The 71,826-nt window shown below is 45.2% G+C and overlaps 1 protein-coding gene across 2 annotated transcripts; it reads left to right on the top strand.

The window, feature by feature from the left end:
* The first annotated feature begins 25,735 nt into the window (after positions 1 to 25,735).
* Kcne4 (potassium voltage-gated channel subfamily E regulatory subunit 4) lies at positions 25,736 to 63,542 on the top strand. 2 transcript variants are annotated; one of them, XM_045146671.1, is made up of 3 exons: positions 25,736 to 25,831; positions 60,211 to 60,534; positions 61,054 to 63,542. In XM_045146671.1, exon 3 carries the CDS (start codon positions 61,071 to 61,073, stop codon positions 61,572 to 61,574), a length of 504 nt encoding a protein of 167 aa, XP_045002606.1. In that variant the 5' UTR covers positions 25,736 to 25,831; positions 60,211 to 60,534; positions 61,054 to 61,070; the 3' UTR covers positions 61,575 to 63,542. The 2 variants fall into 2 exon arrangements, with proteins under 2 accessions (XP_045002606.1, XP_045002605.1); XM_045146670.1 differs by lacking the exon at positions 25,736 to 25,831 and having other exon boundaries at positions 60,142 to 60,534.
* The last annotated feature ends 8,284 nt before the right edge of the window (positions 63,543 to 71,826 follow it).

Genomic DNA, 71,826 nt, shown 5'->3' with positions numbered 1-71,826 from the left:
GTCTCCCAGTAGATTCAGGAGTTTATTAAAGCTTGTAACTTCTCCACCTGGGTGGCAGAGGTGTCACTGTGGGCGGATCCTAGGGTCCAGCCCCAAGGTGTGCTTGGTGTAGATGTGGAATTCCTGCCTGAGGTGTGCAGAGGGCAGTCGGGAGTTCTGTCTGGGATTCCCGGGGCGGGATCGCTTCTGGTGCTGCTGAGGCTATTTCTACCTGCTTGGACCTGTGAAAGGAGGCCCGTTTCTTCTGCCGTTACGGGACTTCCAGGGATCTGTAAGCTTCGGTAAATCCCTTTCTCTCATAAACTCTGCCTGGTTTGGAAGTTCATCCCAGTAATGTGAATCTGACTATGACAGTTACTGAACGTGTGAAAACACACGTTGCTTAAGATAATGTCCGAGCATTTCCTGTGACCAGTAAATTGCCATTTTTCTTCCTCCCCCAAAAAGTGTTCTTCCATTTACTCTGATGAGAATAGACAGCTGAGAAGAGAATTATGAAGGGATGGAAGTTTGAAGATCAAAGTGCAGAAGGCGATAACCAAGACAGAAGGGAATAAACGTAAGGCGTCGCTCTTTGCATTAGGCTTCCAGGCTCAGAACCAGAGAGAAAAGTCCTTGCAGAATTTCAACAACGAGCCGGGGTTCCGCTTGGCTGCGAGGTAGGGCGGTGTCGGTCTGCTCCGCTTCCCCGGGAGGGAGAGTTGGTGAGGTCTCTGTGTGCAAAGTTCAGAAGGAACTTGCCTACCACACTGCAGCTGGCTCTTCATTCTGTTTATTTCCATTTTCGTTTTCCCTCCCAGCACTCGGGAACCATCCCTCTGAGCTGGCCAAACAATCCCAGCTATCCCGGGGGGCCGCAGGGACCTGGTCAAGCCTTCCGTCATTCCCCATCCAAGCGCTAGAGCTTCACGTTTTCCACCGAAGACTTATTTTATCCAAGAAGCCAGTGTCTAGTGCCGTGTCAGGATCAGGAGCTGTAAGGAAGGATGCTGGCTTCCTTGGGGCAGCGGAGAGCAGTGATCCAGGCAGTGCTCTTTCCCTGCCCAGAGAGGAGGAAGCAGGGTGCGAGTTGGGGGTGGTGGTTAGTGCTGTGTCTTTCTCCCTCTCAGGCACGCTTGGGTAGAGTGTAGCCTTGGAAGAGAATGGAGGCACATGCAGCCTGGCTGTCCTCCCCTTGGGCAGTGATGTTCCTGCACTGAGTTCTAAAGTACAAGCCGCCTTGCTCCCAGGAGCTGCTGCCTGCAGAGGGCGAGGGGGCACCTCTCCACCCCAGAACCACCAGCCCATTTGCTCTCCTGACGGGGCCATTGCCTCAAAGCAGCTTGCGGTGAGGGAAGGGGCTGCCTCTCTCCTGCCATGGCAATGTGAGCCCAGAGTGGCCACAGAGGTTATGTGGAGGAGGTCTGATCAGGGGAATGAGAGCCTTCATAGGGGGACAGGGGCTGGTGGAGAAAAGCGTTTCTGGGAGGAGGTGCCAGGAAGTGGTACAAGCAGGGTGATGGGTTTGTGTGGCAGCGAGGGAGGATGGCACGTGTACGCTGCCTTGAGCTGGGCTTTGGGGATGGGCATGCAGCAGTGCATCCAGCTTTGTTTTTTTTTTTTTTTTCCCTGTCTCTGGTGTTTTAAACTCTACTTCCCAAGAGTGTTAGTCTTAGCAGGACATTCCTCCTCCTTCTTACGGATGACTCCAGTTCCTTCTTACAAAGGAAGACAAGAGTTGGATATTAAAATTGTTAAATGTACGGTTGATCCATGGGGTTGCTAGATTCCAAATCTCTGAGCAGCGGGGCATTCTGGGAAGAATACATTCTCCATTCATTATCTAAGTAGCTACAAATAGAAAATAACCGTCAAGTCTTGTTTTCTTGGGCGTTAGTATTTCAGAAGCTGGGATTCATTGAGAAAACACACACACACACACACACACACACACACACACACACACGCACACACACACACCCCAGCATTTTCCATTATTGCAGTTGATTATAGAGGAAAAGTAGGGAATGTCTCATTTATTCATCCATGTACTATGTTTCGAATACAATACCCCGGCTCCTCTGCTAGGGCCTGGCATGTTGCAAGAAACCAGTTAAAGGTCTCTACACCATAAGGCCCATGATGAATACGTTGATAGTTCATGGAAGTCTGAAATGTCCCTGCAAGACATTTCAGTTGGCTTGCTTTTCCTCTATTTCCTGTCATGCAATCCTGTGGGTCTAAAAAATTCTGCCATCCTAGAATAAATGTTGGGGAGCACTGTCATAGATAAGCCCTGATACTGACTCATCTCTGCCAAACACCAGGACAAGCCACCAGGCTTTGGGGGGCCAGTTGCAGGGGGAAGCAGGGTATTGTTTCCACAAGCGTGCCGTGAGAAAGTGGATCTGCACTGTTACCATGACATGGGGCCACCCTGTTGGCCTATGTTCCTGGAAGACTCTGGAGGGATTTTGCCCACGAGTATTACAGGCTTGCTGTCCACTGTCTGTGGACACAGTGGGGAAACCACCTGGTCAGGGCGGCTGCTGCTGGGCCTCGGGGTGGAGCCCTGGCTCGCCGCTCAGCCTTGTTTACAGAGCTGCATCTGCTCAGTCTCCTATGAGAACGTCAGGCAGCCCCGCTGTGGCTGTGAGTCACTCAGCAGAGAGTTCTGGTAATTTTCCTCTGTGAGAAAAGGGGCTGGCTGCCAGCCTTGGCCTGAGCGTGCTCCACCACTGTCAGCGGGTGACAAAGGGCTTTTGATTTCCTTTTCCCTCTACTGTCTGACACCGAAGCCAGGCTAGAACCTTCCGGGGGATCAGGCTGCCGATGAATACTCACGGAGATACACACGTTGGATTCACCAATCTCATCACAGTGCAAGGGTGTTTGTGAATACATTCTGCATATGCATATTTGTGTGCGTATGTGTATTTTTCTGCCCAAAGGATTATATTGGTTAGGAAATAATAAAATTCTCTTTGCATCGTCTTTGTTTTTGGCACGAAAAATAAAATAATGATTAAAAATAGATTTTCTTCTTATATATTTGTAGTGCAGAGTTTTCTGAACATCTAGGACTTCCACATTATTTTTCTATTTTCTTTTCGAGATAGGGTTTCACTCTAGCTCAGGCTGACCTGGAATTCACTGTTGTCTCAGGGTGGCCTTGAACTCATGGTGATCCTCCTACCTCTGCCTCCCGAGTGCTGGGATTAAAGGCGTGCGCCACCATGCCCGGCCACATTTGTTTTTACTCCCATATTTTAATTACTTTGAGTGCCCTTCCTCTTGGAAGATGCACGGGATAACCATGAGTCTCAGGAGTGGTGTGCGCACACTTTGGTTGGAGAGTCACATGTCTCCACGTTTAGATCTGCGACTCTCCTGGGACCGTGGCCACGTCTCACCCCCTTGCTTTGTTCATAGCCGCCCAGTGCCAGTCTGGCTCATTGCAAGCCCCCATTCTCTTGAGCGCCACGACGGCACCTGCGAGTGCCTTCGGCCTGAGCTGGACCAATGCCTCCCTGTCTACATCTGAAGTTCTGAGAGGAATTTTTGCATTTGGAGTCTTTGAGCTGGAAGCATGCTAACCAAGCATACTTCTCAAGCATGTGTCCAATCACTCTTCTTCTTTTTTTTTTTTTTAATTTTTAAAATTTATTTATTTGCAAGCAGAGAGAGACAGCGAAGAGAGAGAACGGGTGCGGCAGGGCCTCCAGCCTCTGCAAATGAACTCCAGACGCGTGCGCCCCCTTGTGCATCTGGCTAACGTGGGACCTGGGGAACCGAGCCTCGAACCGGGGTCCTTAGACTTCACAGGCAAGCGCTTAACCGCTCAGCCATCTCTCCAGCCCGAATCACTCCTCTTCTTGTAAGTTTCCTGTTCTATAACTTGACACAGTTGAAATTATCCAGTTTAAACTTTTTCCATCTGAGTTCTTCTGCCTAGTATGTTTTTCAGATGTAACCATGACACTACACATGTATATTAGTAATTCATTCACTTTCATGGTTGAGAAGTAGTTTATTGTATAAATATATTATGATTTTTTTATGATTTCCTTATTGATATACCATTGGGTTATCCCAAATAAAACAGCTATAAACATTTTTATATATTTTTCTGGATACTTACTTTCCTTTCCTTGGGTCTTGCTTTAGGACCTTAAATGCAAGATTTTCTACTTAGGAAAATTACTTTCTGGTTCGTGTGGTAAGGATTTGTTCATTTGGAAATGCCAGATGATCATTCAAGCTTGGTGGCAGTTGGCACTTTACATTTCCATCAACAAGAATGAGACTTGCAGTGGTGTACATTTGCACCAATAGCCCTCTCTTTTTTTAAAAAAACAATATTTATTTATTTATTTATTAGAGAGAAATAGACAGAGGCAGATGGAGAGAGAGAGAGAGAATGGGTACACCAGGAACCCAGCCACTGCAAATGAACTCCAGGTGCATGTGCCACCTTGTGCATCTGGTTTGCATGGGTCCTGGGGAATCGAGCCTCAACCCGGGGTCCTTAGGCTTCACAGGCAAGCACTTAACCTCTAAGCCATCTTTATCATCCCTTTTAATTTCAGCTATTTTGGGGATAGGTACTTGTATCTCTTTGTAACCTTAATTGCATTTTTCTCATCTTGTGTGATGTTAAATACTGTTCTTTTTCTTATTAGCAAGTTGAATAGCTTCTCTAGTGAGGCATATGTTCAAGCATTTTGGTTATTAAGAAGTCCGGTTATCCTGTTATAATTAGCCCATTATTTATTTACTGTGGTGTGTGGGGGTGTTTGCACATGGCACGCATGTGGAGGTCAGAGGACAACTCTCAGTAGCCTGTACTCCTCCTTCCTTGAGACACGGCCTCTTGCTGCTGAAAGGAACTAATAGGCTGCAAAGGAATGTTGGACAAGCTGGCCTGAGAGCCTTGCATTCTCCCTTCACTGTCGAAGATTTATGTAGGTATTGGGATTTTGAACCCAGAATGGCAGGCTTTACAAACAGGCACCTATAAACCCTTAGCCATTTCCTCAGCCCTGTAATTGGCCTGTCTAAAAAAGCATTTTCTATATATGAGTTCTTTGTCAGATGTATGAATTGTAGATAGTTTCTCCTAAGAAATGGCTTGCACAGTGGTGTATCACAAAGAAAATATACTTAAAATTTGAGGAAATATAATTTGTAACTTTGTTTTGTCAAGTAGTAATTTTATGTTTTTGTTCAAGAAATATTTATCTGCATTTAACTTATAATTTTTTTTCTTGGGCTGCAGGGATGGCTCAGCAGTTTAGGCATTTGCCTGCAAAGCCAAAGGACCCAGGTTTGATTCCCCAGAATCCATGTTAGCCAGATGCACAAGGGGGCGTATGCATCTGGAGTTCGTCTGCAGTGGCTGGAGACCCCAGCACACACGTACTCTCTCGTTTCCTCTTTCTCTGTCAAATAAATAAATAAGTAAAAATAAAATATTAGAAATTTTTTTCTCTTGGACTAGGTGTGTGGCTTAATTACTAAAACACTTGCTTAACGTGTGTGTGACCCTGAGTTTGATTCTTAGTACCATATATTTTTTTCTTATTTTTATCTTGGTTAAAAAGATCTATTTGATAATTTATTTTTATTCATAGGCATCTTAGAATTAGTATATTTTCATTTCCTGAAGGATGTAGAAATGTCTCATTCCCCAGGTCCTTTACCCTCCTCTTTTTATGGTCTTTTCGTAAGTTTTATGTCTCCATATATTTAACACCATGTTATAGTGTGGTGTGGTCGTGCAGTTTCAGTACCAGAGGAATCACAGAATGACACAGGAGCTGCACCAACAGATTCTCAGCCCTAGTCGACCTTCTTCCTCCTGAGAGTTGAAGCAGAAGGTAGGGAGATACTGAGTTCAAGGCTAGCCCAGCTACATAGTGAAATCCTGTCTCAATAAAACCCACCCCAAATCCAACAAACCTATGTCATGTACTTTCATACATTTTGCCTAACAAAATTAATACTTTAGGGAACTTGAGAAAACAGTCATCTTCTGCATTGTTTCCCTGTTCTGTTGTTATTCCTTGTTCCTTGAAGTTCCAGATGGCTCTCTGGTGACACTTCCCTTCCATTTGAACTTCTTTCTGTAGCAATCCCTATGGGCCAGGCATACTTGCTACAAAGTCTCTTATGTCCTACCTGTTGCCCTTCTTTGGGAAGGATGGTTTGATGGATATAGAATTCTGTGTTGATCAGTTCTTTTTTTTTTTTTTTTTTGTTGCTGTTGTTTAACACTTTAAGAAATGTTGCTCCATTGTCTTCTGACATTCATGGACTCTTGTGAAAAATCCACAGGCACCTGAATTCTTTTTGTCATATATTTAATACATCGATTTCCCTGGCTGCTCCATCCCACACAGGGTGCTCAGATTTTTTTTTTCTTTAGTTTCCATAAATCTGAATACATTTGTCTTGACATAGACGGCTGTTTTAGTGGTGCCATCTCCTCCAGGCTTGACATGACTCGCAGCCACCATGAAACGGAATTTCTGCGATGGCCCACCGAATACACACTCATGGCGACAACATAAGAAGAACTCACTGGGGCTGGCATTCCCTGTGGAAGGAAATGAGGAGGCTCATCCGACCCTCACCCGAGTTTACAACCACAGCTGTCTGCTGACCCACACACACGTGTGGTCTTGGAGGGGTGCAGGAATATAAGAGAGCTGTTACACTGACTGAGGGTAGGAATTCCAGCCATGCGCCTTTTGTGAATCATCGTGTTTCAGTGATGCAGCTGCCTTTCAGCGTCTATGTCCCTGTGACTAAGTCCTCACCCATGCTTCCGCAACTCACCCTCACTCATGTTCCTGTAAGTGGCCCTCCCGCGTGCTTCTGTGAGTAACCCCACCTAACTCATTGGTTCACCAAGCTGAACTTGGGTGGAATCATTTCTTTGGTCTGTTGTTGCTTGGCTTGGGGTAAATAGGCATCTGTTTGTATCTTCCCAGGACAAGTCACATGTCAATTTCTTCTGAGGATATCCTCTTTAGGCTTTAGTGGGCTTGAATCTGTAAGCTTATTTTTATTTTGCCAAATTTGGAAAAATTTAAAGTATTTCATCAATTTTCTTTTCTCCCAACACCATTTGTGAATCTCCCCTTTTTCTGGGACTCTCATGATAGGAAAGTTACATCTTTTGTTATTATCTTTTTCTTTCTACTTTACTTTTTTTTTTTGATGAGGAAGAGTTTCAATATGTAGCCCAGGCTAACCTTAAACTTGTGGTCTTGCCTTCTCCTAGGTGCTGAGATGACAGGAGCGTTCCATGACGCCCAGAAGAGCTGTGCTCATCAAAGTATTATTTGTCTCTATTCAGAATGGACAATGTATATTAATCCAATTTCAAGTCATCAAATGCCTCTTCTGCTCTCTCTCTTCTCTTACCAAACCCATTTAGTGACTAATATAATAATCATAATTTTTAGTTCTTTTACATTTTTCTCTGTCTCATACCTTGCTTTGCTGACACGTTCCTCTTTTCCATTTGCTGCAGAAGTAGCTGTCCTATTGCTTAGCTTACTTTAATAGCTGCTATGAAGTCTTTGATTTAGGACACTACGTCTGCATCATTTTGAGACTAATATTTGTCTATTTTCTGTTCCGTTTTGAGATGTTGAGATTATTCTGGTTCTTTGTGATTCTAGATTGTGTTTTAGAACCATTTGAATATTATGTTATGGGACTTTGGGTCTCTAGTGGATAAATGGAGAATGTGTCTCTTTTTCTTTTGTTTTTAATCCATCAACCTAGTAAAGTTGAATCTGGAAGTTCCTTATATGGAAGTATGCTCAAATGTTTGTGTACTATTGTGTGTGTGTGTGTTGTGTATTGCTGTGCTCAGGGCCACACATTTGGTAGGCAGTCTACTAATGAGCTACATCTGTAGCCCTGAACATGCCTTTGTGGTATGACTTTCTTGGGCTTATACTATCTATGATTTGGACTCCTTCTCTTTTGGGCTTCTCAGCAAAAGTTAGGGTATACTTGCTCACTCTGTTGCTCATTTCCTACAACTGAATGCTCCTTGTTTGCCCAGTGGTTAAAGAATGGGGAGAAAAAAGCAGTGGGATACACTCTTCAACCACTCTTGGGCTCACTTCCTCTGGTCAGAGGACAGGGTTCCCTCCACATGTTGTAAGCCTGCATGGGGCTTTGCTAAGAGTGCTTTTGTGTGTCCTGGGTATGCACTGTCAGGTTTTAGATTGGCTCTGAGTCAAGGATAGGAATATTGGAGTGTAAATGGGAAACCTATCACCATTTCAGTAGCACTTTGAGAACACGTTCCTTTCACAACCCTGGCCTATCCGCAGTCTTCAGAGCCGTGCTCTGTGTGCTCCTTTCAGTTTCCTTGTGTTTCATGAAGGTGGTGGTGAGCATGTATGTCCCCCATAGACTCAGGTGCTTTAGTAAAGCTTGTCTCCAGCCTCAGGCTGGAGGAGGTGTCACTGGGGGTGGATTCTGAGGTCCAGCCCTAAGGTGTGTTGGAGGTGGATCTTAATTCCAACCAGAAGGTATGCAGAGAGGTCTGAGCTCTGCCTGGGCCCCTGGTGCTTGCTGGTTTTTGATGTGTGTGCTGGCAATCGTGTTTTGCTTGCTGCTGTTTTTCTCTGTGCTTGGATGGACGCATGCAGCTTCTTTTGCCACTGACGGAACTTCTGGATCTGTAAGCTTGAAGTAAACCCCTTCTTCCCATAAACTGTCTGGTTTGGATGCTCATCCCAGCAACATGGAACTGACTACAGCGGTTGGAAAGGAATGTTCCTCCTTAGTTAGAACTGCAATCTCTTCTCTTCTTATATTTTTTTAATTTAATTTTTTTATTTTTAAAATATTTTATTGATTTGAGAGAGGAAGAGGCAGAAAGAAAGAGAGAATGGGTGTGCCAGGGTCTCCAGCCACTGCAAAGAACTCCAGACACATACACCCCCTTGTGCATCTGGCTTATGTGAGACCTGGGGAATTGAACCAGGGTCTTTAGGTTACACAAGCAAATGTCTTAACTGCTAAGCCATTTCCCCAGCCCTGTAATTTTATCTTTGAGAGAGAGAGAGAGAGAGAGTCAGGTAGAGGGGGAAAGTCGCAGGGAGAGAGAGAGAGAGAATGCGCACGCCAGGGCCTTTCAGCTGCTGTGGATGAACTCCAGAAGCACACGCCCCCTATTGCACATGTGTGACATTGCATACTTGAGTCACTTTTGCATCTGGCTGTGTGACCTGTAGATTTGAACTGCGTTCTTAGGCTTCACAGGCAAGCGCCTTAACCATGAAAGCATCTTTCCAGGCCTCTTGTTATTTTTTTTTAAATTGTAATCCTGAGGTAATTAGTTATTTGTTCCAATTGAAGGCTAATTAGAGAATCTGAAACTAAAAGTCCTTTCATGCCTTCAAATACTGCTTTGAAGCCTTCTGGCATTACCATTTTAATTTCTAAAAGAACAAATTAGCTAGCATTTATTCATTTATTTCTCCAACAAATATCTATTGAACATATGTTGTGTATCTGTTCATGTTATATTTTGTGTATTAAAGGAACAGCATGAGGTTAGTGCTTAGATTGATTTTTCAAAGTATAATTCGGTAAGGAATTTTAAACACATATAGACACACAGCCTACTTACTATCAAAAATTGTTATTTGGATTGATCCCTGACATGGCACTTGCTGTTTTGTTCTCATCTGGTATTGGAACATTCAGGAATAACAATCTTTGTATTTTTAAGCAATAAAGAAGGCCCATTGTTGCAAAGAGCACCTAGATAAAAGATTTGGAGAACAAAAAAGGAGATAAATTGGGATATCATGAAGAAACAAAGTTAATAAAAGGAAACATGGAATAGGAGGAAAGATATTGTTGGAGAAGAGAATGATTTATGAAAAGAAAACCTTCTTTTTTAAAAATTAGCATACAAAGAATTAGGCTTAATTATGACCTTTTCCAAACACAATTTAAAAAATTTTATTATTTTGATTTATTTATTTATTGAGCGAGAGAGAGGGGGGATGGATATGCCAGGGTCTCTTGCTGCCGCAGTTGAGCTCCATATGCAGTCACCACCCTGTGCATATGGCTTATATGAGTCTTGGGGAATCAAACCTGGGTCCTCTGGCTTTGCAGGCAAGTGTCTCAACCGCTCAGCCATCTTTTAGCTCACAATTTGTTTTGGTTCTTTACCTTCTGGCCTCTCCCCTACCTCCTTTTTTTCCTGGTACCTTCCCCCCATGCTAGGTTTCTTTCTACTTTCATGTTGCATGGAAGAAGAAAACCTTTCACCTGGAAATTTAGTATTTAACCATTCAATTTCCATAAGTAGTTTTCTCTTTTCACGTGTTTCCATGTAATGAGGGAAGTATTAGAAGGTCAATGGAGAAAACAAAATCTCTTGTACTACCCAGGCCCACGGGTGAACAGTTCAGAATGCATCCCAACAAAAACAGTGGACTTACTTGAAACATTATGGGATTTTTGTGATTTTTATTTTTATTTTTCCAATTCAGCTGTAAGTTTTCCAGTGTGAACTTTGTACATGACAGTGAGCCCAGAAAAATGAACAGGCTGGCACCCCTGGTGGATGAACCATTCTATACGTGTGTGTGTGTTTCCTTGTGCCTTTTTTGTGTAGGTATAACCTGGCTAGTATCACCCCTCGCTGTTACGGTCAGGGTAAAAGAGGCGAGCAGCAGCAGAGGTGGTTTGCTCTCCCTCATGTGCGGAGAGGATATTGCCCACTCTGGGGCTGCTGTCAATCATCTTCACAAGGTAGGTGGAGCTGTGTCAGCTGAGCCTTGCCAAGCAGACTGTTTAATCCTGGGATAACGCCTCATTGCCTTATCTAGATGGAATATATACTGAGAAATGATAGACATTTAGAGAGCTCCTTGACATAGGGATTGAGTCGATTTCTGAAAATATTACAGATGATGAAAACTGTGTTTTTTTTTCATCTTCTGCCTGTTTGGTTCCCTCACACCTTCCAAGCATTGGGGAGGGCCACCGAGGAGAGGTTGCCCTGTCCTGACATTCCCAAGTTCTTACTCCTTAGCCTGTCATTCTAGTTCCCTTTCACCCTCTACACTCCCCCGTTTACTTAGTTTTTCAGGAAAACCTGCTTTTCCCTGTGTGCATGCTTCTGGGCTCGTCTCTATATTGTGAACGTATGCAAGTTTAAGGTGGACCTGGCAGGTGGATTTCCTCCTGTCAGTCTCTGTCACCCCTAAGAGGGAAGGAAGGGGAGGCAAGTCCAGTGACTCTGGGTGGCCCAGCTGTAGCCTCCGCACAGCCACACGCGCTTCTCATCCATCGCGCAGCGGAGTCATCTATAGAGAGTATATTTTCCTCTTACCATTAACGCTCTCCTTGCTAAGTAATAAAGTTACCGTTATTTCTTTTCTTTTCACTTTATAAAAACTTTTACTGGCAGTCTCCCTCCATACAGACAATAAGCCATGATCATAATCCCCTCCCATCATCATTCTTTTCTCCCCTCCACTGAATCGGTTCTTTCCAACTAGTTTCTCTTCTATTTTGATGTTATAATTTCCCCCTCCTATTAAGCAGGTCTTGTGTGGGCAGCATCAGCCACTGTGAGGTCATGAACGCCATGGCCACTCTGTGTCTGGAAGACAGTATTGTAAGCACTCCTCCCCTTCCTTTGGCTCTTACATTCTTTCTGCCACCTCTTCCACGGTGGTGCCTGAGCCTTGGAGGGTGTGATAAAGATGTCTCAGTGCTGAAAACACTGCTGCCATTTCTTCTCACAGCATTTCAGTGAGTTTTGAGTCTCCCCAGTGGTCACCACCATCTGAACAGAGAAGCTTCCCTAACCAAAAGTGAGAGTAGCATTAATATAAGGGCATAAACGTAAGTATTTAGAGAGCAGTTTGGGGTGCATAACCTATGTGCTTAGTCAGACGAGTGTAGTAGATTCTACCTCTAGGGCTTATGACCTCCTCAGCCATTGGATTTCCATTGGATTTTTTAGTCCCAGGCATGAATTCCCTCCTGTGGAGCAGGCCTCAAGTCCAGTTAGAGAGCGCTTGGTTTCCTCCATGACAGACACGTCACCCTTCCACCAGTTGGTATATTTGGTCTGGTTGGCCAGCCGTAAACCTTGCAGGGTTCCTGTTGATTAACACTGTGGATGACTTTCCTCCCCCAAGAGTCCGCACAGATCTCTCCAGCATCCTGACAGCGAGTCAACAGGGAGGAGGCTTCCAGTTCAGCTCCTGCTTGATTTGTAAGTGACCTGCAGCCCAAGCATGTGGTGCCATTAGCAATAGGATTTTACCATCTACTTCTGGTGAGCAACCAGGAGCCTTGGCAGTAGTGTTTGGGGGGCCTCAGGGGCATACCTGACCAAAAGCTCACTGGAATGTATCCCACTCCTTGCACTGAAGCTTTCTTGTAAAAACCTATGGCTTCTGGGCGCAGAGTACTTATGCCCAAACTCTGCTCTTTTGACATATATGCTATTTAGCTAGCAAAGAAATAGGTTTCCATATGGCTTATTCATAACATCTTTATTTTTCATAACATCTTTAATTTTGATTAGCTCCTCCCTCCTCCTCGATTCCTCCATCCCTTTCCCGATCCCACTTAGACGATGTTACCCCCAGTATTCTGCCCGTCTCCTTACACATCTATTATGCCCTTCCCTTAAGCCCCCTCCTATTTCCCTCCCTCGTGGCCCCCTTCTGGATGGAAAGCTACCACTATTTATAAAGACACTTGCCTCTCTGGCTTCTCTTTCCCTTGTAAGCACCTCCAGTGAGCTGAGAATGGCGCTGTGTGAGCTGTTCAGACAAACTGGGTCAACCTTATGCAGATAATTTCTTTTTTGGTAGAAGGGGACACAGGGCGTCCACACCACCCTCAGCGCCCCCAGTCTCATCTGGTCTCGGAAGCTAAGCAGGGTCACGCCTGGTTGGTGCTTGTATGTGAGAAGGGGACAGAGGCTCAGCAAATGCCGCTAACAATTAGACACCTCTCACACCAACACGTCTAAACGGGTTGATCCGTAAAGTCATTGAAGAGAGTAAAATATACACATGGTAAAATGGACCCCTTACATGGATCCCCTCCACAAACATTTTAGAGTAAACCAGGCCAGTTATAGGAGAAGACCCATGTGCTCAGTTGCTATTACCCAGCTCAGAGAACTCATGCTTTTCCATCTTGGTGGTGGTGACCGCAGCTGGATCTTTGAAGAATACAAGGTTGAAAAATTGCCTTTCACGTTCCCAAGGGAACGTTGTATCAGTCTGTTGGGGTCCAGGAGGGGGTGCGCCAAGGAAACTCTTTGCTCTGAGGTCATTCACGTGGTCATTAGTGCCACCTGAAGGAAGATGGGGTCCCTCTCTAGTAACCAGACCAGGAGCCACATGGGGCCATTTAGCTAAGTTATGTGCAGCCATTCTCTGTCAGTGACACTTTAATTTTTGGAGCTGCTGTTCTTGTCATACTTTACAGGTAGCTATAGCAACGGACACTGCTGATGGGTCTGAGCCTACCATTATTAGAGGTGCGACAGTCTTGTCAAATACAAGTAAGTGGGGCTTTTGTGGGAGAGGAGATTGAGAAAGCACATGAGGTCCATATTTCCAGGGAGCAAATAAAGCTATTTTGGATGTGGAAAAAACCCAGACTTCATCTTCTTCAGAGGGACAGAGAAGTGCAGATGATCACTTGTTAAGCCTGACTTCCCCCTTTCAGAGGGGAGCTTGCAGCTGTCTCTCTCTCTCTGTGTGGAATTTGAACCAATGGCCTACATGTCTTCTAGGTGCACAATCTCTTATTTTTCCCTTGCAATATCTAGAAAGAAAGTATCCTAGAGAAAAATTTACAATCACATAATGCATTCGGCCACCTTTAAGATTTTATTGTTTCTTCGCCCTCCCAATGAGGTGGTTGCAGCATCATTTCTCCAGGATCTGATTATTTTGACTTTGAAACTCTGTTGAATAGTATTTTGATGTACCAAAAAATCTGAGGCAGCGGCATAGGGTTTTGAAAGAGCAGTGCATTCTGGGTAACATGGAGACCTGTGACTGGGTGAGGAGAAAGGTTTGCTGGGCTCCCTGGTGTGAAGAGGTAAAAGCTTCAGCAGATTCAAGGTTAGGAGGCAGTCACTGAGTGGTTATCGTGTCTTGGAGAGTCAGGTATTTTCAGGCAAGCACCTTACGTCATATTTTATTTAGTTATTTGATATAGAGAGATCGAGAAAGAGGGGAGAGAGAGAGAGAGAGAATGGGCACACCAGGGCCTCCAGTCACTGCAAATGAACTCCAGATGTATGCACCACCTTGTGCATCTGGCTTACACGGGTCCTGGGGAACTGAACCTGGTTCCTTAGGCTTCTCAGGCAAGCACATTAACCACTAAGCCATCTCTCTAGCCCAGATATTTTCATATTTATGTTTATGTCCTCACTTAAAGAATTTAGTCTCTTTATTAATTACATTTACATGTGTATGAATCTAAAATGTACTTTTTGACCCAAATAGATAATTAACAAAGCATAAGAAAAGAAACTGAACCCACTTGATTGAGCGTGAACAGCATTTGATAGTGAAGACAGATGTCTGGACAAACCTTCTGGTTAACATTGGTTGTTCTCTCTCAGGCTGTATTTTCCTCCCCAGACTGGCTTCCTCTCCACAGGTCAGCTGGTTCACCACTTCCGCAGGGAGGTTTCTAGAGATGCTCGGCTCCTGGCCGTTGAACTTTTCTCATGTGACAGGTTGTGTCAAGAAGCTCATGCTAGGTCAGTGACTAATTAAATCCAGAACCTGCTTATTTTACTGTAGACTCTGGGACTTATTTTCCTTGGGGCTCAGACCTGGGTCAGAAGAAAATGTATCCAATCCCATCAGACCCAGACCCACAGATACCCAGAAATGTCCTGCCGTAGAAGCCTCCTTGCAGAGTGAGGATGTTGGGTTAGGAGCTGGAAGAGTTGAATGGGGATGTTCGACCAGCTCCTTACCCTCTGTGGCCCTGGAAAGATGTTCTCCCTTCCTTGTCTTCTGATCTTAATGGAAATTGAGGTCAATCTAAATGTAAAATGAAATACAGTAGGCATAAGATTTCTATAAACACTAAAACACTTTTGCTAAACTCACAGTTGGGAAAAACTCGCAAACATGATCTTGGGGCTAAAAAAAGGGAAGGCAAAATGGTTGATATTAGAGTAGAAGTTTTTTTTTTTTTTTTTTTTTTTTGTAGTGCATTTTGGACAAGATACAACAGAGACAGAGCTATGCCTATTAGGAGGTTGGGTAACAAGTTTGAGAAGTATCTGTAAGGTCAAACCTGGCAGCCTGATGCTCTGGGTATAGTGGTACCTTTTGTTTTAAGTGTGTATGTGTGTGTGTGTGTGTGTGTGTGTGTGTGCTGTGGTGTGTATGTGCGGGTCAGAGGACATTCCCAGGTGCCTGTGAGCTTCTAAAGATTCTCCTGTCATCTCACGGTGGGCGCGCTGAGATTACAGATACGCATTTCAATATCCAGCTTATGTGGGATCTGGGGGTCAGAATTTAGATCATGACACTTGTAAACACTTTTCCCCTGAGTCATTACCCAGCCCCCCCCCCCGACATCTTAGGTGGAGCCATATGACTGTTTGTTCAGCACACCCTCTAATAAGCTTAGTGCCCAATGCTTCTCTAAATTTCTCTTGCCGCTCTTAACAAGTGCCTGCAGGTGAACTCTCACCGCTGTTCTGCCTGTGGGAGTTAGTCTACCTCAGGTCAGGTGACGGTTCACATCATCACGAGTGTTCTCATTAGTTACACAGCTGGTAAACTTTGCTTATTTAAGTATGCCGCTACTTATACCAAGAGGACACCCAATATATACATGCTTTTTTAAAAAAAATTATTTTTATTTGAGACAGAGAGAGAGAGAAAGAGAGAGAGAGAGAGAGAGAGGGAGAATGAGAGCACCAGGGCCTCTAGCCATTGCAAATGAACTCCAGATGCATGTGCCACCATGTGCATCTGGCTTACATGGGACCTGGAGAATTGAACTTGGGTCTTTAGGCTTCATAGGCAAGCACCTTAACCGGTAAGCCATCTCTCCAGCCCCAATAAATACATGTTTATTGAATGGGTAAATGACTATAAACATTAAGGATACTTATTTGGAATTACTTAAAATTAGAATCAGTCTGTCTTTCAAACAATTCTAAATAATTTGGCCTTATTAGTAGTCCTGCAATGTAGGTTATTAAAAATATAGAATTTTTATCCAGACTGTAGTGTCTGGCCCAAAGCTGATACCTACTAATAGAACCCAGACTTATAACTGAGCAACATATGCTGTCGAGTCATATTTTCCAAATACGAACAGGTTATACTTAACACGCCGTGGGAGGGACACCAGGACCGGCACGAGAATGAGCATGCAATAGGATTCCTGGCACATAGTGTGGTCTCAGAATGGTTTGCTGCATGATCATGTGAATGATGCTGTGGGCTTTTTCTTTTTCTTTTTATTTTTTAGAGAGAGAGAGAGAGAGAGAGAGAGAGAGAGAGAGAGAGAGAGAGAGAAGCAGAGAATTGCTGGGGCCTCAGCCACAGGAATCAAACTCCGGATGCTTTTGCCACCTAGTGGGCATGTGTGAATTTGTACTTGCCTCACCTTTGTGTGCTTGGCTAACGTGGGATCTGGACAGTACAACATGGGATCCTTAGGGTTTGCAGGCAAGCACCTTAACCGCTAAGCCATCTCTCCAGCCCAATGTTTGTGATCTATGTATTCAGGAGACAAACTCTACAAGGGTTGGAATGTCCACAGGCTCTTCCTGCATTGCATGGGTTGAAGTAAGGTCACAGACAGGGAGGAGCTGAGATTAGTGTATGGTGGGAACAGAGGCAGGCATGGGAGCTTGGAGGATACCTGACTCTTCGCTTGTTCCACGTCTCTTCCCTTTCTCCTTTTGTTAGGCTCAACTTAACTTTGCCTGGGATTTCCAGGATCAAAGCAACTGCCAAACAAGGAATCCCATCTTCCTTGAATAAAAGCAGTTGACTGATTCCAGCTACCCTTGTGAAAGCTCTCTCCCTAGAATATAGGTCTCACATGGAGAAAGCCAGAGGATGACATCTGAACTGATGAATTCTGACAGCAAGGCCCTAAACAGACTGTCCTTGAGTTCCTGCTACCCGGATCTCCAGAGCTTTCCTCATGGCTGGCTTTTCTGAAATTTGGCCTTCTACTTACCCTTAATTCTATGCACTATTCCGTAGTCTTAATACTTTCTTTTTGTCTTCGCTCACTATAGTTAGAGTCAGTTTCTGATGCTTCCAACAACTGAACCATGACTGACTTAGTAGTCTCCCCCTCACCCTTGTTGGGTCTTAGGGTATCCTGGCCTGTCAGGAGCTGACTACTGGGTATTTCTGAGAATGGGGACCTACGCACTTTCCTTACAGTTGCCTCACTGCCTGAGTCATAGGCTAAGCTGTCTGGAAACCAACAGTCTCTCTTTAGGACCCAGTTCCTCCTCTCCTGACACATAGTTCGCAGGAAAGTGTGCCCCAAAGGCTCCTGTGAAGATCCACAGACAATACCAATCCTCCCTGGTGTCCTGATGACAAAGACAGAGGCTCTTGATTGTCTTAATTATATAACTGTGGCCAGTGGGTGTATATAGTATTTATCTATTTCCATCTATACATTTGTGTTCTAGTAAAATCAATAGTTTCATTTTTTCCATACTGCTTTACTTTTAAAAAAATATTTTATTTTTATTCATTAATTTACTTGAGAGAGAGGAGAGTGGAAAGAAAGAGGAGGGTATGCTAGCGTGTCCAGCCACTGTGTGCACCACTTGGTGCATCTGGCTTATGTGGGTCCTGGGGAATCGAACCTGGGTATTTGGCTTTGCAGACAAGTGGCTAAGCATCTATTCAGCCCTTCTTTACTTTTTGTTTCCCCTTCTTTACTTTTTGATTGTGCAGTTCCTCCCAGCACGTTCTTGGTGTCCTGGAAGCTCTCCCTGTAGCTTACTTGCTAGGAACTTGGATGTTTGCTAACAGAACTAGTCTACTCCTTTTTTCTCATGAATCCTAGGGAGAGTAGCATTCTCCTCCCCAAGGGAAAATGAAAACACAACAGAAGACTGAAGCAGCTGTTATGTAAACAAGACAGGACTCACTGAACAGACTCAAGGGGCCTGGGCGCAAAAGGGAAGATGAGCCATCGTGTCCAGGCCCTGGCCGTGTGGACCCCTCTGTGTCAACGACAGCACAGCGTGAGAAAAAGGAGGGCTGGCCCGGAGAGGACGTGCTGCGGTGGTGCGCCCCGACCAGCGCTTGCTCTTATCAGCCTCAGCAGAGTTAAGGATGAATAGGAGAAGCCCTCAAAACAAATTAGGCCAAAACGGAACACCTGGAAATGAATACGTGATTGCCAACAGTTTCATTATCTCCTTGGCTGATATATGAAAGCAGACATTAGGGATTCAGGCTGATAATGCTTATAAATACATTTAGCAGATAGAAAGTGAACATCACTGTGGAGCAGGAGACCTGCCCTTTTGACGTCAGGTGAACATTAAATCCTTTGATGCACTGGAGATGATCTACTATGAATTTTACTCTGGTCTACTCTTCCAGTGTGGATCTAATTTGCCTTCCTACATCTCCTGGCATGAATTTTCTCCCTCCCTCCCTCCCTTCCTCCCTCCCTCCCTCCCTCTCTCCCTCCCTCCCTTCTTTCCTTCTTTCCTTTCTTTCTTTTAAAATATCTTTACAGGAAAAACAGTAAACCAAATAGTTTGATCACCAAGTACACTGAGAAGTACAATCATGCACCTACTGGTTTATCTTTAACCAAACATTGATTGTGTTAGGCATTAGCAATATAGGAAGCAAGCAAGATCTGTGCTTTCTGTTCTTTCTTTTTAGGGTTTCCTTTTTTGTATTAAACAGAAGCTTTCTGTGGACACATCCTATGTTGGTACCATTATTTCCCTCCTCTCTGTCCCCACTCCACAGAAGGTCCTCTTCAGCGGGTCTGCGGGTGTTCACCACGCAGTTGGAGGTGATGAGCTGTGAGAGCAGCAGTCCGTCATTGCTGCATGAATTCCTGATGTGTTCTTTCATATATGCTTTTCCTTCTCCTCCTCCTCTTCTTTCTCCTTCTTCCCTTTCTCTTCTTTTCTCTCCTCCTTTTTCTTTGCTTTTTCTCTTTGCTCCCAGAGTAAGTGAGACCTGGTCATGCCAGGGCCTTTCTTGGAAACTCTTGGTGATTTGTGTCAGTTTGTAGGGTCAGGTTGGGTTTTTTGCCACGGAGCTGAGGGCTCTGTATGCCTTCGAGACCTAGTCTAGTACTTGCTTCTCCCCTAGACCCGACTGGCATGCTGCTGTCCCCTGACGTGGGAAACACTTCTAAGCCCTCCTGACTTTGTGTTTTGCTCAACCATGTTGGTCCTTTCTTCAAACTTCTTCTAGAGCCATCTCTAAAAGACAAATTAATATTAAGTCCCCAAATCACTGCCCAGACAAGTCAATTGCATTTTCCTCTGTATAAAATTGTTCTTCTAATCACTCAGTGCAAGTGGCACACTTATTGTTCAGTTCAGTGTAATTTTTTTTTTTTTTCGAGGTAGGGTCTCACTGTGGTTCAGGCTGACCTGGAATTCACCATGTAGTGTCAGGGTGCCCTCGAGCTCATGACGATTCTCCTACCTCTGCCTCCCGAGGGCTGGGAATAAAGGCGTGCGCCACCACGCCTGGCATCAGTGTAATTTTAATGTAAGCCACCAATAATTATTTGAAAAATGTCAGTTAGCTGAATTAGGAAAGGTAGTAAGAAACATGTGAAGATGATTGTGACTTTGACATGGTGTTAGTGTTATTAATTAATGTTAATGAGAACCACAAGCAGTATATGTGGATGTAAGCATGTATGTGCGCAGCGTAAGAAAATGCACACATGATTATGTAGAAGAAGTCTCAACATCCGCAGGATGAGTTTGCAAGTGGAAGACCTAGGAGAGCTGATGGTGTGGTTCCTATTCAAATGTGAGCAGGCTGGAGGCTCAGTTAAAGCCATGATCCACCTCTGGAACAAACATAGGGACAAGCTGATGTCCCATCCCAATAGGCTGCTATGTACCGAATATTTTTGTCCCACCCCAATTTTAAATCTTGAATTTCAACCCCTAATGTGATGAAAGAGAGAGAGAGAGAGAGAGAGAGAGAGAGATCTTTGATGGGCTATTAAGTAGTTAGCAATGTAGAAGAGACCCAGCAGAGCTGTTGGCCCCTTTCTTGATGTGAGGACATAGCATGAAGACAGCTATCTGTGAGTAAGGGAACAAGCCCTTCCTCACCAGTCACTGAACCTCCATCCAGGACTTCCAGAACTCAATAGCAACTCTACGTTTCTGTTATTTGTGAACTGTTCACTATACTCTTGCACAGTAGCCTCGCTGGACTGAACTGAAAGCCACTTGGCAGGAAGAGGACCCGTCCGATGTTTTCCCCAGGCTGGATGTTTTGACAAGGCGCAAGGGCAGTGTGGAGGGCACGCTACTGCACTCACTGCATGTATTTAGTTTAACTTTATTCCAAAACACTTGCTGAAATACTCAGAAGCATGTTTGACCCTATAGGCTGCCACACGGCCCCATCAGTTGACATATACACTTAACTGTCACAGACATGTAGTCATTGTAAAAGTTATGAGATATACATTATTGTTTTGAATTAACTATTTGGAGTCTGATATTTATCCTATATATAGTGCATTTCATCTGGATTAACTGCATTGCTCAGTAGTAACCTGTATCTACTCTACTGAACTCTACTGAGAAATTAGCATTATCATATAGGTCATTATAAACTCTCCTGACTCAGCCATGTAAGTATATTAGGTGAGTGACAGAATCTCACTGTGTTATCCAGGATGGCCTCAAACTCAGGATCCTTCTGCTTCACCCTCCTAATTTTCAGGGATTATGGGTGTGTTCTACCATGCTTGGCTAGCTATAAGTTTCTTGAGGAGAGATTTTTCATATTTGGATATCTGATGTACTTTAATCCCATGTAGGAAACACATCAGCTGAGTCAATATGTACTGAATGTCTGCTTTTAAATAATATTTTATTGATTATATATTTGCAAAGGGGGAGAGAGAGAGAAAGAGGGAGAAAGAGAGCATATGGCCTCTTGTCACTGCAAATGACCTCCAGATCCATGTGCTATTTTGTGTACCTGGCTTTACATGGTCTGGTGGTTTGATTCAGGTGGTCCCCATAAACTTAGGTATTCTGAATGCCATGTCCCCAACTGATGGCAATTTAGGAATTAAACCCTCCTTCAGGCAGTGTATTATCGTGGGTGGGCTTATAGGTGTGATAGCTAGATTCCTCTTGCCAGTGTTTGACACACTCTTCTGTTGCTGTTGTCCACCTGTGTTGTCCAGGAGGTGATGTCCACCCTCTGCTTGTGCCATCATTTTCCCCTGTCATCCTGGAGCTTCCCCTCGAGTCTGTAAGCCAAAATAAACCCTTCCCCCTGCACAAGCTTCTCTTAGTAGGCTGTTTTCTGCCAGCAATGAAAACCTGACTGCAACATATAAGTACTGGGGATTTGAACTGGGGCCGTCAGGCTTTGTAAGCAAGTGCCTTTAACCACTGTGCCATTTCTCCAACCTGTGGATGGTTTTTAAATGTCTTAGAAATCTGTGAATTTTGGGACCCCAAATAAACCATCATTTCCTCTTTTGTTAAATTCCCATTGTCTCAGGAAAAGCTATACAATGATATTCAACAATCCCTTAAGTCAGTAGTCAAATTGTCAATTAGGTAGTGCATAACAGGAATGGCCTCAAAGAAAGATTAGTTGCACTGTTGAAATTTCATTTTGCTATTACATAATTACCATGATAGTTTGCTATATTATAACTATAATCATTGGACTGTAATCTACATGTTTTGAATATTTTTGGTCATGACATTGATTTAGATGTGTCAGCCATGTATGTGTGTGATCTAATCAGCTGTGCTTGGGAAGGTGAAAGTAGGTGGGAGGGTTAAAGTCAGTCACATTTGGCTATATTCCCTGGCTTTCTGTAGCACCCTGCCACATAGCATGTATCAAGCAGTCTGTACTGGGTCACTCCAAAACTTATTAGATCTCAGAGAGTCATGGTGCACCCCATTAGATCTCAGAGAGTCATGGTGCACCCCATTAGATCTCAGAGAGTCATGGTGCACCCCATTAGATCTCAGAGAGTCATGGTGCACCCCATTAGATCTCAGAGAGTCATGGTGCACCCCATTAGATCTCAGAGAGTCATGGTGCACCCCATTAGCAAAGAGCCCATAGTCTGCCACCATCCTCTCAATCCCACAGGGACAGAGTATGCGGCGGGGACTCTTTGGATTTCAGGATGAAATCGCAGGCTATGATGTACTGTACTATGATGTATGATGAACTATAAACAACACCTCTTCTCACTAGAACAAAAGTCCTTGATAGTTGTTGAAATAACAATTTCATTTAAAAAGATCATCTAGCTGGGCATTGTGGTGCACACCTTTAATCTCAGCACTCGGGAGGCAGAGGTAGGAGGATCGCCGTGAGTTCAAGGCCACCCTGAGACTACATAGTGAATTCCAAGTCAGCCTGGACTAGAGCAAGACCCTACCTCAAAAAACAAAACAAAACAAAATATCTAAAACACATGGTTTGAAGGTCTTAGCTAAGGTAAAATCTTTGGCTTCTGTCTCCTAGAAGACATCGTAGGAGACTCACATCTGTCACTATATTTTCCTTTTTAGGACTTATATGTCACTGAATATCCCATCCATCCATTCAAAAATATGTATTAAAGTACTATCACACTCTCTTGAACTATGGCTCATTGGCCATGGAAGCTATTCTACCTACAATTTTAGAGCATGTCTGTTTTTTTTCTACATAGAGACATGTCATCAATTACATCTCTCGTGCTTTGAAAGACTAAAAAGATCCATTAGAAAGAGAAAACAGTACTAAGACTTTATCTCTCTCCCCTCGTGCTTGTGGAAGAAGCTTCTGTATGCTGAGAGCAGGAACAGTTGGGATCTTGGTGGACAGTATTGTCTTTGGTTATTCAAAAGCAAAATTATCGTGTCACTTTTCCAAAGGCCTAAATAGAGCTGGGGAAGGGAAGAGGCAATTATGGCATAATAAGGCCACTTTTCAGGCCACTTAAGAACTAACCATTCAAAGAATGATATATTCAACGTTTTCATGTTGAGAGTTCAGTTTGGCTCAATCACTTGAATTATGTATGTTTTCGATCCAGTCCCCTCAATTCACCCCCCACCCTGGACTTACATGTTGATAATATGAGAAAAGTCTGAGCCTTGACCAACGATAAGTGAGGCTGTAAAGCTGATGGAGTGTGAAGGGCCCTAAGGGATTTCCCCACCACCTGCTCCACTTGCCGAGAAAGACCTTGTGTCTTGGTGGAGAGCAGCTATGCACACTGCAGTCTGTATGTGACTTATTTTTGGCTTTCTGCTGGACTTCTCACCTATGTGCTGGTGCAGACGCGGCTTCTGGTGTCACGTACGTGTGGGCGGGTAGGTGCCTCGCCACCCGCTGGCTCTGGGACTCTGAGCACAATCGATATGACTAGCTAAACGAGGACACCATTTCTTTATATCTTTGTCCCTTTCCAATGGCATATGTTCCAACCACATCAAATTCAAGGCCAACATTTATCATGGAGACATTTTTAGGAGCTTTGATCATTGGTAAATTTAGTTTTGGCCTTTTCTAAATGTAAAACGAGGAAAGATTCTCCTCCTTTATTGCATATGATCAACTTTAGAGTGCTCATTAGAGCGACTGGCAGGATGACCACTGTGGCTACTTGGGACTAGCATGAGAAGAGACAGACGGGAGGACAGGTGGCTCAGCTACGGCACTTTCCTGCGAAGCCTGACAACTGGGTTCCACTCCCTGGGACCCACATAAGGCCAGACGCATAAAGTGGCACATGCACCTGGAGTTTGTTTGCAGTGGCTTGAGGCTCTGGTGTGCCCATTCTATCTCTTCGACTCTCTTTTCTCTCTCCCTGCTTGCACATAAATAAATACTAAAAAAGACAGATTTTATTTAGAAATAAATAAAATTATTATTGTGTACTTGGGTAATTTACATCATATCAGATAACCTTTTGGCGAAGCACAAGTGTCAAACACGGTGACAATTTCTCTCCAATTTTAGAAAACCTAGTAACAAAAAAATAAATTTCTCAATAAAGAAGACGAGGGACGGTGCTGGGCTGCTTTGCATGTGAACTATCCCCATAGTCATGTGTCAGTTGGTGTTGCTTTGCAGGACAGATTTTGGACCTTTGGGAGGTGGAGCCTCGCTGGAGGGAGTGTGTTATTGGAGACAGGTCTTGGATTACAGCCCAGTCCCACTGGCTGTCTGTGCTCTGTCCCTGCTGATGTGACGATATGATGCTGGCTGTGTGCTCCTGCCCTGCTTTTACCACACTGATGTACACTTTCCCTCAGAACTGGAAGCTGGAACTAAACCCTTTATTTAAGCTGCTTCTGGTCAGGTATTTTTGTCTCAGCCATGAGAAAGTAACTGGTTCAGGTTTTATTTATTTATTTTTTCTGCTGATAAGGGAAACAATTAGATAAGGATTTCTCATTGGGTTCTTTTTAAATCAGGCTTGGTAAAGGGTCCAGCTCTGCTCTAAAGAATAATTTGGATGTCACAGCAGTTGAAGTATGGCTAGCCTGTAGGATGCAGCGGGAGCGCCCTGTGAGACTTTGGAAGCTATTCCTGAGAGACACGCTGGAGGATCCATTCTTACCTTCTGCCTCTCTGTATCTCACTCCTTTGGTCCTGATGCCATGGAGCTCTGAGAAACCAGGTAAGAAGAGTGACCCTCGCTTAGGCTGCCATGCAGGAGGAATTCTTGGAGGTAGAAGAGAGATGTCTAAAGAGTACCTGTTCATCCCCAGACGTTTCACTCCTCTCGGGCACAATTTGTGTTTGCAGACAAAGCTTCACGGCGACCTCTGAGAGAAATGCCTGCTGGATCCCAATGAACTGTGAGTGATGTTATGTGCTGCTTATGTAGGAAGTCACTGTTGGGGATGGTTTGTCACATGGCAATAGAAAACTTGAGCAAGCCCTATTCTAAAGTGAGACAATTGGCATTTGCAAAGTCCTTTTCTTGATGAGTCTCCTGTGCACTCCGCTGTCCTCTGGGTCATAGCAGAATCTTCCTTCCAAAGTCTCACAAATTCATGCCTTCCTCTGACTTTTCATTTGCCAGCCTTATTTTCTTTCTAACCTGCTAATGGAAAAGAAGGACACTGTCATTCCAATCTAGGAAAGTTTCAGTCAAGTCCAGTAGAAAGGGCTACACTTGGGCTGGAGAGATGGCTTAGCAGTTAGGGTGCTTGCCTACAAAGCCTAAGGACTCAGATTCAATTCCCGAGTACCCACCTAAGCCAGATGCACAAGGTGGTTACAAAGACATGGGGGTTGAGACGCATATTTGCTTTGCTTCCTAATTAGTTCTTATCTTGTACTCTGCATTCCCGAGTATTTTGACAACTTACTGGCATATCTGATTGAATGCCAACAATGCAGGTCTAGGCAGACAGACTGGAATGCCAACTCCTCTAGTAATTTCAGTGCATACTGACAGATCCGACACAAGGAAATGCTATCAGACTGCCTGTCACTGTTTCCAGCACAGCCAGAGGGACAGAAAAGTCCAGTCCAGTTCACGGGCGGCCCTGATGGTCCTGACTTAATCGTGTTAGAAGAAACGGGTAAGTGAGCCGAACGTCATAAATGTTTTGTGTGGACTTCTCTTGATGGGTCAACTGGAAGACAGATGCACAAACGATATGATGCTGGATGCCTCGTTGTCTTCCTTGAAAGCCGTTTCCTGTGCCAACTCCATTTATTTCTTTTTCAAGTGACAGCTCTGTGCAAAGATCTCTTCCTCACCGAGAGGGCAGTAAAGCCATGCTGAGGTTGAATGTCATGGGAGTTTGGGAGTTGTGCTTTTGTGAAAGAGTGATGGAGCCTTTTCACAGACTCATCAGAAGTCTGAGATTCGCGTTCACTCACACAGCATCTGGTATTGGGAGGACCTTACAAAGCAAGCCCACTTTGCTTTCTCCTAGCATCTAATCCAGAGACTCCAGCTCTAGGACAGCTTTCAGGGATCCTAGACTAAAAGGCTGCTGGCTGTCCATCTCCCAAGGGGCCGTTTTTAGAGAGGTGGTGCCAGGAACTGAGATGGTTTTCTCTGGATTAGGTATAAATCAGGATATCTGGGGGATCATAACTTTATAGGTTCACGAAACTAAAGATTTATGGCCCTGAGGAGAAAGTAGGAATATTTTCATGAGAAAGGAATACCACTTGCCCCAGGCTCACAGGTACGAAACTCTCTCAGGCTAGCCAGGTGCAGCTCTAAGCAGTATCCAGTGGCAGGAAGGACAGTGAATGAAACCAATCATCTTGAAGGTAGGAAGAGACACAAGCCAGACTGTGGAAGTGTTCAACATGGAGAGCGCAGACAGGCGCTGGGGTCAGTGGATCTCATGACGTTCAGAACTTGACCTTGGAGTTGAGAGGTATTCGGTTTCCTGCTAATGTGACTGAGTGGAGGCCAGCTCAGAACTTGCATCTCCCACTGAGCACTGATGCTTTTCTCCGCCTTTCCCTCCCCTCATAAGAAGTTTGCAAGTTGATTTGGAGTCAAGTTTTCCACTTTGGTCTAACAACAATTGTTTTGAAATGGGACTTACTTTTGGGGGTTCAAATGCAAACCCCAAACTTGAGCTCATGTCTTCTTTACTTATGGAATTTAAATAGGGCTGCAGAGATGGCTTAGCAGTTAAAAGTGCTTACCTGTGAAGCCTATGGACCCAGATGCACAAGGTGGTACATGCACCTGGAGTTTGTTTGAAGTGGCGAGAGGCTCTGGAGTGCCCATTCTCTCTTTTGTTTTCTCTGTCTCTCATAAGTAAATAAATAAAATAAAATATATTTTTAAAAAGAATTGAAATAAAATAAGACCGAGAAGGGTTATTTTTGTGAATTATTAGATTTATTCAGAAGTCAGGAGGGGTGAGGAAGAGTCCATGGACCAAAGAAGGGGAAATGGCAGGGAGGCTCGTCTGAGAACCAAAGGGCGAGGAGTGGAAACAGCCACACGGTCTAAGGACCCTTGTATATCCTTCCCGCCCTGGCAGCAGCTGAGCTACCAGCGTGGGAAGGCCAAACCCTCACCAGTGACAAAAACTCCAGAAGCTGAGAGATGAGCAGCCAGGAGCCAGAAAAGAAGAAAAAACCCACCACAGGCCTCACGAGCAACCAGACTTTTTTTTGAGTTGGGGGCTGAATCCAGAAGTCAGCACACCTAGATGCAATGTCCGGAGTGGGCTGGGCTTGTAGGCACATGCATGTACCCGAGAAATTCCGTCTCTGTAGCAGATGGTGCAGCTAGCAGGGTGAATATGTGGGGGCAATTTCCCTCTCAGATTGACACGGATGGAGATGTGGCATTCCTGTGGCTGCCAGCTTGATGGGATTTAGAAGCACTGAGGAGATTAGTAAGTACATCTGTGAGGGTGTTTCCAGAGATAACGCAAGGCGGAAAGGCCAAGCTTGAATGTGGGCAATCACAGGCCGTAGTCTTGGGGAGAAAGGGGAAAGGAAAAAAGCCCCCAGGCATTCTTTCTCTCTGTTTCCTGGTTCTAGTTTTGTGAACTATGCTCTCCTCACTGTGATGGAGTGAACTGTGCACTAAAATAAATCTTTCCTCCCTTAAGTTATTTTGCTAAGGTATTGTGTCACAGCTTTGAGAAGTCTGACATAGAAAACTGGCTTGTGATGGTTCATCTTGGCTGTTAACTTGATTGGATGGAGAACTGCATAGGAGATTAGTAAAGCACGTTTCTCAGTGTGTCTGCGAGGGAGGAAAGACCCATGCTGAAGCGGGTGGTTCCGCTTAGCAAACTAGGATCCAGATGAAATACAGGAGGAAGAAGGAGAATCCCACTGGCATAGAAATACCCTCCCTGTCTTCTGGCTGCTACGAGATGAGCAGTGTGCTTTGCCTGTGCTTTCTCAGCCATGGTGTTTGCCTTTCCACAGGCCCACAGCAATGGAGCCAAGGGACCTGAAATCTGTGAAACAGAGTCAAGATAAGTCCTTCATCGTCTTAAGGCATTCTCCCAAGCATTTGTGGCAATAATGAAAAAAACCTAACAGAAAATTCAAAAATGGTTGTGACAAAGTTTGGCTATGTGGTTCTTAAGCCTTTGGAACTGGTTTAGCTCACCCATCCAAACTTTTCCCATGTTTCCCACTAAACCAGTCTATGGGACCTCAGAAAGCCAGAATGCAGATGGAAACACAGTCAAGACCGTGCCCAGAAGGTTCCAGATGGGAACAAGTACCTTACTGGGAATTTGACTAGAGACTAGTGCTACCTTCTGGCAGGAAACTTGTGTATATTTTGTTGGTATCCTGAGACACTTTGTGTGTGGGAGGCCAATTTCAAAGCGATGGACTAAGTAAGCTGGTAGAGGAAATTTCAAGGCCGCCCAGCATTCATGCTGTGCCATGGTTATTGGTAGCAGTCTATAGCCAGCATTCAGGCTGTGTCGTGATTATTGGCAGCAGTTTATGAGCCAGATTGACAGTAAGAATCAGGAGCAAAAATCAGAGCAGGAAGATTGAAACCCTTGCAGTTTGGTCATAACAATCATGTGTTACATCAGGACTGAGGAAGGAGAAGTTTCTGAGGAGATGAGTACCAAGCGCTTTGCATTAGGACAGCAGGGAAGAAGCGCCGAGAACATCTCAGCAATCACTGAGGCCCATGCATTATGCTGCAGAAATGTCAACTAATTTAAAAGGCTTTCTCTTCAGCAGAGAGCATCCCCAGGGAATCTTGCTCACACAGGGCCACCCAGGAAGCTGTTTCCACAGGAGTCATTTCACAACGTTCAGCCATCCAGACATTTAAATATTTAGGCTAGCAGCAGACTTTGATGTCATCCACATGACTGATTCTGAAGTCATGCAGCATGTCAAAATTGTGGCGTCATGGAGGGTTCCACATGGATCTCAAAGAAAATTCTGGGAAGGCATTGTGTAGAGGAGTTGGGATCCTGGCATTGAGTCCCAGAGTGGGCAATGCATGAGCATATGAGAGGAAAGCTAAACATGTAGTGGAGACCCTTAGAAGTTATAGAGGCCAGGAAAGTGGAACATCTGTCTAGCAAAGCCACTCTCAGGAAAGGGGACATGTGGGCTGCAACCAGGAAGTCCAAGGGGGCACAGTCGCTCACATCTTTGAGAGCAGACATCATGCTACTCTGTTCTACACAAGCTTGACATGCATGGGTCTATACGATGTAATGTTTGCCCTGCTGAGTTTTCGTTTTGCTTTGGTCTCATTCCTGCTATCAATTTCTCCATTCCTCCTTTTGGAATTGGAGTGTTTACTCTGTGCCATCTGATCTTGAATGTAACTCTGTTTGGGTTTTATAGGAGCTCATAGTGAAGAAAGAGTTTGGCTTGAGTCTCAGAGGTGACTTTGAATTTGGGCTCTGGGCCAAGTTGGAACGGTTAAGACTCTGAGGACTTTTGGAGATGGATGGAACATGTTTTTCTTCATAAGATGGACAAGTGCCTTTTGTGATTTTAGGATGTGTTTCTGGATGTTAACTTGACAAAGGATGGACTTACGTTGGCTAATCTAGGTTACAGTTTAGCTGACTGAGAAACCTCTAGGAGATTGTAAGAGCACAGAGCCAGGTGTGTCTGTGAGAGCATTTACATTCATGATGAATTGAGATGCATGTGGTTGGCTCTTTCCCATAGACTTGGGACCAATGAATAAAGGATGAAAAGTGGAGAGCTTTCCAGCAAAGGGTTCTTTGCTTCCTACCTGCCATGATGTGAGCTTCTCTATTCTGCTGTGTCCTCCATACCAGGATGGCCTGAAAGATCTGGAACTGTGAGACAAAGAGAAATAATTCCTCCCTTCAAGTTGTTGTCTCAGGCAGTTTGGTCACAGCTATGGAAAGCTAACCGTTACAGACATTACAGATGAGAAACCTAATTTAGGTTTCTTGTGAGGAAGTAGTACTTCCTGTGTACTAAGCACTGCTGCAGACATCTTATTTGTGTTAGTTCATTTAATCCTCCCCATGATGCTAGAGGAGGAAATGGAAGTGATGAGAGATGAGCAACACGCAGGCTAGCTGTGCTTTGAAGCTTTCGCACACAAAACAAAGTGTGTAATGTGAATGAGTATTCCTTCTTAGACTCAGTGTTTTATTAACGCTTGTGACCTGGGTCTCCAGCTGCCTGGCTGGAGAAGATGGAACCGGGGGCAGATCCTGGGTTACTGGGGTGGATCTGAATCCCAGCCCAAAGGTGTGCGCAGAGCTTTGTGCCCTGCCTGGCTCTCTGCTTGCTGCTGCTTGGTGTTTCTGGCCGCTGCTGGTCTCTCTCTCTCTTGCATTCATGAATGGGAGCGAGCTTCTTCTGCCACTGATAGATCTTCCTCCTGGATGTGTAAGCTGAAATAAATTTTGCCATTCCTCCCATAAACTGTTTGGAAGTTCATCCCAGCATCATGGAACTGCCTACTATACAAAGACTCTTCTTTTTTAAATTATATTTAAAAACTTTATTTTATTTATTTTTTGACACATTTATACATGTATACAATTCCATCTTATTCCCCTAAATTACCCTCTCTTATCCCTCGCCCTCCCACAAACACTATTCTTTCCCACTAATCCCCATCTTACTTTAACCCTCCCCCTCTTTTATTTAATTTACTAGATTTATTTATTTGAGAGAGAAATAGAGAGAGAGAGAAAAAGAGAGAGAGAGAGAAAGAGAGAGAGAGAGAGAAAATGGGCATGCAAAGGCCTTCAGCCAATGCAAACTCCAGACGCATGTTCCCCTTGTGCATCTATCTGGCTTCCGTGGGTCCTGGGGAATCAAACCTGGGTCCTTAGGCCTTGCAGGCAAATGCCTTAACTGCTAAGCCATCTCTCCAGCCCCTCCCCCTCTTTTTTGACCCCTGAGTTCATTTAAGGTGGCTCGTGTGGTCATAGGTGGGGAGTTATTACTGTGGAATGGGCAACATACCATTGTCTACACCACTGACGAATATGACTCCTGCCTTCCAGCAACTTGGCCACTTGCTTCTCTGGGAGATGCGGGGTCTTAGTAACCCTTCTCCCTATCCATAATGAAACAGTGACAGGCTCGATTTTGTGCAAGACACCACAGCCGCTGTGCGTTCATGAGTGCAACCGCCATGCATTGAGAAGACGGCGTTCCTCAGCCCGCCCAGCCCTCCTGCTCTTGTATCTTCTCTGCTTCCTCTTCTGTGAGGCTTCCTGAGCTTTGGAAGGGTAGTTTAGATTTCCTGTTGATGGCTGAGCACACAATAGTTAATTACCCGTGAGAATTTTTCTTTTCTTTTTTTTTAAAAAGTATTTACTTATTGGAGGGAGAGAGGGAGAGAGAGAAAGAGGCTTATAGAGGGAGAATGGGAACACCAGGGCCTCTAGCTACTGTGAACGAATGAACTCCAGATGCATGGGCCACCTTGTGCATCTGGTTACGTGAGTCCTGGGTAATTGGACCTGGGTCCTTAAGCTTCACAGGCAGGCACCTTAGCTGCTAAGCCATCTCTCCAGCCTGAAATTTTTTTTATTATTTAAAATTATTTTTATTTTTATTTTTTTACATTTTTTGTTTTTTTTATTTTTATTTACTTATTTGCGAGCAACAGATAGAGAGAGAAAAAGGCAGATAGAGAGAGAGAATGGGTGTGCCAGGGCCTCCAGCCACTGCAAATGAACTCCAGACGCGTATGCCCCCTTGTGCATCTTGCTAACATGGGTCCTGGGGAATCGAGCCTCGAACCAGCGTCCTTAGGCTTCACAGGCAAGCGCTTAACCACTAAGCCATCTCTCCAGCCCTAAAATTATTTTTAATTGAAAGTTAATTGTGTATCTTTTGATCTACATATATATTACAGATTGATTATTATAGATTAATCAAGCTAGTTAACATATTTGTCACCTCACCAATTCAGCAGTTTTTGATGGTAAAAGCATTGACATCTATTTTGTTTTAGCAGTTTGAAATATTCACTGACTGTGGTCACCACACAGCATGATGACATCTTATTAATGCTTGTTCCTCCTGCCTGGGGCTTTGTGCCCTTTGGCCAACATCTTGTCTCTGCTTAGTCCTTCCCTGTGCTTCCAGGCACCGGAAGTCACTTTTCTGTTTCTGGGAGGTCACGTTTTTTTAGGTTCCATGTTTAAGTGAGATTATGCAGTAGCTGTCTTTCTGTACCTGACTTGTTTTACATAGCACAATGGTCTCCCGTTCCATCCATGTCTGACATGCGACTGCTAATTGTCTTTGTGATTCTCACACCCCCAGTGGTTATGTTCATGTCCATGTGATCCCTGAGTGACGTTGGGGATTTGATAACCTAAGGTACTGAGGGTGTGCCACAGCGAGGTGGAGCCTCTACTGATAGACAGCTGATTGCACGCCATTATTTCTCACAAATTTCATAACAAGAATTTGTATCAAGAAGGATGGCTTCAGGCTAGAAGCCCGGGAATCATTGCTCCAGTTTTCAGTTTCGTGATGTGCTACATGAGTGGCCTGGACTCATGGAAGTAGCAGATTTTGATTCCATTTGGTCCTGAGCCTCTGCCAGACAGAACGTGCTGGGATTCGTGTCAAAGAAAGTTATAATAAGCATTTTCAGAATCTCTCCTCCAAACGAGTGGGTTTTAGGATGGGACCCTGAAGCAGGATGACAGGATGGGAAGAGGGACCATCCACTCCACGATTCATCCCATTGGCCTGATAGAATGTCTGTGTAGCATTAAGGGCCCTGAGCCAAAATTTCCCGGTTCAAACAATGGCTAGTTAACCTCTTCTTATGCCAGCCACTGTTTCCTCAACTGCAAGTGAGAGTCATATATCCTAGCAGATGTAGCGAAGGGTTGGGTGAACTAATGCCACGGGGCCTTCTTGCCTGCTGTGTGGACTGCCACTTTGTCGGTTTGCCAGTACGCAGTAACTCACCAGGGGCACTATTGACAGTTGGGGCCTCGTAATTGTGTGTTGGGCCATGATGTGCCTTACAGGATCCTTAGACTCGACCTGCTGGATGGGAATAGGACTCCTACCTCCCAGGGTGTGATGTCCTTTTGGGAAAAACTGCTCCTGATTAAGAATCACAGACTTATATAAATTATATGAAAGCAGAATTTGCTAAGACTACAATAATAAAGCATCACAAGTAAAGTGACTTAAACAACAGTTCTGGAGACTGGAGTTTGGGGTTGACAAGGGGGCAGGGTGCATTCCTTTTGTGTTGAGGGAGACTGGGCCATGCCTCTGCCTAGCTTGTGGTGGTTGCTGCCTGTTTATGGTGCATTTGGCTTGCTCTGAGGTCTCCCTGATCTCCACCTTCATGTTCAGGGTCTTCCAGGGGCACACCTCTCAGTCCAAGGCCCCTCTTTTTGTAAGATTTCCAGCCCTAGTCTATCAGAGGTCCATCCTAATGATCTTATTGCAACAGAATTTTTGAAATAACCCAACTTCCAAATAAGGCCGCCATCAAGGTGGTAGGTGTTCAGTTCTTCAAATATGATCTGTGTTTGTCAGTGCTAAGAATTAAACTCAGGCCCTTGAACGTCAAAACAAGTATGTTCCTACTGAGCTATACCCCCCCAATATATGTATCTTGAGGGACATCATTCAGCTCACAGTACATATAAATTTGTATTAGTGTCAAATGTAGTGACTACAAGCTCATGAGCCCGTAAAATCTGTTATTACATGACATGATCCTGTGAAGGCTGAACCAAGAAGCCTGGCCCTGGGCAGTTGTTGTCAGGAGGGAATACGGATTATTGGACAGTGGACTTAATTTTACAAAAGGCTCCTCTCAATCCTGCCTTTTAGGTGACATCTCTATTACAAATATCAAAAAATTCAACTATTTAGAAGCATTTATGGCATGCCATCAATCCCGCACCTTCATTCATCTCAAAGCAGCGTCTCTCTCTGTGTGTAGCCAGTGCAGCCTCTTGTATGCAGGGCTCACTAGACTCCAGAAGGGACAGAATTCATGAGTGGATGAATTCCACCCCTGCGGGAATGCGCACCACTGTAATCCTTAAGCCTTGGATGAGCATAGAATAGAGTGTGTGTAGTGAGGCAATCTGATGACGAGAGGGAGGATTATCAACAATTAGATGTAACTGGGAGTTGTCCCATGCAGTAGGGCTGTGTGATCTGTTCCCTAACTTGTATTTCTTTCTGTGTGCACGTGAGACGTGTGTGTGTGTGAGTGCTGGCCCACTCGTTCTCTCTTTCCCCCTTGCCTGAGTTAGGGTCTGTGTGGTTGGCTGCTGTGTTTACCAGGCCCATGAGCTTCAGGGACTGTCCTGCCTCTGCCTCCCTTCTCATTGTAGGTGGATGGGAATTACAGCTGCTCTGGTTTTACATGGGTTCTGGGGATCTGAGCTCAGGGTCTCGCACGTGCAAAGCAAGCACCTTGTCCACGAAACCATTACCCCAGACCTCAGATGTATCTCTTTTTTTTTTTTTTTTGAGGCAAGCCCAACAGACTGCCCCCTTTTTTTTAAATGGGAGAGAGAGAGAGAGAGAGAGAGAGAGAGAGGGAGAGGGAGGGAGAGAAAGAGGGAGAGAATTGGCATGCCAGGGCCTCTAGCCATTGTACTTGAACTCCAGACGTGTGTACCACCTTGTGTGCATGTGCAACCTTGCACTTGTGCATCGGGCTTATATGAGATCCGGGTATTCGAACATGGTTCTTTAGGCTTCAAAGGCAAATGCTTTAACCACTAAGCAATCTCAACAGCCCCTCAGTCATATCTCAATAAAGATAAACTTGTTTCTGCCTGGAAGATCTCTGGTTGGGAAGGAGCCATGTGGTGGTGGTGGGATGTGGCACAGCCTACGAGATTGACCCCCGGAGACTCTCGCCCTGCCTACGTGATCTTGGGCAAGTCACCTAGATTTCTGCTGTATCATCTTTTTTAAAAAGTATTTTTAGCCAGGCGTGGTGACACACACCTTTAATCCCAGCACTGAGGAGGCAGAGGTAGGAGGATCCAGGTGAGCCTGGGCTAGAGTGAGACCCTACCTAGAAAAACCAAAAAAAAAATATATTTTATTTATTTATTTATTTAATTTTGAGTGAGGGAACGGGGGAGGGAGAATGGGAACTGCGCCAAGTGCCCAGAACATGGTGGTGCTTCTTAGGACTTGAGTCTCTATAGGCTTGTACATTTGGGTGTGCTCTTTAATAGTAGCTGACTCCTGACTGCTGTGATTTCAATGCAGCTCTCAGAGTCATATGTTGAAAGCTTGTTGACTACTGGGATTTTAAGAATAGGTGATTTTAGGAGCTGGTTAATTCATGAAACCATATATATATATATAAAAACATGAAGGAGTGTGTCCATTCTTTTCTGCTTTTCTGTGACATGAGGACACAGAGTTCATCCCCTTGTTGCCTATCTGCTGTCTGCCTTGTGAGAAAAGTATTTGCCCTTCTACCTAGAGGGGATTGGCTGCAAGAAAGCCTTCATCAGATATTAATGCTGTGTCTTGATCTTGGGTTTCCTGGGTCTCAGATCTGAAGAAATAGATTTCTATTCATAAAATATTCAGTTGTGTTTTTTTAAATTTTATTTATTTATTTATTTGAGAGCGACAGACACAGAGAGAAAGACAGATAGAGGGAGAAAGAGAGAGAATGGGCGCACCAGGACTTCCAGCCTCTGCAAACGAACTCCAGATGCGTGCGCCCCCTTGTACATCTGGCTAACGTGGGACCTGGGGAACCGAGCCTCGAACCGGGGTCCTTAGGCTTCACAGGCAAGTGCTTAACCACTAAGCCATCTCTCCAGCCCCCCCCCCCCCCTTTTTTTTAACAGCAGACATGAACTTAGCCCTCAGGTTGTTTTTCGATAACACAAGAGTTTGAGAGTCACTGGTTGGTAGGAAGTGCTAGCTGCTACAGACACGTCCTCCATGGTGGAAACAGCCCTCACATTAGTAGATCCCATCCTGGGTTCATATATTGCCTGCGCTTCCAGCCATAGAGGAAATGGCCCTCTGAGTTGCAATGAACCAATGCAAAACAATGACGCAATTCTCCAGACAACAAATCCAAACTCTGATTCCCATATTTTTGCCTTCAAGAATCACATTATGTTTAAATGCAATTTGCGAGGCTAGAGAGATGGCTCACGGGTTAAGACACTTGCCTGTGAAGCCTAAGGTCTCACTTTTGACTTTCCATGACCCTCGTGGCTAGATGCACAGTGACGCAAGTGCACAATGCCGTCTCACAGGTGCACAAGGGGGCGCATGCGTCTGGAGTTAGATCGTATTGGCTGGAGGCCCTGGTGTGACAATTCTCTCGTAAAAAAAAGGCCAGTCTGTTGGGCTTGCCTCAAAAAAAATTTAATTAAATTTTCGGGGCCTCCTTAATTATGCATGGGAGGAAGTGCTGATCACCCATTTGTTCTGCGCACACGTGCTTTGCGTTTCCACAGTAAGCCCATCTGTTAGTGCCGGCGCCGCACTATTTCATATTTGAGGAAATGGGGCCTCGTAGTGGTTGGGAAACACATTCAAGGCAACCAGGGCTGTCTGGTGACTTCTCCACTCAGCAGAGTATCTCTGCTGCAGACTGGGTTAGCCCAGACCATCCACCCGAAGTGTCTCCCCCCGACAGCTCCCCCGATGTGCGCGGTCTGCTCCTTGCAATGGGGCTTCTTCATGGAATTGGGTCCCAAAGTCGTCCTTGTTCACGGTGGTCTCCTTGCATGTTGGTTTGCTTCTTTTCTACACAGGTCCCCAGATCACAGATCACTTGAGCTCTTCCCTGACCCTCAGCTCTTTTGGGTGATTATCTGTCTTGCTTGACACGCTTTTTCTCAGCGCTTTGACCAGTTACGAATCTCTGCAACACTGCCGCCCATTACAAGAAGCTTCTCTGGCAAAGCTGACAGAGGCACTAATTTGTGGCTGGGAATTTGATTTCTAGAATTGTCCTTACCATTGACTTGCTGAGTGCATATGAGCATGTCAACGTGACTCAATTTCGTCCTTTTATTTATTTATTTTGTAATGTAAAGGGATTGAACTAGGTAGGAGGTTTTCATGGTGTGATCTTTGGAGTCCAGGGGATTGCAAGAGGAGCCTTAGGTGACACCATAAAGAAAGGAAGCGGGTGGAGGCATTTGCATATCCTGACTCTTATTTTTTTTAAACATTTTATTTATTTTTTAAACTTATTTATTTGGCAGAGAAAGAGGGAAGGAAGGGAGGGAGAGAAAGAGAGAATGGGTGCTCAGGCCTCCAGCCACTGCAAATGAGCTCCAGACATGTGCGCCTCCTTGTGCATCTGGCTAACGTGGGTCCTGTGGAATTGAACCTGGGTTCTTTGGCTTTGCTGGCAAACATCTTAACTGCTAAGTCATCCCTCCAGCCCAAAATGCTTTTATTTATTTATTTAAGAGAGAGAGAAAGAGGCGGGGTGGGGGGAAGAATGGGCATGTTAGGGCTTCCAGCCACTGCAAACGAACTCCAGATGCATGCACCACCATGTGCATGCACCTGGCTTATGTGGGCCCTGGGTAATCAAACTGAGGTCCTTTGGCTTTGCAGGCAAACACTTTAACTGCTAAGCCATCTCTCCAGCCCTCCTGACTCTTTTAATGATTGGAACTTGGAATATGCTTACTAAATTTACTTGGGTTCTGTGTGAGCTTTCTAGAAACATGGGCTCCAGTGCTGGACATTGTTGAAAATTACTGGCTCTATGATCTTCAGATATCCTTCCATGTAAAAGGCAGTTTCTACAATTGGTGATTGCAGTTTCTTTTCAAAATAACTACATTCAAAACTTTTTTTTTTTTTTTTTGAGATCTGTGGTACATCAAAATGTACCACAAAATTCAAGGCCGAGACTCCAGGTCACTGAGGTTCATGTCTGTGGGGCCTCTGGGAGTAACATTTGGTGGTTTATCTGAATTTAGAGGCAAAAGAGCATGCCACATACATTTATCCCCCAATTCAGTCCTACTCCCCAGCCCCTGCGAGCCCCCATTCAGGTGAGCAGCATGGGGGCTGACTAGAAAATACCAGACCTTGTTAGGGCTGTTGTTTAATTTAAACAAACGCAGCTGAGCAAACAGAAGACTTTGAGTGAGAGCTGTATTTACGCAGCGATTTCCTCAGTGAGTTATGGGCCAAATGGATTCAATGGCATCGTGAGTGTTTTCCTTCTGGTCTTAGTTGTGACATGTGCCACTAAGTTGATGGGGTTAATTGAAAAATCTTTGAAACTGGAGAATCAGTTTGTGTTAAGGGCGATTTTTACCTAAGCCTTTCATTATGTAGTGGGGCAAAACACAGGAGTTAAAGAGCTTCTTGAAATTTATTTTATTAAAAAAAAATTTTTTTTTTGTTACTTTTATTTACTTGAGAGCGACAGACAGAGTGAGAAAGAGGCAGATAGAGAGAGAGAGAGAGAGAGAGAGAATGGGCACACCAGGGCTTCAGCCCTGCAAACGAACTCTAGATGTGTGTGCCCCCTTGTGCATCTGGCTAACGTGGGTCCTGGGGAATTGAGCCTCGAACCGTGGTCCTTTGGCTTCACAGGCAAGTGCTTAACTGCTAAGCCATCTCTCCAGCCCGAGCTTCTTGAAATTTAAAACAGAATGTGTGTCTACATATTCTCTACATTTGTTGTGGCACCGAAAAGGTGAAAATTGGGCTAGAGGGATGGCTTAGCAATGGTTAAGGCATCTGCCTGCAAAGACAAAAGACCCAGATTCGGTACCCCAGGACCCACATTTGCCAGATGCAAAAGGTGGTGTGTCTGGAGCTCATTTGTAGTGGCTGGAGGCCCTAGCACACCTATTCTCTGTCTGCCTGTCTGTCTGTCTCTCCCACTTTCACTCTGTCAAATAAATAAATAAAAATAAAAACTTTAAAAAGAAAAAAAAAAGGGTAAAAATCGTTTGGGGGTCATTATGCTGATGTCACCTGGGGCCGGTTTTTGGTGACTCAGGAGAATCTTCTAGAGCAACCACTGGGGTTTTCCTAGGACAGGTGGACGGTTGGGTTTCCCACAGTGCAGTCTTGAGAGAGGTCCTGTCTTCAATGAACCCCCGAGCATTTGGTCAGGGGCTCTGGGCAGCCTAACGGCTAGGATGTGTTTTGATCCCTTTGAGATGCTTCTCATTTGATTCATGTTTTCGTAATAATCCAAGCCGCTATTGCAACAAAACCTCCAACCTCAATGGTTTACCGCAGATTATTTGTCAGTAGTCAAAAGTTCACCGTAAGGTCTGGGGAGGTGGTTCAGTGGTTGAGGTGTTCGCTGCACAGTGCTGAGTTCCTGAGTTCTGAGGCCCAGACCCGTGTAACAGCTGCAAGCTGGGTGGGCCTCTCCCAACCCAGCACGTCCAAGGTCAGAAGGGAGGCAGAGATGAGAATGTCCTAGAAACTAGGAAACTAAGGGAACAGTGAACAACAATGAGATCCTACCTGAAAATCATGTGGAAGGCAAGGGCTGACTGCAAGTTTTGACTTCCACATGTGTACCATGGCATGTAAATGCCCGTACTTACATACATATGAGTGCGCACATGTACACACACACACACACACACACACACAAATTAATTTAAATAAATAAATAAAATTCCTGCAGGCATGCCTTCCATCATGGGGCCCAGCCTTTCCTTATAGATGAAGCCTGCTTAACTTTTCACCCATCTTAGCCCCAGGGTGACACACGTCACTTTGTTCATGGTCCATTGATGAAATCTAGTCCCGTGTCCCTGCCAAGAGAAAGGAGGCTGAGAATATACTTCCCCATGGAAGCCACTCTCCAACAAAGACTGCTTACCATGGAAGGGGGACTTTTTTTTTTCTGTCACCAGCAGTGACAACAGACTGCTGGTTCTTTTTAATCGTCCGGTAAACATGTGATGTTGACTGTCACGGCCCCACACAGCCCACTGCTGCAGTAACCTTAGTCAAAGAAACGTGATACCGCCACCAAAGGGAGCCATGGGCCCTGAGGTGTGGAGAAATGTCTTGCCCGTCCGCCCAGGCCAATGCCATCCTGAGTGCCCGGGCCTCCGCCACGTCAGTCCAGGAGAATGACTTTCTTTCTCTCGTGCTTCAGCTTTCTGCAGTGTGACGTGGCTTGAACCGAAGGTCTCCAAGGCCTGTATCCTGAGAGTTCAAGCTTGATTTCTTTTTATTTATTTATTTATTTATTTATTTATTTATTTATTTATTTATTTATATTTATTTGAGAGCGACAGACACAGGGAGAAAGACAGATAGAGGGAGAGAGAGAGAATGGGCGCGCCAGGGCTTCCAGCCTCTGCAAACGAACTCCAGACACGTGCGCCCCCTTGTGCATCTGGCTAACGTGGGACCTGGGGAGCTGAGCCTTGAACCGGGGTCCTTAGGCTTCACAGGCAAGCGCTTAACCGCTAAGCCATCTCTCCAGCCCCAAGCTTGATTTCTTATGCTGAAACTACTAAAATGAGTATGTCTGACTTTGTGGTGTGATTAAAGGTTGTCCTACAGGAATAACAGACAAGAACTAGATAGAGGAAATGGAGAACTAAATGTTTGCTTTTCCCAGTGAATGTTGGCCGTGTTTCCAAATATTTAAATGTAAAACTACAACCACAATGCTATGACAACAGACAAAGCGAATGGATAAGCCACATGCATGGTAAGTTTTCATCTTAAATGGTCTTCCCATGAACTTTTCAAATACTGAGTCTACATTTGAATATGAACTTATGCATTATTATTTGATCTTTAGTCTCATATCAATTTTTTGTTTGTTTGTTTGTTTTTTGTTTTCCAAGGTAGGGTTTCACTCTAGCCCAGGCTGACCTGGAATTTACTATGTAGTCTTAAGGTGGCCTCGAACTCACGATGATCCTCCTACCTCTGTCCCCAAGTGCTGGGATTAAAGGTGTGCGCCACCACACCCGGCTCTCATATAAAATTTTTATGAATGAGTTGTTTACCCTACAACTTCACCTTATTGATTTTTAAAAAGACAAGCAGTTGCAGAGGTACCAAGATGGTGACGTTCTTACCAAATCATTGCTCGTGATAGGATTGGCCCCGAGCCCTTAGGACAAGGCAGTTACTTGTTCTGCTACCTGAAAAGCCGCTTTTGCTTCAAAAGGCTTCTTCATCACACACCACCGCGGTTCTGAGGACTTGAGGTTATTAAATGTAGAAAAGTGTTTATGTTTCCGGTGTTATGGTGCAAACTGACCCAAGTTAGAATCGGAGGGGTGGGCTGAGGGTGCAGGTGACTGGAAGGCTGTGTGCATAGCTTGTACAAAGGCTTGGATTTGATCCTCATCAAAATAAAGGCAAAGGCAAAATGAATCGGAAGAGATTTGTAATGCACAGCAGCTGTTAAACTAGGTTTGCTGTGCGGTTCTGTGCTTGTTTTCTTCCCCATTCTGCTACAGGACGAAGGAAGTCAGAGTGACCCGTGTGACCTCCTGGGGAACACTTTTCCTGTCTGCCCAATACATAACTTGTTGTTTTTCCACATGACTTATTTTGTTTGCTCCATTTTCTTCTTGGCTTCCTTTGTCCTTTGCATTTCTCAAGTGAGGATGTCTCCTTTGAAATGCCCCAGGCCCCTCTACTTGAACTGCTAGTGTGGTATGGGGTCAGCGTGACGTGGGCTTGATTCTAGGGTGCTCCGTGTCAGAGCTGTGGGAACAGAGGCACCCTGTGCCTCAGTCATCTGTCCTGTAAGATGAACCGTCGCAAGAATTAAATCAGAGACTGCGGAAAGTGTGACAATGACTGCTCATCTGGTTCTCCATCTGTTTATTGACTTACCTATCCCATTCTTTAATATCTGTAATTCTGTGCAAATATATATTATATACAAAGGTAAGAGGAGGTTGCAAGATAGTTCCTTCAGTTACTGAGGGTAACTGACTTGGTTTTCTTGTTTATAAAACCCTTCAAGGGGAGAAAAGAAAACTGTTGAGGGGCCAAGGAGATGGCTCAGCAGTTAAGGCACTTGCCTGCAAAGCCTAAGGACCCAGGTTCAACTCCCTAGAACCCACATAAGCCAGACGCACAAGGTGACATATGTGTGCATGCACACAAGGTGGCACACGCGTCTAGAGTTTGATTGCAGTGGCTAGAGGCCCTGGAACACCAATATTCTCGAATTTCTCTCATAAAATAAAAATAAAAAAAATTAAACTCTTCAGGGGCTAGAGGGATATCTTAGCAGTTAAGGTGCTTGTCTGCAAAGCCTAAGGACTCAAGTTTGGCTCCAAAGAACATATAGAAGCCAGATTCCCAGCTGATGCATGTGCACAAGGTGGCCCACATGTCTGAAATTTGATTGCAGTGACTAGAGGCCGAGGCAAATAAAATAAATAAATGAAAAACCCTTCAGGCATACAAAGAGCAAAAGCAACAATGTGGCAATCATCTGGCTTGTGAGTGGTCTCCTTATCTTCTTTCCCGGTCCCTCTACCGTGTTTGAACTACCATGCCCCCCATAGGCTCAAGTGCTTGACCATTGGATCTCCAGTTGGTGGTGCTGTTTGGAAAGATGTAAACCTTTAGGCGGTGGAGCCAGGCTGGAGGAAGTGGATCACTGGGTGGTGCAGTGGCCTCGCTTCCTGTTTGTTCTCTGCTTCCCGACTGACTGTGGCTACGATATGACCAGTCGACTCCTGCTGCCGCACCTGCCAGGATGGAATAGAACTGCAAGTGGCAATAAACCATTTCATTGCCTAAGTTGCTTCTTGTCAGGTATTTTAAAAATATTTTGTTTGATTTTATTTATTTGTGTGTGTGTGTGTGTGTGTGTGTGTGTGTGTGTGAGAGAGAGAGAGAGAGAGAGAGAGAGAGAGAGAGAGAGAGAGAGAGAGAGAATTGGCACATCAGGGTTTCTAGCCACTGCAAATGGACTCCAGACACATATGCCATCATATGCATCTGACTTATGTGGGATCTGGAGAATCAAACCTAGGTCCTTAGGCTTCTCAGGGGAGTGCCTTAACTCTGCCATCTCTCCAGCCCCTTGTCAGGTGTTTCAGTATATCAACAAGAAAGAAATGAATGCATTTTGCTTTCTACCCTCCTCGGAAGTCAGCATCAGGTGGATGGAGGGTTGCTCCCATGTGAAATTTTGTAGTTTTAACTGTTATGTTTGTATCTACTAACAATTTGAAGCATAAACTCTAAGTAAATGATGTGATGCTGCATGCATCTTTCTGCAATTTGCTTTCAATGGCCTGTTTTATGTTTTGAGATATATGCCTTTTTAAATAATTTTTTATGTATTTATTTATTTGAGAAAGAGAGAGAGAGAGAGAAGAGGGAGGAAGAGAATGGATGCACCAGAGCCTTTAACCACTGCAAAAGAACTCCAGATGCATATGCCACCTTGTGCCTCTGGCTTACATGGGTCCTGGGGAATCTAACCTAGGTCCTTTAGTTTTGCAGGCAAGTGCCTTAACTGCTAAGATGTCCCTCCAGCCCCAAGATATATGTCTTTATATGTGTTACCTCTGTGGTATTCATTTGAACTTTTTTGTCGTATTCTGTATGTTTTCTTTCTTTAGCCTTCCCTCTTCCCATTCCGTTTCACTCCATTTTCTCACCCCCTCCCTCCCATGACCCGTTCATGATGTGAGTACCAAGGGAGCAGGCAGAGGACAAGTGCCCCTGTGTTTTCCTGAGTTCATGTATGTAGAACATGGCATGGGAGCCTAGCCAGTGGCACTGGAGGATTAGATCTGAGAAAGTTCAGGATGGTTTATTCACTTCCTCTTTGGGCTTCAGATCTGTTGTCTATAGATGGGTAAAAGAATCTCTCAGGCCCTTTTCTTCTGTTGAGTGGACCCTGGGCTCCTGGTAGGCCTGCATGCTCCACTAATGCTGTCATGGAGGTAGCAGCCATTGGCAGAAAACTTCACTGAGCTGCTGGGCTCCCGGTGCCCCCCTTGATAGGGAGACCGTCTACACAACGTCTTTCCTTAGATGCCCTCTGAGGGGGTGAAGGAATTCCACTGTTTTGCCTGACTATTCCCAGGACTTGCATCTTCCCTGAGAATGAAACATAGAATCAGGGAACTGGATCCTGTCCAAACCTCAAACCAATTCTAGTCAGCTGTTGTCTTTGAACTCGGTTTTTCCTCCTTCCTTCCGTTTTCCCTAGTGTCTAGTTACAGAGTCAAGATGACGATCTCTTAGGCTGAGTGTTTAAGAGGAGAAGAGATTTGGTGGGAGTGAGTGGAAGATGGAGCCTGACTTCAGATATTTGCCAGCTCACGAAGTTAAGGATGGAAGACAATACTCTCGGATGGTTACAGAGAGGAAGGTACCAGTCACAGTCAGATGTTCTAGGCATGTTGACTTGGCCTGATGTAAGAACTTTCTGATAATCCCAGCCATCTTGAAAGAAAGCCTTTGCCCAGGAAGGCATTTAACGACTGAGTAATTGAATATGTCAGTGATCATATGATATAGTCAGGCCTTGGGTAGGCACTGTGAGGAAAACTGGCATGAGTAAGACATTGTTTCCACAGTCAGGAGCTGAAAGATAGCACATATTCTGCTTTGCAAAAAATAAAAATAAAAATAAAAAATCCTTTGGTACTCATTGTCTTCAAGGCGATAAGTCTACTGCGAATGGTTAATTCTGTCACGATGACAAGATCCGCAATCACCTAGGCTATACATCCTAGAGTGCATGGAGTGTTTGGATTGGGTTAATTGAGGTGGGAAGACCCACTGTTAACTGTAGGCAGCACCGTTCCAAGGGCTGGAGTCTCAGATACAAAAAGAGGAGAAAGCACCAGCTTTCTGGCTGCATGCAATGTGACTGGTGCCTCAGACTCCCAGCCCCATGATTTCTCCTTCACCGTGGGCTGTACCCTTAAACTTTGAGCCAAAACAAACCCTTCCTTCCTCAAGTGGCTTTCTCTCAGGTATTTTCATACAGCAACAAGGAGAGTAATTAATATTAGTTAGGAATGAACCAACATTCTTCCCCAGGAATACTTAGGAGTAGACCATTATTCTTCCAGAATTTTCTCTTACCTATTCCTTGTTGCTCTGGGTCACACTCCCTCCTCAAGACTAAGTAGCGGAAGTGTCTCAACACTTAGGAGCCACAGAACGACTCATGACTTCAGGGCCATTCCCACCAGCTCTGCTACTGGCCCAGGTCTTAAGGTGATTTTGTCACCCTCCCCTTTTCTTTGTTTTTTTTTTAAGATTTTTTTTTTTTTTTTTACTTATTAGAAACAGAGGGGGGGGCGGTGGGAGAGAAAGAGAATGGGCATGCCAGAGCCTCCAGCCACTGCAAACAAACTCCAGATGTATGTACCACCATGTTCATCTGGCTTATGTGGGACCTGGAGAATTGACCTGGGTCCTTAGGCTTTGCAGGCCAGCACCTTAACTGCTAAGCTATCTCTCCATCCCACCCTCCCCTTTTCTGTGGAGGAGTAATAAAGAACATAGGCATACGATGACTCATTCTGTCTTGCGTTTGTTGGATCTCTAGCCTCCACTTCTTTTTTAAAAATTATATTTATTTACAAGCAGAGAGATACCGAGAGAGAGAAATAGATATAGAGAGGAGACAGACACAGAGAGAATGGGCGTGCCAGGGCCTCCAGCCACTGCAAACGAACTCCAGATGCATGTGCCCTCTTGTCCATGTGGCTTACATGGGTACTGGGGAATAAAACCTGGGTCCTTTGGCTTCACAGGCAAATGACTTATCTGCTAAACCATCCCTCCAGTCCCAGCCTCCACTTCTTTGAACTCTGGAGCAGTGCTTTCTTTCCAGCTCTTCCCAAATTTTCCCCCAGTTGTTGATTACCTCACATCTGAGCATGCGGTACCCCGTTCTGCAGAGTACCCATCCCCTTGTGTGCACTTAAACTGGCTGCATGTTATTCATTTGGCATGAAGGTACTGCAAGTGGAGGCTTCCGTTCTGCTAGTGTGGCCAGTCTCTGAACTTGACTCTTTTCATGCTTCTCCAAGCCTGCTCTTGCCCTGTGGATTACATGTTTCCCATCTCACTAAACTCCTATTACAGGGCTGGAGAGACTGCTTAGCAGTTAAGGTGCTTGCCTACAAAGCCAAAGGATCCAGGTTCAACTCCCCAGTACCCACATAAACCAGATGCACCAGGTGGCACATGCATTTGGAGATCATTTGCAGTGGATTTTATATCATTCATTTCCTAGGGCTGGGGGTATAGCTCAGTGGTAAAGACCTTGTCTCACATATGAGAGGCCCTAGATTCAATCCCCAGCAAAAATTTTAATAAAAAGGTTCAACTCTTTCTGCAACTTCAAGTTCAGTGCTGCCTGATCGTCCAGGAAGAGGGCATCCTTGGCCCGGGCTTTCCCCTTGTTGGTGGCTATTGCAGTAAATGGTCTTCTTCTGGCTCAAGCCCGTGCCTTTTGCCATGTAGGGTTCTTAGCTTCTGGAAGTTGCAGACTGCTTTTTATGACTCCCCCTCATAATGAAGCTCTCTTCTGAAGGGAAATACCCTTTGTCCCCTCCCTGTGTAGGGTGGGTGAGGGAACAGGTGGCCTGTCTGTAAGGGCTTTGCACTCTGTAATGTGGCTCTTCATCACAAAACAGAAGAAAAGTTGGAGGTGGCTGGTCGTGTCATCTGGATGCCCCTAGATGCTAGGCAATATAAAGTATAAATAAAATAGGAACTGAATATGGCAATATTTTTTTTTCATTCCAAGGGCTAGCAAGTTGAACAACAATTTGGAAAGAATGATACTCCTTCCCTCCATCCACTGAGAGACTTTGGCGACATTTCTCTCTTTGCCGGTCTCCTCCGCGAGCTCCTGCACGGCTCCCTTTGTTCCTCCTCCTCCGGTGGGCCGAGAGAACACAGGGTTGTGGTGGGAACCTCCACCCCTGGCGACAGTAATTGTCACAAGCATAGAACTCAGCATTTGTTTGGCTTCTTGGTCCTGATTACTTTTATGCTGGTTGGTGGCATATGACGGTGTATGCTTTGGTACCATCTTAGATCTTGCTTTCTAGCAACACAGTCAAAACTAGCTATATGACCCGTGGCAAATTCCTTAACCCCTTTCTGCTTTTTCTTCATCTGTCAAATGGATAAAATAATAGTTATTTCCCTAAAGAAATGTAAGGAGGGATGAGAAAAGAACAATAACAACAGCAATATAACCAGTACTTACTGGACAATGATTGAATGCCAGGTAGCTACCCCAGGGAGCCTTATGGGACTGGAACTGTTCCAAAGCCTCAATCCCAGTTAGTAGTCATATTATCACGACTCTCTGCTTGCAAGACTGTCTGTATTTATTTGACTCAGGGCTTATCCAGTGAGAACAGCCTTTTACCCAGGGACATTTGTCAAAGAAACTAGAGATAATGGATTAAGTTCGTGGCTGTCCAAGGCAATGTAATTTGGGGGATAAACAATAGACTTATAAGGAAAACAAACCAAGCTTAAGAGAGAAAACTGGAGAATGATTGATTTATTGGGACTTTGTTCCTGGTAATTCAGAAAGCCCCACACATGACAGGTGTGCACCTGCCCAGGAAAGACCTGACTAGGCCTGATCGTCACCTGTGGCCTGGCATGAGTCCCTGCGTGAGTGGGAAGTGAGCCTGCATGTTAAAGTCTCTAAACACGCTGCACACTCTGTGACAAAGACATGGAAACAGTGGATCTCTGCCCAGCCATCATCTGGTCACTGACTTAACTGGCTAAAGACGTCAGTGACTGCACACAGCAAAGATTTCATTTCATCTGATGCAGACTTAGCCAGAAAAGTTATTAAATAAAAGAGACTTTCACAACTGATAGAAATAAAAGTGATACAGACAGAATAAGAAAAGTAAAGCTGTTTCTCTTTGCAGATGACATGCTATTATACATGGGACATTTAAATGAATCTGCTAAAAATTAAAACTAATCAACATGTTCATCATGGTTTTAGGATAATAGAACAAACATACAGATTCAATTGTTGTTCTATGTGCCAGCAATGAGCAATATGAAAGTAAAATTAGGGGGGGAGGACTGGAGAGATTGCTCAGTGGTTAAAGGCACTTGCTGGTAAAGCCTGATGGCCTGAGTTTGATACCTTAGTACCTACATAAAGCCATATGCACAAAGTGACACATGTGTCTAGAGTTTGTTTGCAGTGGCAGGAGGCCCTGGCATTCCCATATTCGCTCTTTCTCTCTGTCTACCCCTTTCTCAAATAAGCAAATAAATATATTTTTAAAAAAGAAAATAAAATTAGGAAGTAAATTTTATTTAGTTTAGCATCAAAAAGAATAAATTATTTAAGGATAATTTACCAAATAACATACAAATCTGATACATAAAACCCAAAATGTTGCTATAGGAAATCAATGAAGATATGAATAAACAGAAAGACATCTGTCTATGGACTGGGAAATTTAATATTAAGATGGCATAATCTCCAACTTGGTCTACAGATCCAGTAAGCTCACTACCAAACTTGTAACTGCATTCTCACACTCTAGAAAACAGACATTCATATTACATTTCTTTGGAAATTTAGAGGAACCCAGGATAACCAAAACATTCTTGGAAAGAATCATAAAGTTGGATAACTCACACTTCCTGGTTTTAAAACTTATAAATGTGCACCATTCAAAACCATGTGGTGCTAACATACATCTAGACGTGTTGCTAAGTGGAATGGATGTAAGAACTCAGCAATAAACCCATACATCTAGGATTAATTGGTTTTCAACAAAAGTGTCAGTAGCATTCCATGTGGATAGGAATAAACCTTCTCAGCAAGTGATACGGAGGCAGCTGGATAGCCACATGCAGAAAAAGAAATTTGTATGTCTACCTCATGGCCTACAAAAACGTGCTCAAGATGGATTAAGGAACTAAATGTAAGAGCTAAAACTATGCCACTTAAGTGGAAATTTTATGTCAATATTTGTGACAATGGACTGAAAAATATTTTTTTAGATTATGACACCAAAAACATAAATAACACAAGAAAACAAGGTAAATTGGACTTTATTTTAATTCTTATTCTTTAAATTTTTATCTATATTTTTGCACGTGTGTGTGTGTGTGTGTGTGTGTGTGTGTGTGTCTGTCTGTCTGTCTGTCTGTGTGTCTGTCTATGGGCATAAAAAGGTCTCTTGCTACTGCAAACAAATGCCTGTTCAGCTTTACATGGGTAGCTGGGGAATGACACCTGAGCAGACTGTGTAAGCAAGTGCCTTGACCTGTTGAGCCATCTTTCCAGCCCCTAAACTGGACTTTTTGAAAGCTGAAAAAAAAAAAGTTACACTTTAGAGACATGGTCTTGCTGTGTAGCCTAGCCTTGCTTTGAGCTCTCTGCATAGCCCAGGGTGTCCTCAAACTCATGGTCCTTGCTCCAACCTCCCAAGGGCAAGGATAACAGGCGTGTGACACTGTACTTGACCAAATTAAAAACTCTGCATTGAAGGACACTATCATGAGCATGAAAATACAACTCACAGGATGTAAAAACTGTTTGCAAGTTACACGTGGTAAGGGTTCAGTATGCGGAATATGTGTGGAATTCTTATAACACGTTAAAGCAAATAAAAATAAAAGTAAAATCTCAAGTAACCCAGTTAAAAATGGTCAAAGCACGTGAACAGATAGGTCTTCAAAGGAGATATAAGATGGTAAGCACATGAAACGTCGCTTGTCATCTTTGGTCATTCGAAAAATATGCACACACTCACTTGCATGCTTGCATATTCTCCCGAAGTCATGCTGAGTCAATTCCCAGTGACAGTGACGAGAGGCGAGGCTTTCAGGAAATGATTGGCTCAGGAGGGTGGAGCCTTCATGGGCAGCATTACTGTCTTAAGAGACTGGAGGGAAAGAGCTAGGACCTCTGGTTTTCTGTTGTTTTGGGTGTGTGAATGGTTTGTGGAGTGTGGCATGTGATATGATGTGTGTGTGTGTGTGTGCGTGTGTGCATGTGTGTGTTTTGTGCATATTTGTGCAGATGTGCATTCCCCAAGTACCTGTGTGTGGAGGCCAGAGGATGTAAGGTGTCACCCCAACTCTTCTTCCTTATTTCCCTGGGACAAAGTCTCATGCCAAGCCTGGAGCATGCTGCTTTTCAGTTAGGTTGACCAGCAAGCCACAGAGAACCTATTTCCACCCCTTGAAGATACTACCTGGATTTTTCGGTGGCTGCTGGGAAGCGAACTTAGGTCCTCAGGCGCGTACATACAATAAGCACCTTTCCCCTCCCCCCTTCCCCCCAGGCATTTCCACAGCCCCTAAGCTAGGTCCTCTTTGCCCCTTTCGCCCTTCTGTCCTCTGCCACGCGAGGAAGCAGCAATGTGGCTGCATGCTGGGGACAGAAACGGGGCCATTACCAGACACTGAACATGCTGCCATTTTCGCCTTGGACTTCCAGCCTCCAGAAGTGACAGACACACTCCTCTTCTTCATAAATCACACAGTCTGCTGAACAGAAACTTGAACAGATTAAGCTAGTATGTCCAAATTTCAGCGGGGCTTACTTCAACAGGATACATGGTTTCTTGTAATCGCTGAATCCTGAAGGCATTTGGTTAAGTGAAAGAAGCCAGGCTCAGAGGACCACAGATTGACAATTGCATTTCCAGGAAATGTCCATGACACTCAAATCCACAGGGACAGAAAGTAAGGTAGACCTGTAATGCAGGCATCTGCTTCAGGAGTCGGCCTTATGTACTCCACTGCTGGACCCACTTCTCACTGCCGTGGAGATGTTCATCTTTTTGGGGGCCAGATTGATGAAAGAGGTAGACCTTACTCTTGACTTCTGAGAAAAGACTGAACTCGTTTTACCAGAAATGACAGAAGCATAGGGTATGTGGAATTTTCAGTGAGTCTTGGATTTAATTTTCTTACTCTCTCTCTCTCTCTCTTCCCAGGAGACTTGTCTTCAGGCTTTCTCTGTGCCCTGTTGCTGGTCATGCAGGCTGAACCTTGCAGCTGTCATGCTAGGCAGTCCTGGCCACTTGCCTGAGGAGCTCTGCAGGATCCCAGCCCAGGAGGAGGCGGACCTGCACTGCCCGGGCTTGGAGTGTGACGTCCTGCACACCAATGCTTGGCTCTGTTTAAAGAGGAAGCCAGATCTATTCAGCCGTGAAGCTCGGATCTGGCAAAGTCTCTGCTGTGTGGCAATTTCACTTGGTATTTGATGGCTTCACCGAGTATTGTCAGCGGTCTGCTGGTTTAGGTTGTAAGGCAGGTATGTTTGCTTCAATAAGCAAATGAATCGATGAGTGAGCAGATGGAGGTCAGGCGTATATATTCTCATGCACGGTGGAGAATGGAGCCAGAAGCCATGATGGGTTGGGGCGAAATTTTGGAAATGTTAACCTGACACATCCAGTCCTGGGTTTGCCTGACTTATGACCAAAAGTCTGCACATGTCTACAGGAATTCCAGAAGAACTGGGGGACATTTGATTCTGCTCATTCTCCTTGCTTGGCCAAGACCAGCATTCCGTCACAGCTCTCCTGCTCATGTGCAGGTCAGAAATGAATTCTCCAGCTCACGTGGTGAACTCATTCTCTCTGTGTGATCCTGGCTGTCACCCTGGACTTCCCAATGTCCTCTTCCCCTTTACTCCTTGCTCACGTGTGGGAAGTGGCATGTGACTTTTCACAATTACTTCCTTGTTGGCAGAGCCAGCTTTGGTACAAGCTGGTCCCTGTGTGTTCTGTCAGGCAAAACAAGTCTGTGTGGCTTTATCAGGTGAGCTTTCTTGAGGAGGAGCTCATTTTTTATGTCTATATAAATATATATTTCTTTTTTGGTTTTTCAAAGTAGAGTCACACTCTAGTCTAGGCTGACCTGGAATTCACTATGTAGTCTCAGGGTGGCCTCGAACTCACAGTGATCCTCCTGCCTCTGCCCGAGTGCTGGGATTAAGAGTGGGGTGGGGAGGGAGAGGATAAAGGGAGAATGGGTGCACCAGGGCCTCCAGCCACTGCAAACGAACTCCAGATGCATGTGCCCCCTTGTGCATCTGGCTAATGTGGTTCCTGGGGAATCTAACCTGGATCCTTTGTCTTTGCAGGTAAATGCCTTAACTGTTAAGCCATCCCTCCAGCCTTCATATTTTTTCTTTTTTTGAGGTAGGGTCTCACTCTAGCCCAGGCTGACCTGGAATTCACTGTGTAGTCTCAGGGTGGCCTTGAACTCTCAGGGATCCTCTTACCTCTGCCTCCTAGTGCTGGGATTAAAGGTGTGTCCTCATGCCTGGATGAAGAGCTCATTGTTTGTGCCCAGCTGGACCAACCATAAGAACAGGGCTATGGAAAGGCAGAGGCCCTTGGGGCTGGGAGTTTGGCTTAGTAGTAGATCATGTACTGCAATGTCTGTTACCTGGGGCCGGTCCCTAGCACCAGAAGAAAAGAAAGGAAAGAAAAGGGTCTTTCAGGGCCTGTTTGACTTGGGCTGCCCTGCATCTTGGACTCTTTCAAGAGATGGATGGAGAAGGTGATGGGAAATTGTTGCAGCAGGAAGCACATCCCAAGAGGAAGGGAAATCTCCACTGCCTGCCGTCTGTAGTTTAGTCTGTTTGGCAAGAGCACAACACAAGCCGTGGAGTCCTCTTAAACCTACAGCGTGAGTCCCTCCTCAGAACCAGGCGCCTTTGGTCCAGGTGCCAATCACAGCTAAGCAGAGCTTAGGTATTGGCTCTGGCAATAATTACCTGATACTTAAGGAGATTTAGGAACTGCTTTTAAAGGTTTCTGAAACATGTTTTGTTTTTTTTTTTTTTTAAATAAATGTGTCATTTCTGCTCTATACTGGAGTCCCCAAAGCCCTTCACCAGCAAGTATCCTCTTTACAGCCTGACCTCTTCATTAGCTGGGGCCAGCGGAAGTGGCCAACAGCAGTTGAGCACTGTGTGTCCCAGAAACAGACTGGGCGTCTGGCAGGGCTCAGTAGGAGGCGGGCCTGCAGCGTGACCAGGACAAGCTACTCTTTACTGTCCCCATGTACGAACTTCCGGTGACCACTGCCCTCACTACAGCCTCTTGTAAACAGCTTAGAAACGACGCGAGGAGCACCTACCACGAGCACCTACCATGTTCTTTTTGTAATCCAGGCCACACACAGTCTTGGAAGTTTATCACGGGCCCAGCGCCATTCTAGGTGCCGGGAATGAAACAGTGAATGACTGTTTGGTCTTCCATGTTAAGCCAGATGGCGCACGGGGCCATCACGTAGTCTACGCGGTTTAACACTGATGGGGCGGGAAGCTTGCTTTGCGCTCAGCGCGGTGGTAAGCGTTGGCACTGGTTAGGAGAAGGGAGTGGACCTGCAGGCTGTTGCCTGGCAGTGCCTTAGTTTTGAGTCAACAGGCTCATAGTCCAGGGCCAGCATTGCCCTGTCCTGTGATGGGCATCTAGGGAAGATCTTATAGCTTTTCTAGTCATGCTTAGGGAATAAAACTCTTGCTTGTCTGAGTGTCCCTGAGCAATCTCAGCTCAGTAATGAACTCGAACCATCCCAAGTGATCTCATACGTGCTCAACTTTATCGGGTTTAATAACCCCTTCCTCTCTCTCCTCCACAGCCTGGGCTTTGGGTAGGCTAGAAATCACTGGTAGGCAGGGTCATGACTCCAACCCCATGCCATGTTTGTTATCTGCATGCCATCCATGTTTTAAAATGGCATACATAGACTTGTTTGTCTTGCCTTAGTGTTTCTGGGAGTTCTATGTCACCTTATCCAAGTTTTGGCCAGGAAATACTCCAAATGGACCAGTGATTGCCCTTAGGAATCGAGACTGAGCTATGGGTACGAGAGCTTTGTATACGCTGTCTGGGGCTATTGTTAGGAATTTCAGAAGCAAAGTTGGTGCTCCTGCGTGGCTCTGCCCTTGCTGATTAAGCCAATCAGCTGATCAGGCAGCCCCTTGGCTCCGCCCACTACGCACAGGCTCCTGTTGCGGGCCTTCAGCATCTAGGCACTGTCTCTTCTCACCAGCACACAATCAGTCCCTCTTGGTGGTCTCTGTGATTGACAAGTGGGGTCCTCAGGAGTGATCTGCCTTTTTGCCTCTTTCTGTCTCCTGTCCTCAGGCCTCATTGTGGGGGATAGACACATCTGGCTGTGGTCCAGCTGCTGCAGCTCCATCTCTCCTCAGCCCCTTGCTGCCTTCCTACACCCCCATGGGCTTCTTAGGTCCTCATTCTTGCCGCTGCACTTCCCCCCCTATTTTCCTCCTTGGAGGGTATCTCCATTGGGCAAAATTATCTTCTCACTGCATCTGGTTAATGACTACTCAGGCCTCAGATCCCAAGCCAATGATCATTCCTCAAGAGAGCCCTCCCTGATTTCTCCGAAGAGATCAAATCCCTTCAACACTTACTTTCCTAGCAGTGGTTGTCTCTTTTGCAATATGTTTCCCTCTTGACACTTCACTCATAGAATTTTTGGATTCTACCGTATGTAAGCACACAAACATTTGCCTTTCTTTCTGTTTCTTCCCCTCTCGGCTCTGGGTTCTAATGACGTCTTTGCCAAGTACTGGCCTTGGGGTGCTGTGCAGGGTCTCCCTGTGCGCTAGTGTTCTTGTTGGTGCCACTGGCAGGTTAATAGAGTCGGTCTGACCATTTTTAATTTTTTGTTTAGTTTTTAATTTATTTATTTGAGGGAGAAAGAGAGAGAAAGAAAGAGGCAGATAGATATATAGAGAGAATGGGTGCAGCAGGGCCTCCCGCCTCTGCAAACAAACTCTAGATGCGTGCGCCCCCTTGTGCATCTGGGTAATGTGGGTCCTGGGGAACCGAGCCTCGAACCAGGGTCCTTAGACTTCACAGGCAAGTGCTTAACCACTAAGCCACCTCTCCAGCTCGATCTGACAGTTTTTAATGAGGCTTAAATAAGCATAAATATGGGATGTGCTTAGAGAAATTCCTGGGACACCTTAGGTATTATTCAAATATCAGTTAAATAAATATCAGGTTTTAGTGTTTTCATATTTATTTATTTATTTATTATGCTTTTCCAAGGTAGGGTCTCTCAGGGTGTCCTTGAACTCACAGTGATCTTCCTAATTCTACCTCCTAAGTGCTGGGATGAAAGGACTGTGCCACCACAGCAGTATCAGGTTTTAAACATTTGAAATATAAGTAACAAATGTGAGTTAATATCAGCCTTACTTCTTTTTAAAATATTTTATTTATTTATTTGAGAGAGAGAGAGAGTGAGAAAGAGGCAGATAAAGAGAGAGTGAGTGAACAGGCTTGCCAGGGCCTCTAACCACTGCATTCAAATTCCAGACACATGCGCCACTTTGTGGATCTGGTTTACATGGGTGCTGGGGAATTGAACCTGGGTCCTTAGGCTTCAAAGCCAAGCACCTTAACCACTAAGCCACATATCCAGCCCCCAGCCTTTACTTCTTAATTTCAGGAGTGCTGGGTTCCTCCGTGTCACCCTTCTTTGGATGATGTCCAGGACGACCTAGTCACAGCCACATGCTTGTGATCATAGCTGGTGTTACGAGCAGGACCTGGAGGCCATGCTAGGTACCTGGAAAACACGCAGACCCATCTTACTCTGAGTGCCAGGAATGCCGCAAACTATGTGTCCAGGGAGGGGGACTCAGGGTGCTGGAAGGGCTGACCCACCCTGAGAGCTCTCAGGCAGAGCTCTTCAGGAGTTTCCAAGAAGTGCAAGAGCAGTGATGGGCACCGTGGGTTCTGTGTTGCAAGGCTCTGGAAGACCAGCAGCCTGGCAAGCTGAGGTGTGCGGAGCCTGCTCGACGGTGGGATGCTGCTGAGGAGCATGGAAGAGCTCACGGTCCTATTCTTAACACGCTTGCAGGAGGCTGAGACCAAAGCTCAGAGAAATCATGCCGCGGAGCCAGTCACGTAGCCAGCGTGAGGCTGAGCCAGGTCAGCTCTCGGCACTCCTCGCTGATGTTTAATCTGATGAGATTCATGATTTCGCTGTTACCCCAGCACAGACTTTGTTTAGTCACAGAAGCTGTTAACATAATTTCAGAGATGTGTGGCCAGGGACTTCTGGGTCATCTGGTGAAAATGACGTTACCAGGAAATGAAAGTATTCAAGCTCTCAAAGCTCGAGAGAAAGTGTGTGTCAGGACCGGGTGGGGGGGGGCGGGAGGGAAGAAAACAACACTCCACATGAAAAGCAGAAGATCAGAGGTGCCCTGTAAATATAAGTAAAAGGGAACTGTGGTGCTCGGGGCCACAGGGATACAGGGCAAGGGTATTGCCCCTTCACTGTCATCTAGAACATTCTGGGGGAAACCACAGCCTCCAATAGAGTCCCATCTAGTGAGACGTAGGGTAATGGAAAAAAGTATGTTTTAGAGTCCTATGGATCTGGGTTCAAGTTCTTAATCTACACAAATGGCATGATTTTGGGAAATATGCTTAGCTTTCTGGCCTTTATATATATATTTAAATTACACACACAAACACACACACACACACACACACACACACACACACACACACATACACAATTTATTTGAGGTAGAAAGAGAGAGAGAATGGGCGCTGTGCTCCAGGGCCCCCAGCAAATGAACTCCAGATGCATGCATCTCCTTGTGCCTCTGGCTTACGTGAGTCCTGGGGAACTGAACCAGGGTCCTTTGGCTTTGCAGGCAAGTGCTTTAACCACTAAGCCATCTTCTCCAGTCCTGGCCTTCAGTTTTACTATCAATGAAATAGGTATGAGAACACTTGCCTCACAAGATTTTGAGTCAATAGGCACCTAGCTAGATATTGATGGTAGCATATCTCAGATTTATTTAAAATACCAGCTTAATATATTCACTCACCAAAGGATAGAATGAAGCATTGTGAGATAGACCTGGCTAATTGATTTTTTTTGTTTTTTTTTCAAAAAGTTTTTATTTATTTGAGAGCAACAGAGAGAAAGGCAGAAAGAGAGAAAGAGAGAGAGAGAGAGAGAGAGAGAGAGAGAGAGAGAGAGAGAGAGAAAGAGAGAAAGAGAATGGGTGTGCCAGGGCCTCCAGCCACTGCAAGTGAACTCCAGATGCGTGCATCCCCTTGGACATGTGGCTAACATGGGTCCTGGGGAATCGAGCCTCGAACCAGGGTCCTCAGGCTTCACAGGCAAGTGCTTAACAGCTAAACCATCTCTCCAGCCCCTTTTTTTGTTTTTTTTAGGTAGGGTCTCACTCTGACTCAGGCTGACCTGAAATTCACTATGTAGTCTCAGGATGGCCTCAAACTCACTGTGATCCTCCTACCTCTGCCTCCCGAGTGCTGGAATTAAAGGCGTGTGCCACCACGCCTGGCGCTAATTGATTTTTGAAATATTAATTTTTGTTGTTGTTGTTTTGAGGTAGGGTCTTTTTAGCCTGGGCTGACCTGGAATTCACTATGTAGTCTTAGGCTGGCTTTGAACTCATAGCAATCCTCCTACCTCTGCCTCCTGAGTACTGGGAGTAGAGGTATGCACCACAACACCTGGCGATTTTTGAAAAAAGTTTAATGATAATGCAAGAGGGAAAAGACAAGTAGTGTTGGAATCATTAGACTTCCACATGTTAAAAATTAAAAAGAGAATCTTGAACCATACTTTATGTTATAATAAAATGAATTTAAAATGGGTCATAGGCTTAAAAATATAAAATAATGATAAAAGTTGTAGAAGAAAAAGAGGGAGAAAATCTTCAGGACCTTGGCTGATGTAAACATGTGTTAAGATTCATAAAACATAGCTACATTTTGAGAAGTTGGACTTCACCAATATTATGACATGCTTTCTCTTTAAAAGACATTTGTTAAAAAATGGAAGTGTAAGACATAGAGCTGGAGTAAGTATTTCTAAGATGGATTTAGTTCATTAACATTGTTGTCTCCCAAAGCTGTAGACAGAGCAGATGTAATTCTCCTGCCTCCGATAGCACACTTTCCCAGTGTGGCCTCTCGGGCCTCTCCATGTTAACACCATGTCTCACCGCTTCACTTCTCACTATATGGTTGGGAAGGACAGAAAATTGAGCTAGAAGTTATGAGTCTGCAAGCCCAAATCTCAAGTTCCACCCCCGGGGGTGGAGGGCACAAAGGAAAAAGAGTAGTAGTGACAGGTCCATGGAGAGGCATATGCACACCAGGGAGCAGCCAGAAACCTTTGGTAGCCATGACACTCAACTATGACAACAGAATGCATAAGTCGAGCATGTGGCTTCTACCTGACAGTGCTAAGAGCTTTCCTCCAAGGTTTCCCTGAGCTAAGGTGGAAATATTCATTGCTGATGTTAGCAGACACCCCTATTAGGGTGACAGGGGCGCACCAAGCAGGCACATTTGTGTCAGCCAAGTTTCACTGTATGGGTGACCTTGGTGTTGGGATTGATGGCAGGTGATGACTCAGAACCAGCTGGGGACTAAGGTGGTAACCATAGAGCAGAGACGTAGGTGAGTAGTCCTGTTGCAGGGATAGCACCATGGACACATGACTCTACCTCCTTTTTCAGGGGCCCTCTTAGGATTAATGCCAGCCGCAAACCCAGGCTCACAGTGAAAGTTTACGTGCCTGGACCTTGCATGTTCTGGATGGCCAGAGGGATATCTTCTTGCTTCTCAGCCTTACTTTAATGATATCAGAAATGCACATAATGCTTCCTTTAGACTTGGTTTTGTAGTAGTTTTGCTACAATTTCTAGGTTACAGTCCACTGGAGATAGAGGATCCCTTTCAGCTTATTTGGACTTAAGTTGAAAACCTTCCAGGATGAACATCTCATGGGAATGGAAGGACTGGCAGAAAAGTCCTCAGTGCCTCTTCCCACATCCATCACAGAAGCCTTTTAATCAGGGTCTACCTAAGGGTTCATAGCTTGAACAGTGCTGAGTGGATCACTGGAAGAATGCCTGTTCCTCCTGTGACCTGCCAGTGACAGAGATATGTGAACAGTCTCTGTGTGATGTTTTAAAGGAAAAGCTATGAGGAGCATAATGGAGCAAAGGTTGCTCACAATACACAATATTTTTCACCATTACACATTTCTACTTCACACACACTATTAGCAAGAACCTGGGATGGACTGGGGAGATGGCTTTGTGGATAAAAGCACTCATCTGGAAAATGTGGGGACCTGCATTCAGCTTCCCAAACCCCACATAGAATCTGGAATCTGTGGTAGGCTTCTGTAATCCTAGGGTTCCTATGGTAAGAAGGGAGATGGAGACAGGAGAATTTCCAGAAAGCTCACAGACCAGCTAGCTGGGAGAATGAGATATAAAAATCAAGGGAAATCACTCAAATGAGATGGAAGGCAGTGACTGACACCTGAAAGTTGTCTTCTGACTCCAACATGTTTGCCACAACAGATGCCAGTTTACACACACACACATACACACACACGAATATGGATGCTTTTTAGATTTATTAATTTTATATACAAGGTTTAGCTTTGTAGTCCAGGCTTGCATTGAACTTCTTTAGGCTTAAGGCTCACTATTGCATGAATTACACATCTATACCACAACATCTGAGCAAATTCTGAGAGATTAAAAATGATGATTATAGAGAATAGATTTGTGAGCTTGACATAGAAGATGGTATACTCTGCTATTTATAGGGCCAACCTGCACCATCTAGATTTGAGTCTTGAGTGGTCAAACTGAAAGAAACTTGAAAGTTTACATGGTCTGTGTAATTCTGCTCAGTGAAGCCTTCCACATCCAACAACTTGACTATAAGGAAGCCGAGTCGTGGGAAGGTTAAGGAAGGATGTTTCAAATTTGCCTGCTTAGCGGAAGAGCTGAAACTTTGGCCCTAGTTTCTTAACTCTGAACTTGCTTCCAGCTGTCTTTCAGAATTCCAGCGATGTGCCTCTGAAACCTACAGATGAAATCATGGTTATTCCTCAAGAGGGAAATGTAGCATGAACTCACTTTCAGTGAAGGTGGGCTTTGGGGGAAATGGTTGAAGCTTAGCACATTCTTTTCTCTTCTTTTCAGTCATTCCTGTGGCCACCTGAAGGCTGTGGCTCAGTGCAAGGGCGTGAGGTGCAGGCAGCTCCGGCGGACTTCCCAGCCCTTTTCTTTTCACAGCTGCAGACTTCAGGGAGTTGAACTGCAGTGCTTTGAGTTCACTGCTCACGCTGCCACAGTCGACGTCGGTTGTAAATTTTCCTGCTGGAACACGTGACGATGCATGTCTTGACTATATATCCCAAGTACAGCAGTGGAGCTGTCAGAGCGGAGCCGGGTGCAGAAAGCCCTCAGGACGCCACGACTTAGGGAGTTAGGAATTCCACACTTGGGACACAGTGTCAGCCTTTGGTAAGTAGGGAAGGTTTCTTTCCTTCAGAAACACATAAAAAGAGCAATATTCCTAACTATTAATAGATGAAGTTTCCTTTTTTTCCTCTTTCTCTTCTTTCTTCTAGGAAACTGCTTTGAATTAAAAAAAAGTTTTTGCAGGAAAACGTAAACTTAGTTTGTGTGCTGTGGGTTATTTTCAATTTTAAAGATAATTATTTATTTTCTCTCTGCTTCTCTATGGTATACGGTTATGATTTTTAAAGTATAAAAGTAACACTTGATTGTTTTTAAAAGTGCAAATAACGCAGATGTGTCTACATTATAAAGTGAAAGTTTTCCTTACTCCCCCGCCCCCCGCCCCATTCCTCATAGCTAACTGTGTTAACTGCTTGCTAGGACGTCTCACTCCTCTTCCTTCACGTCTGCTTCTTTATAACCTGCTCTGTCTCGCCGCTCCATAAGGCATGTGCATGCTGTCCTGCCTGTGCCCTGGATGTGGGCTGGTCTGGACGCTCTGACCTGCAGCTTTCTCCCCAGACTGCAGCTGTGTGAGGATGGAGCCCCTGAACAGCACGCACCCCAGCCCTGCAGCCTCCAGCAGACCCCTCGAGTCCCATGTGCCCGGCAACAGCAGTGGCCATGGCAACGAATACTTCTATATTCTGGTTGTCATGTCCTTCTATGGCATTTTCTTGATTGGGATCATGCTGGGCTACATGAAATCCAAGAGGCGGGAGAAGAAATCCAGCCTCCTGCTGCTGTACAAAGATGAGGAGAGGCTGTGGGGGGAGGCCATGAAGCCTCTGCCCATGATGTCAGGCCTGAGGTCGGTGCAGGTACCCATGATGCTGAACATGCTGCAAGAGAGTGTGGCACCCGCACTGTCCTGCACCCTCTGCTCCATGGAAGGGGACAGCGTGAGCTCCGAGTCCTCCTCCCCAGATGTGCATCTCACCATCCAAGAGGAGGCAGCCGACGATGAGCTGGAGGAGACCTCAGAGACACCCCTCAACGACAGCAGCGAAGGGTCCTCGGAGAACATCCATCATGATTCCTAGCACCCCTAGGTGTCCGGAGGTGGCTCCATCAGCCAGCACCTGAGACATAGGAGAGACGTTTCCCAAGTGCCCGGTGTCACTTCTGCAATGCAGCTGTCACTTTGAAAAGACCGTGGGGCAAGTCCTCCGGGGGAGGCAGGCAGAGATAAGGCTCTGCAGGGAGTCCTCCGCCCTTGAGCTGCCTTTGGCTTGGACCCACCACTGAAATGCCCTGAAGACATACTGTGTGCACAATTACCTTGGGGCCTGCGTGTTGGGGTCCCTGATTAGCATGTGGCCGGATAATGTGCTTGTCATTTTCTCACTGGATGTCCTGGGTAACTTCAGCAGCATTTGCTTGTTACCAGGGCTGACAACTGCCCAGGGCAGGCTGAGGGATTAATTTTGATTTGCTAATTTGTGTACAGCTTTGTTCTTCTAGATCTGATTCCAAGTAAGCATCTCCACAGTGTGGACCTGCAGCGCTTGGTTCAGGGTGTCACACGTTTCTTTGGATTTGAAAAGTGAAAGTTTGATGGGGATTGTTTTTTGAGAAAGCCAGAGATCTGAACCAGCATGTTTGCACAACGTAAGGAGAGAAGGCATCTGTTCACATTAGCTGGGGTTATACAAGATGCTGTTCTATTGTGATCTTTTGTCTTGCCTATGAGCTTGAACTGTGACCTGAGACTGTCCAGCAAGGGAGGTGTGCATGATCATCTTTCAGTCAGAGAGCGTGCCCAGAATCCAGCCTGTGGTCAGGATGGCTGTGCAGGGGTTCCCTCCCAACTTTTCTAGAAGGAGGAATGGTGAGGCTTCACCTCTTGCTGTTGATTATTTTCCCGGCCTGGTTTCCTGAGTGGGGAAAGGATCCACGAGGGCCTCGCAACGTAGGATTTTTGTCACGTAGCTGAGCCCTAGAAGGGCATGCTCAGGCCGAGAGCGCTCGAAGCTGGGAACTAAGTTCTTTGCTTTCTGATCCACAGGCCTGATGCTAATTTGCTGTGTGGTCCTGGGCATGTCATCAAGAAGCTCATTGCCTTCATGGGGCTCCAGAGGCTGTGTAGCCCCAGGGGGCTGGGAGGACAACTTTAGACTTAGTACTGTGTGATGAATCCTCCATAGCCTGGTGTGAGGAAGTTTGGACCAAATAGTTCCCCTTTGGCCAGTTTGTCTGAAAAGGATCTGCTGAGTTGAAGAAGCACTTGGAGATGGAATATATGTAACTGGGGAATTCGGACTGGGGAACTTGGGGCTAATCACCAACCATCCTTGAAGTAGTTTTCCCAGGAATGAGCCAAAGAGGCAGATAGCATGGCTTCCTCTGCAAAGTCCTGTGGAGGGCGGGGTGTGAACGCTCCCAGCTGAGGGAAGAGACATGCAAAAGACATGCTCAGGGCTGCTTGTGACGCCCTTGTACTCTTGCGGCCTATAGCTCTGTAGCAGGTTCTTTTGCCCCTTGAAGACAAGAAGGAAGCAGAAAACCAAAGAGGTCAAGTTTAACTCCAGTTAAAAAACAAAAAACAAACACCCCCCACCCCACAACTTAATTCCTATAAAGCACAACTCTGCCTGGGTTGGAGACTGAGCAATAAGGACCGCTGCCACGGAGAGGTTAACGGTGGGAGCTGGCGTGTCAGCTCACTGACACGGAGGTAGAGGAAATTTATTTTTATGGGGAAAGGGGCCCTCTGTTCACTTTAAATTTTAGAGTGTGGATTGACTCCAAAGGGGGCTGTTTAAGTCAAAAGAAGCCAAGTTAAGTTTGGCCTCTTGCCTGGAATCACTTGAATTCTGAGACTTTACTGCGACGGACGTGTGCGTTGTCACATTTTCCATTGCTTAATCCTGAAGTTTGGGGCGAGTCTCTCTGTGCCCATTCAAAAGCGATGTATATACTTTCTTATTCTATTGAGTTGTATAGAATTGTCTTTTGTATTTAACGGTTTGTCAGTTTCACATTTTTTTTTAATTTAAATAAACAAACACATTTGCTCTGGGAAGTCATGTTTCTTTGACTCTTCAATATAAATCAAATTCCTAGTTTCTATGAGTCACACACGCCCCAAGTGATCACTTGACTTTGCTCATGGCTTTCCTGACAGCTGATCTTGTTGCTTCCAGGTAAGTGAGGCATATTTCTTGACCTGCTTACAGAGAATAGAGAAGAGGATGAGGACGGCTTGACATCAACTTCTTCACAACGTTTGGACTTGAACGCGTCGAGGCTCAGCAAGGGTTACTTAGATGTCATTCCCACTTAGGTTGCAAGAAAAAAGTTGGTTTGCAGGTAGACTTGGCAGATGTTACCCACATGTGTGGCTCCTGCAGACCAGGCTATGGCTGCACCTCCCCTGACAGCATAGTCAAACTGCACATCCGCCGCGGGGTGGCCTGCCCTCCCCCCAGTTTCCTTCCTTCTAAGCCTGATTTCTAAACTCCTCCCTCCTGGTCTTGCTGTATCTCTCCAGTACCACCTGAGACACGGTCAGCCTATGTAGCCTTTCTCCTTCATGACTTTTATTATTTACCCAGTCAGAGGTGCTAACAAGAAATGACCCAAACCTGTGACCCATTTTTAAAATCACAGATGGTAGAAAAATCTCCTTGCTTTTATGTGTCTTTGCTTCTAGCAAGCTTGGCATTTCTATTTTAAGAACATGTTTCCATAGGCTTGCAAATAATTGCCTAAAAAGGATTTACCTGGCAGAGGAAAATGGGATCGTGCCTCCCTGTGGAATAACCTCAAGGACCCCAACTGGCTGGCTGTGTGAGATGAGAAGATGCTATGAGTGAAGAGTCAGGGAAGCCCACCCACATATTCCAGCTTCCAGCCATCCTCAGTGAGGAAATAGTTAAGAAAAAACCTTTTCTTAACATGGGCGGAAGAAGAGGGAATTCTAAACTCTAATTGTCCTAAAAATATGCAGAGTACACTATGTCGTTTTAATGGAATATTTGTTTTCTTTAAAAAGAAAAAGAACTTCTAAGCAGAACCTAAGGCCTCCAGGGGTTTAGTCTGTGTGGATTTACTCATGCATGTGAAAGACTGGGAGGGGAGTTTGGCCCCGTGCACCTCAGATATTAGGAACATGTCTTCACTGCACGTCAGTGTGGAAGGATGAGGTGAATGGGCTGTCCTGCTTGTCCCACACGGTTCTAATTTACACCGCTGTACGTCAGAGTCAGGCAGGGATGCTGCAGAGAGAGAAGCTCTTTCGTGGACAGAATCACGGGGTCAAAACTACCGGGAAGGGCTGAAGTGGAGCCAAGAAATAAGAGCTCTTGGCTTGCAGGCCTAATTGCAAAGTGAACCCCACGGTGCATTTGGAGCTGCGACTGGACAGTTTGTGGTAAGACAGGCTCTTCTACGACTTGGCCAAAGAGAGGCCATTTATCATCCTGTGCAATGCTGTTCTTCTAATCTGAGACATTATGGCACATTGGAACACTGAACTGAAAATGTAATTTCAACTCCAGGTTGGGACAGTCTATATTCTTACCTTGAAGTCGGGGCTCTGTGGTAGAGAGAATCGCAGGGTCTGTCTGGAGGCAGAGGCTTGGGGCTGGGAGAGAGAGACGTGCCAGGCACGCATGGATGTGGGGGTGGCTGGGTGGTGGTGCTAGGTGGTGGTTCAGTCTGGGCCTGGAGGGCAGAAGGGCATGTGGAAAGGAGGCTGGTAGCCGGCCAGCTCTGTCATGTCTGGCTTTCTAGCCTAATTCTGCTACTGCATGCTCCTTGGCTCTGGGGAAGCTCTTCAACCTCCCTGACCTCTCTCTTTCAACATGACAGCAACACACTGGTCTTCCTCTTTGGGAAGCTGTTCAGGAAAAGAATAGGGGACTTCCAGAAACACAGAGCACCCCGGGAAAGCCAAGGAAAGCAATTTGTCCTTTGAAAAGCGGGTCCTGGGGCCTGCATCTGCAGCAGAAATCACAGACACCTCCTCTCCTGCGGCTGCTTTCCTCGGGAGACTGAACGACGCAGGACAAGGACGGGCTTTGCCAAGGAAGGAGAGTCAGCAGAGAGCAAAACCACTGTTAAGTTCTGCCTTCCTCTATTTCAGAACTCTTCCTCCCACACAGGAAGGAATAGTTTGGGGATGTGAGCCGTTACTATGGAAACAAGCAGCCAAGGTCACTCAATAGAAGGAGCCTGTGGCCTACTGTCTGGGAGCGTTCTGGCTGTTATTTGAAGTTAGGGTTTGGTCTTTGGCTGAGGAGATGAACTTCGAGTCCATTACAGCCTTTCTTTATAAGCAGAGAAGGCAGACAGGGAGGGGGAAGGGAGAATGGGCACTCCTGGGCCTCCAGCCACTGCAAATGAACATCAGATGCATGTGCTACCATGTGCATGTGGCTTATGTGGGTTCTGGGGAGTCGATCCTTGGTCCTTAGGCTTTTCAGGCAAGCGTCTTAACCACTAAGCCAGCTCTTCAGGCCTGGTTTTGCTCACTCTTTGTGTCCCTTGTAATCAGTCATTTCCACTTCCCTTGCCCTATTCAAAGTAGGGTTATGCTCTTTTACTCTCATTCTTGGGAGTTTATCTTTGTATGTTGCTAAGAAATAAGATCCCAACATCTTTAGAAAAAATATTTTATAGTATTTACTTATTTGACAGAGAAAGAGGGAGAGAGAGGGAGAGAATGGGCGCGCCATGGCCTCCAGGCACTGCAAACAAACTCCAGACGCATGTGCCCCCTTGTGCATCTGGCTAAAGTGTGTCCTGGGGGATCAAACCTTGGTCCTTTGGCTTTGCAGGCAAACACCTTAACCACTAACCATCCCTCCGGCCAGGATCCCAACATTTGCCCATCAGTAACGACACCCTGTTCCTGCCCCTGCACCTGATTGTCCCCATCTGTCTGTTCTCAACCTCGTTCCCTTCCTCTTTTCCTCTCTGTCAGGCCCAAGAGGAACAAGGGTACTGGTAACCATGATTCAGCACTTAGGATTCACCATGCCAACGCTTCCTACAACCTCCACAGCCCTGTCCTCCAAGTGTCTGGTCAGTTCGATGACCTTCACTAGGTGCTGGGGAAATGTGACCCCACCAGTCCCCAAGATACCATAGCCTCCTTAGGTATCACCTAATGAAATTAATTCAGTTTTTGCATAATTTATAATAGTGCAGAATTTCCATGTGTAGGACACTCTGGCTCTAGAAGGTAAAATTGCATAATGTGTGTCTTGGAATGCCAGTGTTGTGGTGTAAATAAATGGGCAAAAATAGTGCTCATGCAATGTTTGTTTTGCTAGGCAATGGGCATTTCCCTCTGATGATCTCCTGTAATCATTCTGAGGTATCAGTTCACAAAAGTGTGCAGGAGCTACATTGCTGGTCAATGGAATGAATGATGGTGCCATGCAGGTCTTCTATTGGAAAAGCTGCTGTTCTTTCACTGGGCAGGAAGCAGAGACTGAGAGACACAATCGAGACCCACCCTAGACATTAGGCAGCTCTGTGCCATTGCATATGTGGGCCAACTTCTCTGAGCATGCTTCCTCACAGGTAAAATGGAGATAGGAAGATTTTCTATACCACCCTCAAGACAGTTCCAGTTCTATTTTTGGAACATCTGGACAAAGAAAAAGTGTTTATCCCTGACAGGGATTAGTGATGGCCACTGTGTGGTCAGTCCTAGCGTTCACTGACATTCAGTTCTTTCCCCCATGAGAACATGGGCATTCTTCCCAGCCTCTTGCCTGCTCCCGCTCCCTTGTCACCCGGGGTTCCCGGCAATGGAATGGAATGGAGATGAGCTGAGTCACCGAGAAGCTCCTGTGCGATTTTCTAGTCACTCTCTTCACCTGTGGCAGCCTGGAGGAGGTTACAGCATGGATGGCAACTGCTCTGGAGAAATGGCCTTGCATGAAGGACTGATAAATCTAGATTATTACAAAGTGGGGAGACTGGCGTTTTGCTAGTGCAGCAGTCCACTCCATCTTAATTAGCATGGAACACAGCCCCATTAGAGAATCACAAGATGCAGGAAGACATCTTCCAGGTCATCTAGCACAATCCCTACATTTCCTGACATGGAATTAAGGCTCATCAAAATCAGGTGACTTGCTCGAAGTCACCGAGGGCGACGGAAGCAACGTGGGCTTCTATTCAGGTGTCTTATCAGGCGGTCCAAGATCCCCGTGTAGCATGCCATGAAGGTCTCTTTCGAGGCTCTGCGGAGACTGCAGACATTGCGTGTGCTCTCCTCTAAAGCCTCGCACCTTGAGCTGGCCTGAACCCCAGTCACTGATGCTGTGCCTGTTTATTCTCCCCATGAGCCTTGCTGGGACGTGGTCCTTTCCTTCCTTCCTTCCTCCCTCCTTCCTCTCTTTCTTTTCTTTCTTTTGTCAGATCTTGGCATGTACTTTTTCTGTTGTGTGATTGACCTGGGTGGGCAAAAGTGCAAATAGTCCCTATAACAGGTCAGTGTGACATCACGGGAAATGTTCATCAAGGCAAAGATGCTGTTATTGGGAGGAGGGGAACACTCAAACAGGGTTCAAAATTCCAGATTGTCCTGCATGAGGGTTACTGGCTCTTGACTCTTGGTTTGCTTTTGTTAGCATGTTTTTTTGTTCGGTTCTGGCACCAGGGTGGGTCATAGGCACTCGCAGAATGCTTTCTCGTTTGCAATCCCTGAGGGGAGACCCTCGAGAGCAAACACTGCAGGGCCGCTCGGGGTGCGGGCTTCAGGTGACGTGGAGACCAGCAGGCCCACAGAGCAGCTTCTTTCCCCCACTGATACGTTCCTCTTCCACCAGAACTTGTGCCAAATCATCCAACATGATGCTTTGATGAAAAATCTGTTTCTAGTTAAATTCTCTCTTTCACTTTATTCTTCTTGTTTTTTGAGGCAGGGTTTCACTCTAGCCCAGGCTGACCTGGAATTCACTATGTAGTCTCAGGGTGGCCTTGAACTCACAGGGATCCTCCTACCTCTGCCTCCCAAGTGCTGGGATTAAAGGTGTGTGCCACCACACCCGGCTTTCTTTTCTATCTATCTATCTATCTACCTATCTGTCTATCTATCTATCTATCTATCTATCTATCTATCTATCTATCTATCTACCTACCTATCTTCCTTCCTTCCATCCTTTCCTTCCTTCCTTCTTTCTTTCTTTTCTTTTTTTTCTTTCCCTTCCTTCCTTCCTTCCTTCCTTCCTTCCTTCCTTCCTTCCTTCCTTCCTTCCTTCCTTCCTTCCTTCCTTCCGCCCTCCCTCCCTCCCTCCCTCCTTTCTCTCTTTCTCTCTCTCTCTTTCTTTCTTTCTTTCTTTCTCTCTCTCTCTCTCTCTCTCTCTTTCTTTCTTTCTTTCTTTCTTTCTTTCTTTCTTTCTTTCTTTCTTTCTTTCTTTCTTCCTTTGCCAGGGTCTCATGCATCTTAGAGGTTGACCTTGAATTAACTATAGCTGAGGGCAACATTGAGCTTTGAATTCTTCTGTCACTACTTTTTTGCGTTCCAAAACTGTAAATGTGCGCCCTCAAGTCCAGTTCACTCAGGGCTTTGTGCATAGCAGGCAAGTATTTCACCAACTGAGCTACCTTCCTAGCCTTCTGACTCTTCTTCAAAAAGATTTTATTCATTTATTTATTTATGTATATATATATGCATACATATATACATACATACATACATGTATCTATCTATCTATATATACATACACATACATACATATATGTATGTGTATATATATATATATATATATATATATATAGAGAGAGAGAGAGAGAGAGAGAGAGAGAGAGAGAGAGGGAGAGAGAGGAAGAATATGGGCATGTCAGGGCCTCTAGTCACTCCAAACAAGCTCCAGACACACATGCCACTTTGTGCATCTCTTCAGCCCCTTGGCTACTATTTCAATACACTTATCACACTGTACTTGTGACTCTATGCAAACAGGTTATGCCAACTACAAACCCATTTGTTATCCAGAACCACGTAGCACTCTACAGTGTTGTTTGAGGTCGAATATTTCATTTCAGCTGGCATTCCTTGGGGTTCTCTCTAACCATGCTCTTTTCTTCTTATTTTATATATTTTCTTTCAGTATCTTATTCACTAAAAGTTATTCAACTATTAAGTAAATGTTTATAGCAAATGCCTATTTGGTACCCGTCATGTGACCAGTGGTTTGCTCATGACACTTAATTCTCGTGGCAAGTCAAGAGATGTGAGTTTTGAGGCCCATTTTATAAATGAAGTAGGATGGAGGCAGAAAGCCATTAGGAACATTGACAAGTTGGGTGTAGTGATGTATTCCTGTAATTCCGAGACTCATGGGGTAGAGGCAGAATGATCAAAGTTAAGTATTCTTGGTTACCTAGTGAGTTTGAGGTCAGATAGGGCTACACGAGGCCTTGCTTCAAAAGAAAGAGGAGAGGAAGAGGAGGAGGAGGAGGAAGAAGAAGAGGAGCATGCCATGAAAACAATAGTTATAGAACTGGGATTGGAGCGTGGTGATCTGGCTCCAGAGTCGATACACCTAAATGCCTGCTGGGTTGTCTTTGTTTCTAGCCTGGGCTTTTCTTTTGAAGCCAGTCTCTCTTGCTGGATCCATCTATGTCTAAGAACACTCTAAATTCCCAAGGCTGAAACTTGAACTCATTGTTTTCCCCCTAAAACCTGTTCTATAACTTGTATTTCCCATGACCCACCAGCTATAACCTGACAACCAGCTTCTTCTTCCTCTCACCCTAAATCAGGCTCCCATGAACATGGTCATTACCCTAAAACTTACTTCTTTAATGAGGAAAATACCAAGGACCAGATCCATATCAGAAAAGTATAAAAGCACATGATCAGAGATGTGCTCCTCTCCAGTGATAATAGTTTTGGGGATGAAACATGCCACCTGCTGGATATGTAATGATACAAGCCCAGAGTCTGTGAGCAGAATATTTATAATTTTCCTCGCCTCTTCAGGATTGAGAGAGATGAAGAAAAAGAAAACAAGATTTTATGGGAGGGGAGAGCAGTGCTAGCCTACACTAGGAAGGTGGAATGGAGCCCGGGGAACTGGAAATACCAGAACTGAAGTCAATGAAATCTTGCAGCCAGTTGCTAAACAAGGAGGAAGAGGGTAGAATGAAGGATGATCCTAAGGCCATCTTTTTATGATAATTGGTAATTGAGGTAAATAACTGAAATATTTTACCAGTTACTTTCTGGTTGCCGTGAGCAAACACCTGATCAGAAGCAACTTAAGGAGGGAAAGAGATTTATTTTGACTTCTTGCTTAAAGGGGAAGTCTCATGAGGGGAGATATAGCAGGCAGGAGTTGGTGCTTAAAGGGGAAGTCTCATGAGGGGAGATACAGCAGGCAGGAGTTGGTGCTTAAAGGGGAAGTCTCATGAGGGGAGATACAGCAGGCAGGAGTTGGTGCTTAAAGGGGAAGTCTCATGAGGGGAGATACAGCAGGCAGGAGTTGGTGCTTAAAGGGGAAGTCTCATGAGGGGAGATACAGCAGGCAGGAGTTGGTGCTTAAAGGGGAAGTCTCATGAGGGGAGATACAGCAGGCAGGAGTTGGTGCTTAAAGGGGAAGTCTCATGAGGGGAGATACAGCAGGCAGGAGTTGGTGCCAGCTTGTTATACTGTCACATAGGCAGGCGGGAAGCAGAGGGCAAACAGGGAGTGGTGCCAACCTCCAGGCTTGTTCCCAGTAACCCACTTCTTCCAGCAAGGCTCCATACCCTACAGGCTCTACAACATTCCCAAACAGTGCCACTTTGCTGGGGACCAAGTATACACATGAATCCATGGGGGACATTTCACATGAACACAGAAAATGTCCACGTTGTATGGCTGTGACAGGTGCCATAGACTGGGTCACTCACAAAGAAAGGAAGTTTAGGAGAGATGGCTTAGCGGTTGAGGCACTTGCCTACGAATCCTGAGAGCTCATGTTTGAATCTCCATGTCCCATGTAAGCCAGATGCACAGCAACGCAAATGCACAATGTCACACATGTGCACAAGGGGGCACAAAAGTCTGGAGTTAGTCTGCAGCGGCTGAAGGCTCTGGTGGGCCCATTCTCTCTCTCTCTCTCTCTCTCTGCCTCTCTTTCTCAAATAAATAAGGAAGGAAGGAAGAAGGAAAGGAAGGAAGGAAGGTAGTTTGTATAGTTCTGGATACTGCAATGTTCAGTGTCAAGGTACTAGCATCTGGTGCGGGCTTTCTTGACTCATAGCATATAGAAGCTATTTTGTGGCAAGAAAACACAAAGGTGTGTGTATGCTTGTGTGTGTGTGTGTGTGTGTGTGTGGAGAGAC

The sequence above is a fragment of the Jaculus jaculus genome, chromosome 4 (assembly GCF_020740685.1).
Source record: "Jaculus jaculus isolate mJacJac1 chromosome 4, mJacJac1.mat.Y.cur, whole genome shotgun sequence".
NCBI classification, from domain to species: domain Eukaryota; kingdom Metazoa; phylum Chordata; class Mammalia; order Rodentia; family Dipodidae; genus Jaculus; species Jaculus jaculus.
Note: the sequence above shows the minus strand (reverse complement) of the source record. Positions and strands in the feature narration are given on the sequence as shown.

Coding starts and splice junctions, on each gene's coding strand:
- Kcne4 (XM_045146671.1), top strand. CDS start 61,071: ATGGAGCCCCTGAACAGCACGCACCCCAGCCCTGCAGCCTCCAGCAGA.